The sequence below is a fragment of the Spinacia oleracea genome, chromosome 1 (assembly GCF_020520425.1).
Source record: "Spinacia oleracea cultivar Varoflay chromosome 1, BTI_SOV_V1, whole genome shotgun sequence".
Classification (NCBI taxonomy): Eukaryota; Viridiplantae; Streptophyta; class Magnoliopsida; order Caryophyllales; family Amaranthaceae; genus Spinacia; species Spinacia oleracea.
This window is the reverse complement of record NC_079487.1, coordinates 8,862,369-8,934,457: the sequence shown is the minus strand read 5'-3', so window position 1 is coordinate 8,934,457 and position 72,089 is coordinate 8,862,369. Positions and strand designations below refer to the sequence as shown.

Here is a 72,089-nt window from a genome sequence, read left to right as displayed (position 1 = left end):
TTTCCGATACGATCCATATTTCCGTTTCCGGCAATATCATCGTTTCCGGAGTATTCATTTCTTGCTTGTGACGATCTCAGCTCCCACTGAAACCAAGATCCGTCGATTCCGAATATCCATAGATAGAGTATTTAATGCCATTAAATACTTGATCCGTTTACGTACTATTTGTGTGACCCTACGGGTTCAGTCAAGAGTAAGTTGTGGATTAATATCATTAATTCCACTTGAACTGAAGCGGCCTCTAGCTAGGCATTCAGCTCACTTGATCTCACTGAATTATTAACTTGTTAATTAATACTGAACCGCACTTATTAGACTTAACATAGAATGCATACTTGGACCAAGGGCATTATTTCCTTCAGTCTCCCACTTGTCCTTAGGGACAAGTGTGCATTTCCTAATTCCTTTGTCGCTCGATGCTTGCTCTTGAACATAAGGTAAGAGTTGTCATCCTTATTATGTCCAGAGGTGTTCCTAGGTTTCAGAGTTCAACTGATCAAATAAACAGATAATCATAGCCTATGATTCATCCGAGCACGGCCATGCATTTCACAGTTTCTAGCTCTCCGAGTGGCCTTGTACAACTTTTAAGCATCTCATCCCGATTTATGGGAGGACAATCCCAATCTTGCGATCTTGAGATTAGACTTCGTTTGATAGGTGATTACCTGAGCGTTGCCTTTATAGCCTCCTTTTACGGTGCGACGGTTGGTCAACGTCAAAGCAACCAGTTCTCAAACAAGTAATCTCAAATCACTCAGGTATTGAGGATTTAGTGTCTAATAATTTTAATGAAATTTACTTATGACAGATTTTCATCTCTTACAGTAAAGTTTCATAGGTCTTGTCCGATACTAGTCTTCCCAAAGTAAGTATCTATGCAAATGATTATGACATTGCCATGTCCACATAGTTCAAGAAACAGAACTACTAGTCATCTTGCATTCTAATCGTCTAACGTTTTCTATGCGTCCAATTTTATAGAAAACTCCGACTAGGGACCATTTTCAACCTTTGACATTCAAGTTCACTTGATAGACATTTCTTAGTCACAGGACTGGTCCTGACAGTCTATCTTGAATATATCGCCAAATTGAAGGGACTCATCATTTAATAAACCACAAATTAAATGGAAAAATGAATTCTCTTCATTTATTGTGAATGATTAACCAATAATGTTTTACAAAGATTTAAACTCTAAAACTTTAAAACATTAAACAAGGATATCAAAGCCATTCTCCAATATGCTTGATTCCCATAGCTGCAGTGTGCGAGTTGTGCTTCGCCTGCGGCAGAGGTTTAGTCAATGGATCTGATATGTTGTCATCAGTTCCAATTTTGCTTATTTCGACTTCCTTTCTTTCAACGAACTCTCGTAGAAGGTGAAATCTACGAAGTACATGCTTGACTCTCTGGTGGTGTCTAGGCTCCTTTGCCTGTGCAATAGCTCCGTTATTATCACAATACAGGGCTATTGGTCCTTTAATGGAGGGGACTACACCAAGTTCACCTATGAACTTCCTTAGCCATATAGCTTCCTTTGCTGCTTCATGTGCAGCAATGTACTCCGCTTCAGTTGTAGAATCCGCAATGGTGCTTTGCTTAGCACTTTTCCAGCTTACTGCACCTCCGTTGAGGCAGAAGACAAACCCAGATTGTGATCTGAAATCATCTTTGTCGGTTTGGAAACTTGCGTCCGTATAACCTTTAACAATTAATTCATCATCTCCACCATAGACCAGGAAGTCATCTTTGTGCCTTTTCAGGTACTTCAGAATATTCTTGGCAGCAGTCCAATGCGCCTCTCCTGGGTCTGACTGGTATCTGCTCGTAGCACTGAGTGCGTACGCAACATCCGGGCGTGTACATATCATAGCATACATTATTGAACCAATCAATGATGCATATGGAATCCCATTCATTCGTCTACGCTCATCAAGTGTTTTTGGGCACTGAGTCTTGTTTAGAGTTATTCCATGAGACATGGGTAGGTAGCCTCGCTGGGAGTCTGCCATCTTGAACCTATCAAGCACCTTATTGATATAAGTGCTTTGACTAAGTCCAATCATCTTTTTAGATCTATCTCTGTAAATCTTGATGCCCAATATGTACTGTGCTTCTCCTAGATCTTTCATCGAAAAACATTTCCCAAGCCAAATCTTGACAGCGTTCAATATTGGAATGTCATTTCCGATAAGTAATATGTCGTCGACATATAATACTAGGAAAGCAATTTTGCTCCCACTGACCTTCTTGTATACACAAGATTCATCTGCGTTCTTGATGAAACCAAAGTCACTGACTGCTTCATAAAAACGTATATTCCAGCTCCTGGATGCCTGCTTCAATCCGTAGATTGACTTCTTTAGCTTGCATACCTTTTTAGCATTCTTTGGATCCTCAAAACCTTCAGGCTGTGTCATAAACACAGTTTCTGTTAAAACGCCGTTTAAGAAAGCAGTTTTGACATCCATCTGCCATATTTCGTAATCGTAATATGCAGCGATTGCTAACATTATCCGAATAGACTTTAGCATTGCAACTGGTGAAAAGGTTTCATCGTAATCCACACCGTGGACTTGCCTGTAACCTTTTGCAACCAATCTAGCTTTGAAAACTTCAAGTTTGAAAACCCATTTGCTTCCAATGGCTTGGTAGCCATCTGGCAAATCGACCAAATCCCATACTTGGTTTTCAGACATGGAGTCTAATTCAGATTGCATGGCTTCTTGCCATTGCTTGGAGCTAGGGCTCGTCATAGCTTGTTTGTAAGTTGCAGGTTCATCACTTTCAAGTAATAGAACGTCATAGCTCTCGTTCGTCAAAATACCTAAGTACCTTTCCGGTTGAGATCTATATCTTTGCGATCTACGCGGGGTAATATTTCTAGATTGACCATGATTCTCACCAGATTCTTCTAAAGATCTGTGAGTTTCATCCTGAATGTCATCTTGAGCATTCTCTAGAGTTTGTTGTTCGACTCGAATTTCTTCGAGGTCTACTTTTCTCCCACTTGTCATTTTGGAAATGTGATCTTTCTCCAAAAAGACACCATCTCGAGCAACAAACACCTTGTTCTCAGATGTATTGTAGAAGTAATACCCCTTTGTTTCCTTTGGATAGCCCACAAGGATACATTTGTCAGATTTTGGATGAAGTTTGTCTAAAATTAATCGTTTGACGTATACTTCACATCCCCAAATCTTAAGAAAAGACACATTTGGAGGCTTTCCAAACCATAACTCATATGGAGTCTTTTCGACAGCTTTAGACGGAGCTCTATTTATAGTGAGTGCAGCTGTATTTAGTGCATGTCCCCAAAATTCTAATGGAAGTTTGGCCTGACCCATCATTGACCTGACCATGTCTAGCAAGGTTCTGTTCCTCCGTTCCGACACACCGTTCCATTGTGGTGTTCCAGGAGGAGTCAATTCTGATAGAATTCCACATTCTTTCAGATGGTCATCAAATTCATAGCTCAGATATTCACCGCCTCTGTCAGACCGCAGTGCCTTAATCTTCTTGCCTAATTGATTCTCTACTTCACTCTGAAATTCCTTGAATTTGTTAAAGGATTCAGACTTATGCTTCATTAGGTAGACATAACCATATCTACTGAAGTCATCAGTGAAAGTGATAAAGTAGCTGAAACAACCTCTAGCATTTTTACTCATTGGTCCACATACATCTGTATGGATTAAACCCAATAGTTCATTTGCTCTTTCTCCAACTTTAGAGAAAGGTTGCTTTGTCATTTTGCCAAGTAAACATGATTCGCATTTACCATAATCCTCTAAGTCAAATGGTTCTAGAATTCCTTCCTTTTGAAGTCTTTCTAAGCGTTTCAAGTTTATATGGCCTAATCGACAATGCCACAGATAGGTGAGATCTGAATCATCCTTTTTGGCCTTTTTGGTATTTATGTTATATACTTGTTTGTCGTGATCTAATAAATAAAGTCCATTGACTAATCTAGCAGATCCATAAAACATCTCTTTAAAATAAAACGAACAACTATTGTCTTTTATTAAAAAGGAAAATCCCTTAGCATCTAAGCAAGAAACAGAAATGATGTTTTTAGTAAGACTTGGAACATGGAAACACTCTTCCAGTTCCAAAACTAGCCCGGAGGGCAACGACAAATAATAAGTTCCTACAGCTAATGCAGCAATCCGTGCTCCATTTCCCACTCGTAGGTCGACTTCACCCTTGCTTAACTTTCTACTTCTTCTTAGTCCCTGTGGATTGGAACATAAGTGTGAACCACAACCTGTATCTAATACCCAAGAAGTTGAATTAGCAAGTATACAGTCTATAACGAAAATACCTGAAGATGGAACGACTGTTCCGTTCTTCTGATCTTCCTTTAGCTTCAAGCAATCTCTCTTCCAATGCCCCTTCTTCTTGCAGTTGAAGCATTCGGATTCAGAAGTGGGTTGACTGACCTTCCTCTTTACAGATTTGGCGCCAGTTTGCTTAGTTGGGCTGGCCTTGTTGCCACCTTTCTTAGCATTCCTCTTCTTTCCAGATTTCTTGAACTTGCCCCCACGCACCATAAGCACATCCTGCTTATCACTTTTGAGCGTCTTTTGAGCGGTCTTCAGCATACCGTGAAGCTCAGTGAGCGTTTTTTCCAGACTATTCATACTGTTGTTCAGTTTGAACTGATCATACCCGCTATGAAGAGAATGGAGGATGGTGTCTATAGCCATTTCCTGAGAAAATTGCTGATCCAGCCGACTCATATTCTCAATGAGTCCAATCATTTTGAGAACATGTGGACTTACGGGCTCGCCTTTCTTAAGCTTGGTCTCAAGAATTTGCCTATGAGTCTCGAATCTTTCGACTCGAGCCAGATCTTGGAACATGTTCTTCAACTCACTGATGATTGCGAAAGCATCTGAGTTGATGAACGTTTTCTGCAGATCTGCACTCATGGTGGCGAGCATTAGACATTTCACATCCTTGTTGGCATCAATCCAACGATTGAGGGCTGCCTGAGTGACCCCGTCGCCTGCGGCTTCGGGCATCGCCTCTTCTAGGACATACTCCTTTTCTTCCTGCATAAGAACTATTTGCAAGTTCCTTTGCCAGTCAAGGAAGTTTTTCCCGCTCAACTTCTCCTTTTCGAGAATTGATCGAATGTTGAATGAATTGTTGTTTGCCATATTTAAAACTACAATTGAAAAGAATAAACAAATAAATAATCATTCACAGTTTCTCTTAATAAACTTTAAATTCCAGCATACATGCATAATTCAATGTTCATTAAGCATTTTATTCAAGTTATGTGTTCCGACAAGTGTGAATAAAATGATTCCAAGATCCTAAAATCATTGAAGAACTAAGCACAGTTTGTCGACTTAATCCTAAAACATCTTAGGTAAGCAAAAGCCTTTTGCTAATAGTCTAGAAACTATTCTTGGTTGATAGGTACGTCTAAGAACTTATTAGGTAAACCTATCGATTTTGCCACGACATAAAAGGACTCCTTACTTATATCGTTGAGTTTCACCAAAACTAACATGTACTCACAATTATTTGTGTACCTTGCCCCTTTAGGACCAATAAGTAACACCTCGCTGAGCGAAAACTATTACTAGATTGATGTAAAGGATATCCAAGCAAGTGTATATTTTGGCATGGCACCTTTTAACTCAATTTTTAAGTTTGGAACTTAAGGCTCCTACTATGTTGGTTAGATTTTAAGTGAACTAAAATCCTTAATCATGCAACATAATCAAGCTTTGATCTCATGCATTTTAAGACATATTTAAAAGCAATAAATAACTTAAAACATGCATAAGATAAATGTGATCTAGTATGGCCCGACTTCATCTTGAAGCTTTAACTTCAAAGTCCGTCTTGAAAATCTCCGTGGGAGGCACCATTTTCTTCAAATAGGATAAGCTATAATTAAAACTAATTACAACTATTTGATGGTACGCAGACCATATTTGAATTGAAAAACAACTTTGGTACTTTAGACCAATTACATTCAAATTAATGGTACGCAGACCATATTTTCTATCCTATTTGGGCCATACTAGTCACTTCATAACCTGCAAAACAGTACATATACAATATATACCATTCACCCATTCATTATCATGAATGGCCCACATAGCTGGTTAGTAAAACACATTATGCATCACATAAACATTTGCAGCAATTAATCAAGGGCACCAATAATCTACAAATTATTCAGTCCTTATTAATTCTAATCAAGTTGTTTTAACCTTAAGGATTTGTAGACCTAATCAAGAGTTTATGACTAAAAAGGGCTCCCACTTAAACCAATAAATTCATATGCTTTACTAATTTTAAACATAAAAATGTATTTCTAGTCTAACCGGAAACATACAAATTTAATTAAAATTTAAAGCTCATATAAATTTATAATTGAATCCATAAATTTAATTTAATTTCAGTCGTATTTAAATTAATTCATGATTTTAATTTTAGTAAAATAATTAGAATAAATAAAATTTATTATAATTACAATATTCAAAATTAAAATCCAAGAAAATAATTTAAATTATTAATTTTAAAATTAATTAAAATTACGTAAACTGAAAATCTCAAATTAAAATTTCAAAACGACCTAATCGCAACGCAACAATCCCACGCAACGCACGCCCATGGGCCACACGCACACAGCCATCGCTGGCCATGTACGCGCAGCCCATGCGCTGCGTCGCATCGCTGCTGCTCCCCATCGCAAGGCATCAATCGAACACGCGAGCCAGTGCTCGCTGCGCGCGCCAGCGCTCGACGCAACAAGAATGCTGCCGCAGCCCATCGCTGGGCGCATCGCTCGTCGCACGTCGCAACAAGCAAGCTGCTCGCCATCGCTGGGAGCAGCGCTCGTCGCACGTCGCAACAAGCACGCTGCACGCCATCGCTGGGCGCAGTGCTCGTCGCACGCACAACAAGCACGCTGCACGCCATCGCTGGGCGCAGCGCTCTTTGCACGTCGCAACAAGCACGCTGCACGCCATCGCTGGGCGCAGCGCTCGTCGCACGCACACTAGCGCTCGCTGCGCGCGAGGCTCCGCATGCTTGCGCGAGGCAGTGCGCGCTCTGGCGCATCACGCTTGCTGCCCACACGCGACTGCTCGCTCCTTGCTCTCGCCCTTGCCCATGCGCCCATTGCTCACAGCCCACGACACAAGGCAGGGCTGCTGCCTTGTGCTCGTGCACCATGCCCTTGCTCGCTGCATTCGTACCGCATGGGCGACGAGCTCCCTTGCTCGTCGTCGCATGCCCGCACTATACAACACCCCTTAAGGGTAACACGTAGCGTCCATTGCTTTGTGCGTGCAAGTTATATGAGTGAATCGCATAAAAATTAAAAATTTATATTCAAAATTAATGACAAATTAATAAATAATATTAATTTCATAATTTTAGGGCGAAAAATCGAAAATTTATTATTTAATTGATTTCCGATTAACATGGATTCAAGTCTAGGTCATAAAAATTTAAAATTTAACATAAATTTACAATTTTTATGGTGGTTTTTAATCATAGGTATCTAATTAAATTATAACTAATTATGAAAATCAAATTAATTCTAAATTATTCCAATTTTCAACAAATTAATCATAATTACAAATTAGATTACATAATTAACAAGGCTAGGCATTCAAACTTGTTAAACATATACAGTAGGTCAATCAAAAATTCAAGATTTATCAACAAGAATCGCAAATATTTAATTTAACATCTTAAATTTACGAAATTTTGCATTCGAAAAACTAAAACCTCCGAAAAGTCATAGTTAGGCTTCGAATTTGAGAATTCTGGGTTCGGCCGAAAAATACTGTTTTTGTCAAAATTTTAGAATGCCTTTTACATGCGGAATTGACACAAAAATCACTCGATTTGGATGAGTAACGAAGAAACTGCCGAAAAACTACGTACGTATAATTAAATAAACGCAATTTGCAATTAATTAACAATTACGAAAATTAATCACCCCTTTTTAATTCTTGCAAATTTGTAATATTTAACCATGTTTATGCAATTTAGATTATGAAAAATAATAAGAGGCTCGTGATACCACTGTTAGGTTATGATACATATGACAATTGATAAATCATGCGGAAAAACCATAAAGCCAGGAAAGCATATTATATTCACATAATCATTTAGCATAGAATTGATGCATACATGTTGTAGCGTGCCTTCCCTAGCTGCGCCCGAACCGAACAAGAACAAGTCTTTAGGACTCCAAACGTCGTCCCTCCGTAGATAGTCCACAGTACGTCCGGATCCGCCTCAAGTTAGACCAACTAGAATCGCCCTTAAGGTTACTAGGAATTTCGGCTAGTGTTTGCAAGTGTATGGTTAATTTTATTTCAACAACTTACCCTTTGAATACTTCAATCGTCACTGCAAATAATGACCCTAGTCCCTTATTTATAGAGGTATGGAAAAGGAACTGGAATCCTATTAGGATACTAATTAGTTAAACTAGAATCCTAGTAGGACTCTAATTAATTAATTTTATCCTTTTAGGATTAGGAATTTAATCATCAAACAAATCCTACACAATTTAGGTTTCGTATGTGAACACAAACTCCACACGAGCATGACCCACGAGCGTGCAGGCCATGCCCGCGCACAGCCCACACGGCCGCTCGGCCCACGCGAGCCGCAAGCCCACGCGTGCAGCAGCACAGCTCGCAGCCCATCGCTGTGCGCGCTGCGCGCGCTGCCATGGCCTGCTGGGCCTGGCCTTGCGCTGGGCCTGGCGTGGCCTTGGCTGTTCGTGTGGCGCGCTTGGCTTGCTGGGCGATGGCCTGGCTTCGTGCTGGGCCCTCGTCCGGCAGGCCTCGTCCGATGCTTATTCGTACGATACGCTTCCGATTAAATTCCCGGTTCCGGAATTCATTTCCGATACGAACAATATTTAATATTTCTGATTCCGGAATCAATTTCCGTTTCGAACAAATATTTAATATTTCCGTTTCCGGAATTATTTTCTGATTCCGATAATATTTCCGATTCTGACAATATTTCCGTTTCCGACAATATTTCCATTTCCGATAATATTTTCCGATACGTACCATGTTTCCGTTTCCGGCAACATCTACGACTTGGATAATATTTATATTTCCGATACGATCCATATTTCCGTTTCCGGCAATATCATCGTTTCCGGAGTATTCATTTCTTGCTTGTGACGATCTCAGCTCCCACTGAAACCAAGATCCGTCGATTCCGAATATCCATAGATAGAGTATTTAATGCCATTAAATACTTGATCCGTTTACGTACTATTTGTGTGACCCTACGGGTTCAGTCTGAAGGAAATAATGCCCTTGGTCCAAGTATGCATTCTATGTTAAGTCTAATAAATGCGGTTCAGTATTAATTAACAAGTTAATAATTCAGTGAGATCAAGTGAGCTGAATGTCTAGCTAGAGGCCGCTTCAGTTCAAGTGGAATTAATGATATTAATCCACAGCTTACTCTTGACTGAACCCGTAGGGTCACACAAATAGTACGTAAACGGATCAAGTATTTAATGGCATTAAATACTCCATCTATGAATATTCGGAACCGACGGATCTTGGTTTCAGTGGGAGCTAAGATCGTCACAGGCAAGAAATGAATACTCCGGAAACGATGATATTGCCGGAAACGGAAATATGGATCGTATCGGAAATGTAAATATTATCCAAGTCGTAGATGTTGCCGGAAACGGAAACATGGTACGTATCGGAAAATATTATCGGAAATGGAAATATTGCCAGAATCGGAAATATTGCCGGAAACGGAAATATTGTCAGAATCGGAAATATTACCGGAATCGGAAAATAATTCCGGAAACGGAAATATTAAATATTTGTTCGAAACGGAAATTAATTCCGGAATCGGAAATATTAAATATTGTTCGTATCGGAAATGAATTCCGGAATCGGAAAATTTAATCGGAAGCGCATCGTACGAATAAGCATCGGACGAGGCCTGCCGGACGAGGCCCAGCACGAAGCCAGGCCATCGCCCAGCAAGCCAAGCGCGCCGCACAAACAGCCACGCCAGGCCCAGCGCAAGGCCAGGCCCAGCAGGCTGCGCAGCGCGCACAGCGCGCACAGCACGCGCAGCGCGCAGCACGCGCAGCGCGCAGCGCGCGCGGGCGCTGCGTGGGCTGCTGCTCGCACGCACGCATGGGGCCCATCGTGGCAGCCGTGCGTGTGTGTGCAAGTGTTTGTGTTCGTGCACGTTTCCTAAAACATGCAGAGTTCGGTTAATGATTAAATTCCTAATTCTATTTGATAAATTAATTAAAATTAGAGTTCTTGTAGGATTCTAGGTTTAATTAATTTGTATCTGAATAGGATTTCGATTCCCTTTCCATACCCCTATAAATATGAGGCTAGGGCTCACAATTTATAACAAGTTTCAAAGTATTCAAAAGTGAGTTTTTTGAGAGAAAATTAAAACACACATCTTGCTCATAAAAGTGCCGAAATTTTCTAGTACCTTAAGGGCGATTCTAGTTGGTCAATCTTAAGGCGGATCCGGACGTACTGTGGACTATCTACGGAGGGACGACACTTGGAGTCCTAAAGACTTGTTCTTGTTCGGTTCGGGCGCAGCTAGGGAGGGCACGCAACAAAGAGTATGCATCTAAATTATGCTATATGATTATGTGTAAATAATATGTTGTCCTGGGTTAATGGTTGTTTCCGCATGATCTATGTAATGTCATATGTATCATAACCTAACAGTGGTATCACGAGCCCCTTATTATTTTCATAATCTAAATTGCATGAACATGGTTAAATATTACAAATTTGCAAGAATTAAAAGGGGTGATTAATTTTCGTAATTGTTAATTAATTGCAAATTGCGTTTATTTAATTATACGTACGCAGTTTTTTGGCAGTTTCTTCGTTACTCATCCGAATTGAGTGATTTTTGTGTCAATTCCGCATGTAAAAGGCATTCTAAAATTTTGACAAAAAGAGTATTTTTCTGCCGAACCCAGAATTCTCAAATTCGAAGCCTAACTATGACTTTTCGAAGGTTTTAGTTTTTCGAATGCAAAATTTCGTAAATTTAAGATGTTAAATTAAATATTTGCGATTCTTGTTGATAAATCTTGAATTTTTTATTGACCTACAGCATATGTTTAACAAGTTTGAATGCCTAGTCTTGTTAATTATGCAATCTAATTTGTAATTATGATTAATTTGTTGAAAATTAGAATAATTTAGAATTAATTTGATTTTCATAATTAATTGTAATTTAATTAGAAACCTATGATTAAAAACCACCATAAAAATTGTAAATTTATGATAAATTTTAAATTTTTATGACCTAGACTTGAATCCATAACAATCGGAAATCAATTGGATAATAAATTTTCGATTTTTCGCCCTAAAATTATGAAATTAATATTATTTATTAATTTGTCATTAATTTTAAATATAAATTTTAAATTTTTCATGCGATTCGTTCATAAAACTTGCACGCACGAAGCAATGGACGCTTCGTGTTACCCTTAAGGGGTGTTGTATAATGCGGGCATGCGACGACGAGCAAGGGAGCTCGTCGCCCGTGCGGCACGAATGCAATGAGCAAGGGCGTAGTGCACGAGCACAAGGCAGCAGCCCTGCCTTGTGTCGTGTGCCACGAGCAATGGACGAATGGGCATGGGCGAAGGGCGAGCCAAGGCAGTCGCGTGTGGGCAGCAAGCGAGCTGCGCCACAACGCGCGCTGCCTCGCACAAGAGCGCGCAGCCTCGCGCGCAGCGAGCGCAAGCTTGCGTGCCACGAGCGCTGCGCCCAGCATTGCTCGCGCGCACAGCGAGCGATGTTGCCCGCCCAGCGAGCGATGTCGCCCGCCCAGCGAGCGATGTCGCGCGCCCAGCGAGCGATGTCGCGCGCGCACTGCGAGCGATAGCTCGCGTGCGATGAGCGCTGGTGCGCGCAGCGAGCACCAGTGCGTGCGGAGGCTTGCGATGGAGATGCAGCAGCTATGCGACGAGCGCATGGGCTGCGCGCACATGGCCAGCGATGGCTGTGTGCGTGCGGCCCATGGGCGTGCAATGCGTAGGGTGTTTGCGTTACGATTAGATCGTTTTGAATGTTTAATTTGAAAATTTCAGTTCACGTAATTTTAATTAATTTTAAAATTAATAATTTAAATTATTTTCTTGGATTTTAATTTTTAATATTGTAATTATAATAAATGTTATTTATTCTAATTATTTTACTAAAATTAAAATCATGAATTAATTTAAATACGACTGAAATTAAATTAAACAATTTGGATTCAATTATAAATTTATATGAGCTTTAAATTTTAATTAAATTTGTATGTTTCTGGTTAGACTAGAAATACATTTTTATGTTTAAAATTAGTAAAGCATATAAATTTATTGGTTTAAGTGGGAGCGCTTTTTAGTCATAAACTCTTGATTAGGTCTACAAATCCTTAAGGTTAAAACAACTTGATTAGAATTAATAAGGACTGAATAATTGGTAGATTATTGGTGCCCTTGATTAATTGCTGCAAATGTTTACGTGATGCATAATGTGTTTTACTAACCAGCTATGTGGGCCATTCATGATAATGAATGGGTGAATGGTATATATTGTATATGTACTGTTTTGCAGGTTATGAAGTGACTAGTATGGCCCAAATAGGATAGAAAATATGGTCTGCGTACCATTAATTTGAATGTAATTGGTCTAAAGTACCAAAGTTATTTTTCAATTCAAATATGGTCTGCGAACCATCAAATAGTTGTAATTAGTTATAGCTTATCCTATTTGAAGAAAATGGTGCCTCCCACGGAGATTTTCAAGACGGACTTTGAAGTCAAAGCTTCAAGATGAAGTCGGGCCATACTAGATCACATTTATCTTATGCATGTTTTAAGTTATTTATTGCTTTTAAATATGTCTTAAAATGCATGAGATCAAAAGCTTGATTATGTTGCATGATTAAGGATTTTAGTTCACTTAAAATCTAACCAACATTGTAAGAGCCTTAAGTTCCAAACTTAAAAATTTAGTTAAAAGGTGCCATGCCAAAATATACACTTGCTTGGATATCCTTTACATCAATCTAGTAATAGTTTTCGCTCAGCGAGGTGTTACTTATTGGTCCTAAAGGGGCAAGGTACACAAATAATTGTGAGTACATGTTAGTTTTGGTGAAACTCAACGATATAAGTAGGAGTCCTTTTATGTCGTGGCAAAATCGATAGGTTTACCTATAAGTTCTTAGACGTACCTATCAACCAAGAATAGTTTCTAGACTATTAGAAAAAGGTTTTTGCTTACCTAAGATGTTTTAGAATTAAGTCGACAAACTGTGCTTAATTCTTCAATGATTTTAGGATCTTGGAATCATTTTATTCACACCTGCCTGAACAATAAAATCGAATAAAATGCTAATAACTTGTTTGAATTGCATGGTTGCTTTAATTTCAAGTTATTATTCATGATAAATGTTTAGACTTTGCATGCTTCAATGTATGTTTTAATTATTGTTTATAATTAAATATCTTGCACTGCAATAAATCCTTTTAGAAAGGTAACAGTAAATTTCCTCGATTGGTAGTGAATCCAAGAACGATTCACGGAAAAGAGAGAAAGTGAGCAATTTAAAATGTACGTTTCTTATAGCGACTTTTATGGTTGTTTTCGAATATCAAAATCGAATGGCAAACCAATTGGTGCTTGTGAATTCAAAATACACTGTAGTTTTGAGATCATAAAGCATTGAGTTTAATACGCTCAGCTTTACCAATGGTTAACAACCTAATATCTTTGTCCATTTAATTCTCGAATGAGTCTAGTCCCTAGACATTCGAATAGATCGATGCTTAGAGAACTTTAGAAGCTTCTGGTAAGATCATCTAGTTGAAACAAAATATTCAACATAAATGGTAAAGAACCTTGTTGGTGACATTGGACATGTCTAACAAAGTATAAAAGTCAACACTAAAGAATTCAATTCTTAAGACTATAAGAAAGGGTACAAGAAATAGGAAAACGAGGAACAATGAAAGGAATTTACGATTCCGTTTCTACCTATAAGTTTATGTTTAAAGAGAAGTGACCTAGCAATCAAACTTCCTTGGTATCATATACCGCTTGAGGTTCTTACTTTGGTAATAACTCAAACAATGGAAGCTAGGATACACTAATGACCTACAAGTGGGAAATGAAGCATGGCAATGCTACATTAATTGTAGGGTCATCTAAGTTTGTTTTAAGTCCTTTCAAAGGCTGGAACTTAATGGCTATTTTGTTCCATAATCAGCATACCTAAATTTCTGCTTCAAACACAGAAAGACTCACATTCAAAGAAAAACAAAAACAATGTTTGTTTGTTTATTTGAATGAAATGGTCAATTACAGGTTGAGTCAATATGCTTGATTAAAACAAACAACTCTTTAAAGAACTTTACTAGGTTCAAATCAACCCCTTGATTTGAGTTCCACAAATCTTTGGCATTGTTGCTTAGACCATATCAACAAGTTAACATTCATAAGCTCTATTTTGATGGACTTCTGAAAGTTGATTGATTTCTAGATCATTTTAAGACAACTAGTCTTACTTGTTGAAAGTAACAAAAGATATGAACTATTGTTAGAACGCCTAGACAATGGAGTTCAAAGCTAAAGAAAGATTTTATGACTTTATTATTTCACATGGATTTGAGTGAATATAGGTTTATTTACTCAAATGTGATATAAGTTGAATCTGTTTGGCTAGTTCAAAGATTCAGAAGTATAAAATCCACTTGGTAAGAAATCATAAAGATCTAGGTTAGATCATGTTAATGATTAACCAAATATGATCATCAATGATTGTGTGTTGTAATTTCACAATCTAGCTCCATAAGATATGGCATATCTTAGTTGGAATAATCGAAGTCAATTAGTACTTGATTCGATTAATGATGAATCATAAAGACTTTTCCTATAATTTCTAAAACAAAATGCTCAACTACCACCAAACTAAACTAAATTCGTTAAAGCTATAGAAAAGAAATTTCAGAATATCTTTTCGATAATATATATCTAGAGAGTTGCTAAACTCAGTGGGAGCTTAGTGTTTGTTATTCGACAAACTAAGGCCCAAGTATAGATATATGTTTCATTGTGATGAGACACAAGGGTATTGTTTCTACCACGAATTTTTGAGAACATAATGTTTGTTTGCTCGAAATAATGTCCTTTTGGAGATTCGTTTCCAAAATAACAAGTGGGAGAAAATAGACCTCGAAAGTCTTCGAGGCGAACAACAAACATAAACGGACATTCCGGAGGCTTTTCGAAGTGCTTCAGAAAATCCGAACTTATTCTTTAAGGACTTTAGAAGTGGCTTTAAAGAATAGACATCTCTTAGAAGACTTTACAAGTGTTTCAAGGAGAACAGAATATTCAAAGGACTTTCAAGTGGCTATTGATATTCTATTGTTTGATATACCCAAGTAGGCATAGAATTCAAGTCACTGAAACTATGAGATTCTTCTATTAGATAGTGAAGAAACATAGAGATCAGGTCAATGAAACTATGAGATTCTTCTATTAAATAGTGAAGAAACCTACAACTTGCAGTCAAACTATTATCATATAGATTAATGAGTTTGTGACTTGTAAGAAAGCTATGACGAAACCCAGATTCCCTAAAATGGTTAGAGGCCATATATAGACTATATGTTTAATTGGTTAAAGGCCATAAAACATACTCAATATTTTGATGACAAAATTGAAATTTTGTTGATTTGCAAGAATAGGTTCACACCTATTGGTTGCAAGTTTGTTTTAAGGATAAAAACCATCAAACATGGAATTGTGTTCACACACAAAGCTAGATTAGTTGCTAAAGGTTACAAGCAAATTCATGGTGTGAATTGTGTTGAAACCTCATGCATAATCGTAATGCTCAAGTCTATAATTCAAGCAATGATTGCATATTGGTACATATAGCAATTGGATGACAAAACGTATTCCTCAATCAAATGTTGGAAGAAACTATGTACATGGTATGTCATAGGATTTGTGGATCCAAATAAATGCTTGAAAGAGAAAGCTAGTTTATAAAATCTAAGTACAGATTTAAAGCAAGCAATTGGGAATTAGAAATGTATTTTAGTGAAGCTAATAAGTATTTTAGTTTCATAAAATATACATGATTCTTATAGATATATAAGAAGTTTAGTGGGAGTACGTAAAACTTAATTGGTCCTATGTGTATCACACACATATCTCTCTATTGTGAAATAACATTCAAATGCTAATGACTTAGATTTGAAATTATTCATCAATGATGGACCATGGCGAAACTTAGTACATACTGGGTATTAAGATCTATTTACAAAGATCTTATGATATTGTTTTGGATTAAGTAATGGCATTTACTAAATCAAACACGAAAGTCTCCATTGGAGATATTCGACCCATGTGAATAAATCAAAGTAAAGAATGTTTGAACTATGTATAAGCATTTACTAAGTTAAACATCCAAGGATCTAAGTAAGATTCTTAACCTATATTATATGTCAAAGAATTTAGCTGGATTTAGTATCTACTGAAACTAGATGAGCTAAAGTTACATGAATAGAATTCAATTGGGAATTATTCTGCAAAAGAATTTATCATGTATGATATAATATGAGGATCGCCAAAAACGTATCGTATGACTTTAGGCATGACGAACATATACCAATCTCTATTGATCTAAGTGAAGATCAACTAGATTGAGATCAAGAATACTTATGGTACTTGAAAAAGTACATAGGAATAGTTCTTGATTCAAGGAAATAAAGATATGCTAAATATTGATGCTACACGCATAAACACTGGCAAAGGATCAAGCAAGACCCTTTGGAGTTAACCATTGATAAGGACGAGCTATAGAGCATCGTGTTTTGAAATGGCAACATGGGTTGGAGACCATGAGTTGTTGCGTGGGAAATTAAAATAATAATTTCTATGTTCTAAGATATAGTTGGAGAGTCTTCCACATATCTATGAACTGCTTGGATAGGTAAAACCAAACAAAGCATCACTAGCAACCTATACAGTTGAAGTAAAAGTAATTATTGCCTAAGAAGCAATAAAACAGGGTTGTTTAAAGAGTTCTTCACTGAACTTGGGAAGATCACCTATCTGCTGGCTTGATGGTTCTTCATTGAAAAATGCGTAGAACCACTCTTGAAGCAAGAAAAACGTCTGCTAACTTGATGGTTCTTCATTGCAAAATGAGTAAAACCACCATCGAAGTAAGAAAGACTAGATCACATAATAAACAAACTCGAAAAGATCTTATCATCATATCTCAAAGAACATTCGATGAAAAGGATGTTAAGATTGGCAAAGCATGATAACTAAACCTATGCAACAAGTGAGAAGCAACACTCACGTTGTAGCACTGGAAATCAAGCATAGCTTTGAATTCCATGAAATGTTTTAAAGATGGGCTAGAGGCCCATGGTTGTAAAACATTGGGGTTGAACATTTATCATATATGAAATGTATTTTCATATTCCATTTAATCTTGGTTTAGTATTAAATGATGAGTCCCTTCAATTTGACAATATATTCAAGATAGACTGTCAGGACCAGTCCTGTGACTAAGAAATGTCTATCAAGTGAACTTGAATGTCAAAGGTTGAAAATGGTCCCTAATCGAAGTTTTCTATAAAATTGGACGCATAGAAAACGTTAAACGATTAGAATGCAAGATGACTAGTAGTTCTGTTTCTTGAACTATGTGGACATGGCAATGTCATAATCATTTGCATAGATACTTACTTTGGGAAGACTAGTATCGGACAAGACCTATGAAACTTTACTGTAAGAGATGAAAGTCTGTCATAAGTAAATTTCATTAAATTATTAGACACTAAATCCTCAATACCTGAGTGATTTGAGATTACTTGTTTGAGAACTGGTTGCTTTGACGTTGACCAACCGTCGCACCGTAAAAGGAGGCTATAAAGGCAACGCTCAGGTAATCACCTATCAAACGAAGTCTAATCTCAAGATCGCAAGATTGGGATTGTCCTCCCATAAATCGGGATGAGATGCTTAAAAGTTGTACAAGGCCACTCGGAGAGCTAGAAACTGTGAAATGCATGGCCGTGCTCGGATGAATCATAGGCTATGATTATCTGTTTATTTGATCAGTTGAACTCTGAAACCGAGGAACACCTCTGGACGTAATAAGGATGACAACTCTTACCTTATGTTCAAGAGCAAGCATCGAGCGACAAAGGAATTAGGAAATGCACACTTGTCCCTAAGGACAAGTGGGAGACTGAAGGAAATAATGCCCTTGGTCCAAGTATGCATTCTATGTTAAGTCTAATAAATGCGGTTCAGTATTAATTAACAAGTTAATAATTCAGTGAGATCAAGTGAGCTGAATGCCTAGCTAGAGGCCGCTTCAGTTCAAGTGGAATTAATGATATTAATCCACAGCTTACTCTTGACTGAACCCGTAGGGTCACACAAATAGTACGTAAACGGATCAAGTATTTAATGGCATTAAATACTCCATCTATGAATATTCGGAACCGACGGATCTTGGTTTCAGTGGGAGCTAAGATCGTCACAGGCAAGAAATGAATACTCCGGAAACGATGATATTGCCGGAAACGGAAATATGGATCGTATCGGAAATGTAAATATTATCCAAGTCGTAGATGTTGCCGGAAACGGAAACATGGTACGTATCGGAAAATATTATCGGAAATGGAAATATTGCCAGAATCGGAAATATTGCCGGAAACGGAAATATTGTCAGAATCGGAAATATTACCGGAATCGGAAAATAATTCCGGAAACGGAAATATTAAATATTTGTTCGAAACGGAAATTAATTCCGGAATCGGAAATATTAAATATTGTTCGTATCGGAAATGAATTCCGGAATCGGAAAATTTAATCGGAAGCGCATCGTACGAATAAGCATCGGACGAGGCCTGCCGGACGAGGCCCAGCACGAAGCCAGGCCATCGCCCAGCAAGCCAAGCGCGCCGCACAAACAGCCACGCCAGGCCCAGCGCAAGGCCAGGCCCAGCAGGCTGCGCAGCGCGCACAGCGCGCACAGCACGCGCAGCGCGCAGCGCGCGCGGGCGCTGCGTGGGCTGCTGCTCGCACGCACGCATGGGGCCCATCGTGGCAGCCGTGCGTGTGTGTGCAAGTGTTTGTGTTCGTGCACGTTTCCTAAAACATGCAGAGTTCGGTTAATGATTAAATTCCTAATTCTATTTGATAAATTAATTAAAATTAGAGTTCTTGTAGGATTCTAGGTTTAATTAATTTGTATCTGAATAGGATTTCGATTCCCTTTCCATACCCCTATAAATATGAGGCTAGGGCTCACAATTTATAACAAGTTTCAAAGTATTCAAAAGTGAGTTTTTTGAGAGAAAATTAAAACACACATCTTGCTCATAAAAGTGCCGAAATTTTCTAGTACCTTAAGGGCGATTCTAGTTGGTCAATCTTAAGGCGGATCCGGACGTACTGTGGACTATCTACGGAGGGACGACACTTGGAGTCCTAAAGACTTGTTCTTGTTCGGTTCGGGCGCAGCTAGGGAGGGCACGCAACAAAGAGTATGCATCTAAATTATGCTATATGATTATGTGTAAATAATATGTTGTCCTGGGTTAATGGTTGTTTCCGCATGATCTATGTAATGTCATATGTATCATAACCTAACACAGTCAAGAGTAAGCTGTGGATTAATATCATTAATTCCACTTGAACTGAAGCGGCCTCTAGCTAGGCATTCAGCTCACTTGATCTCACTGAATTATTAACTTGTTAATTAATACTGAACTGCACTTATTAGACTTAACATAGAATGCATACTTGGACCAAGGGCATTATTTCCTTCACTTTGTAAATAGATCTTAATACCCAGTATGTACTAAGTTTCGCCTTGGCCCGTCATTGATGAATAATTTCAAATCTAAGTCATTAGCATTTGAATGTTATTTCACAATAGAGAGATATGTGTGTGATACACATAGGACCAATTAAGTTTTATGTACTCCCACTAAACTTCTTATATATCTATAAGAATCATGTACATTTTATGAAACTAAAATACTTATTAGCTTCACTAAAATACAATTCCAATTCCCAATTGCTTGCTTAAATCTTTACATATATTTTATAAGCTAGCTTTCCTTTTCAAGCATTTATTTGGATCCACAAATCCTATGACATTCCATGTACATAGTTTCTTCCAACATTTGATTGAGGAATACGTTTTGTCATCCGGTTGCCATATGTACCAATATGCAATTATCGCTTGAATTATAGACTTGAGCATTACGATTATGCATGAGGTTTCAATACAATCCATGCCATGAATTTGCTTGTAACCTTTAGCAATTGATCTAGCTTTGTGTGTGAACACAATTTCATGTTTGATGGTTTTTATCCTTAAAACCAATTTTCAACCAACAGGTTTAACCTGTTCTTGCAAATCAACAAAATTTCAATTTTGTCATCAAAACATTGGTTATGTTTTATGGCCTCTAACCATTTAAAACATTGAGTCTATTATGGCCTCTAACCATTTTAGGGAATCTGGGTTTCGTCATAGCTTTCTTACAAGTCACAAACTCATTAATCTACATGATAATAGTTTGACTGTAAGTTGTAGGTTTCTTCACTATCTAATAGAAGAATCGCATAGCTTCAGTGACCTGAACTCCATGATTCTTTACTATCTAATAGAAGAATCTCATAGTTTCAGTGACTTGAACTCTATGCCTACTTGGGTATAGAACATCAAACAATAGAATATCAATAGCCACTTGAAAGTCCTTTGAATATCCTGTTCTCCTTGAAGCACTTGTAAAGTCTTCTAAGAGATGTCTATTCTTTAAAGCTACTACTAAAGTCTTTAAAGAATAAGTTCGGATTTTCTGAAGCACTTCGAAAAGCCTCCGGAATGTCCGTTTATGTTTGTTGTTCGCCTCGAAAAATTTCGAGGTCTATTTTCTCCCACTTGTCATTTTGGAAACGAATCTCCAAAAGGACATTATTTCGAGCAAACAAACATTATGTTCTCAAAAATTCGTTGTAGAAACAATACCCTTGTGTCTCATGTGAATAAATCACAATGAAACATATATCTATACTTGGGCCTTAGTTTTTCGAATGACAAACACTAAGCTCCCACTGAGTTTTGCAACTCTCTAGATATATTTTATGAAAAGTTATTCTGAAATTACTTTTCAATAGCTTTGACGAATTTGGTTTAGTTTGGTGGTAGTTGAGCATTTTGTTTTATAAATTATAGGAAAAGTCTTTATGATCCATCATTGATCGAATCAAGTACTAATCGACTTCGATCATTCCAACTTAGATATACCATATCTTATGGAGCTAGATTGTGAAATTACAACACACAATCATTGATGATCATTCTTGGTATAAGTAATCAACAACATGATCTAACCTAGATCTTTATGATTTCTTGCCAAGTGGATTTTACACTTCTGAATCTTTGAACTAGCTAAACAGATTCAACTTATATCACATTTGAGTAAATAAACCTATATTCACTCAAATCCATGTGAAATAATAAAGTCATAAAATCTTTCTTTAGCTTTGAACTCTATTGTCTAGGCGTTCTAACAATAGTTCATATTTTTTGTTACTTTCAATAAGTAAGACTAGTTGTCTTAAATTGATCTAGAAATCAATCAACTTTCAAAAGACCATCAAAATAAAGCTTTTGAATGTTAACTTGTTGATATGGTCTAAGCAACAATGCTAAAGGTTAGTGGAACTCAAATCAAGAGATTGATTTGAACCTAGTAAAGTTTTATTGTTAAATAGTTGTTTGTTTTTAATCAAGCATATTGACTCAACCCGTAAATGACCATTTCATTCAAATAAACAAACAAACAAGCATTGTTTTCGTTCTTCTGAATGTGAGTCTTTCTGTGTTTGAAGCAGAAATTTAGGTATGTTGATTATGGAACAAAATAGCTATTAAGTTCCAGCCTTTGAAAGCACTTAAAAACAAACTAGATGACCCTACAACTAATGTAGCATTGCCATGCTTCATTTCCCACTTGTAGGTCATTAGTGTAGCCTAGCTTCCATCATTTGAGTTATTACTGAAGTAAGAACCTCAAGCGGTATATGATACCAAGGAAGTTTGATTGCTAGGTCACTTCTTTTAAACATAAACTTATAGGTAGAAACGCAATCGTAAATTCCTTTCATTTGTTCCTTGTTTTTCTATTTCTTGTACCCTTTCTTATAGTCTTTAGAATTGAATTCTTTAGTGTTGACTTTTATACTTTGTTTAGACATGTCCAATGTCATTCCAACAAAGTTCTTACCATTTATGTTGAATATTTTAGTTTCAACTAGATGATCTTACCAGAAGCTTCTAAAGTTCTCTAAGCATCGATCTATTCGAATGTCTAGGGTCTAGACTCATTCGAGAATTAAATGGAAAAAGATTTTTGGTTGTTAACCATTGGTAAAGCTGAGCGTTTAAACTCAATGCTTTATGATCTCAAAACTACATTGTATTTTGAATTCACAAGCACCAATTGGTTTGCCATTCGATTTTGATACTCGAAAACAACCATAAAAGTCGCTATAAGAAACGTACATTTAAATTTCTCATTTTCTCTCATTTCCGTGAATCGTTCTTGGATTCACTACCAATCGAGGAAATTTACTGTTACCTTTCTAAAAGGGCTTACTGCAGTGCAAGATGTTTAATTATAAACAATAATTAAAACATACATTGAAGCATGCAAAGTCTAAACATTTATCATGAGTAATAACTTGAAATTTAAAGCAATCATGCAATTCAAACAAGTTATTAGCATTTTATTCGATTTTATTGTTCCGGCAGGTGTGAATAAAATGATTCCAAGATCCTAAAATCATTGAAGAACTAAGCACAGTTTGTCGACTTAATCCTAAAACATCTTAGGTAAGCAAAAGCCTTTTGCTAATAGTCTAGAAACTATTCTTGGTTGATAGGTACGTCTAAGAACTTATTAGGTAAACCTATCGATTTTTCCACGACATAAAAGGACTCCTTACTTATATCGTTGAGTTTCACCAAAACTAACATGTACTCACAATTATTTGTGTACCTTGCCCCTTTAGGACCAATAAGTAACACCTCGCTAAGCGAAAACTATTACTAGATTGATGTAAAGGATATCCAAGCAAGTGTATATTTTGGCATGGCACTTTTTAACTCAATTTTTTAAGTTTGGAACTTAAGGCTCTTACTATGTTGGTTAGATTTTAAGTGAACTAAAATCCTTAATCATGCAACATAATCAAGCCACAATCTCATGCATAATTAAGACATATTTAAAGCAATAAATAACTTAAAGCATGCATAAGATAAATGTGATCTAGTATGGCCCGACTTCATCTTGAAGCTTCAACTTCAAAGTCCGTCTCGAAAATCTCCGTGGGAGGAACCATTTTCTTCAAATAGGATAAGCTATAATTAAACTAATTACAACTATTTGATGGTACGCAGACCATATTTGAATTGAAAAACAATTTTGGTACTTTAGACCAATTACATTCAAATTAATGGTACGCAGACCATATTTTCTATCCTATTCTGGCCATACTAGTCACTTCATAATCTGCAAAACAGTACATATACAATATATACCATTCACCCATTCATTATCATGAATGGCCCACATAGCTGGTTAGTAAAACACGTTATGCATCACATAAATATTTGCAGCAATTAATCAAGGGCACCAATAATCTACAAATTATTCAGTCCTTATTAATTCTAATCAAGTTGTTTTAACCTTAAGGATTTGTAGACCTAATCATGAGTTTATGACTAAAAGGGCTCCCACTTAAACCAATAAATTCATATGCTTTACTTATTTTAAACATAAAAATGTATTTCTAGTCTACCCGGAAACATACAAATTTAACTAAAATTTAAAGCTCATATAAATTTATAATTGAATCCACATATTTAATTTATTTTCAATCGTATTTAAATTAATTCATGATTTTAATTTTAGTAAAATAATTAGAATAAATGAAATTTATTATAATTATAATATTCAAAATTAAAATCCAAGAAAATAATTTAAATTATTAATTTTAAAATTAATTAAAATTACGTAAACTGAAAATTTCAAATTAAAATTTTAAAACGATATAATCGTAACTCAAGGCACGCAACATCACCACGCAACGCACAGCCATAGGCCACACGCACGCAGCCATCGCTGGCCATGTGCGCGCAGCCTATGTGCTGCGTCGCATCTGCTGCTGCTCACCATCGCAAGGCATCGTCGAAGCACGCTCGCTGCTCACCATCGCTGGGCGCGCGCCAGCGCTCGTCGCACGCGAGCCAGCGTTTGCTGCGCGCGAGGCTTCGATGCTTCGTAGCGCTCGTCGCACGCGAGCCAGCGCTCGCTGCGCGCGAGGCTTCGATCGCTGCGCGAGGCAGTGCGCGTTGCACGCGACTGCTCGCTGCCTTGCTCTCGCCCTTGCCCACTCGCCCATCGCACTCAGCACACGACACAAGGCAGGGCTGCTGCCTTGTGCTCGTGCACCATAGCCTTGCTCATTGCATTCGTACCGCATGGGCGACGAGCTCCCTTGCTCGTCGTCGCATGCCCGCACTATACAACACCCCTTAAGGGTGACACGTAGCGTCCATTGCTTTGTGCGTGCAAGTTATATGAGCGAATCGCATAAAAATTAAAAAATTTATTTTCAAATTTAATGACAAATTAATAACTCATATTAATTTCATAATTTTAGGGCGAAAAATCGAAAATTTATTAATTAATTGATTTCCGATTAACATGGATTCAAGTCTAGGTCATAAATATTTAAAATTTAACACAAATTTACAATTTTTATGGTGGTTTTTAATCATAGGTATCTAATTAAATTATTAACTAATTATGAAAATCAAATTAATTCTAAATTATTCCAATTTTCAACAAATTAATCATAATTACAAATTAGATTGCATAATTAACAAGGCTAGGCATTCAAACTTGTTAAACATATACAGTAGGTCAATCAAAAATTCAAGATTTAACAACAAGAATCGCAAATATTTAATTTAACATCTTAAATTTACAAAATTTTGCGTTCGAAAAACTAAAACCTCCGAAAAGTCATAGTTAGGCTTCGAATTTGAGAATTCTGGGTTTTACATGCGGAATTGACACAAAAATCACTCGATTTGGATGAGTAACGAAGAAACTGCCGAAAAATTGCGTACATATAATTAAATAAACGCAATTTGCAATTAATTAACAATTACGAAAATTAATCACCCCTTTTAATTCTTGCAAATTTGTAATATTTAACCATGTTTATGCAATTCAGATTATGAAAATAATAAGAGGCTCGTGATACCACTGTTAGGTTATGATTCATATGACAAAACATAAATCATGCGGAAAAACCATAAAGCCAGGAAAGCATATTATTTACACATAATCATTTAGCATAATTTAGGAGCATACACTTTGTAGCGTGCCCTCCCTAGCTGCGCCCGAACCGAACAAGAACATGTCTTTAGGACTCCAAATGTCGTCCCTCCGTAGATAGTCCACAGTACGTCCGGATCCGCCTCAAGTTAGACCAACTAGAATCGCCCTTAAGGTTACTAGGAAATTCGGTTAAGTGTTTGCAAGTGTTTGGCTTATTTTTCTTTCAAAACTTACCCTTAGAATACTTCAATCCCGTGTGCATAAATTATGACCCTAGGCCTTTATTTATAGAGGTTTGGAAAGGGAATTGGAATCCTAGTAGGATGCGATTTAATTAAACTTAGAATCCTACAAGGACTCTAATTAATTAAATAATCCTTTTAGGAATAGGAATTTAATCATACACCAAATCCTAATAGATTTAGGAATTGTGCATGGACACAAACACACACACGCGCGGAGCCACGAGGGCGCCCGCACGCGTGCGCTCGGCCCACGCAGCCCACGCTACGCAGCCACACCTTGGCGCGCTGGGCCTGCCTTGCGATGGGCCTGGCGCTGCCTTGGGCTGGGCGTTGGCGCGCGTCTTGCTTGCTGGGCGATGGCCTGGCTTCGTGTTGGGCCTTCGTCCGACAGGCCTCGTCCGATGCTTATTCGTACGATACGCTTCCGATTAAATTCCCGGTTCCGGAATTCATTTCCGATACGAACAATATTTAATATTTCCGATTCCAGAATTAATTTCCGTTTCGAACAAATATTTAATATTTCCGTTTCCGGAACTATTTTCCGATTCCAATAATATTTCCGATTCTGACAATATTTCCGTTTCCGGCAATATTTCCGATTCCGGCAATATTAATAATATTTTCCGATACGTACCATGTTTCCGCTTCCGGCAACATCTACGACTTGGATAATATTTATATTTCCGATACGATCCATATTTCCGTTTCCGGCAATATCATCGTTTCCGGAGTATTCACTTGCTTGTGACGATCTCAGCTCCCACTGAAACCAAGATCCGTCGATTCCGAATATCCATAGATAGAGTATTTAATGCCATTAAATACTTGATCCGTTTACGTACTATTTGTGTGACCCTACGGGTTCAGTCAAGAGTAAGCTGTGGATTAATATCATTAATTCCACTTGAACTGAAGCGGCCTCTAGCTAGACATTCAGCTCACTTGATCTCACTGAATTATAAACTTGTTAATTAATACTGAATCGCATTTATTAGACTTATCGTTGAATGCATACTTGGACCAAGGGCATTATTTCCTTCACAATGATTCTCTTTTTCCTAATTTGACTTCGTGCATTAGCCCAAATCCTACCAATAGTGGACCTATCTACTTTGAATTTAGTTGCTCAACTTTTGATTGCATATTTTGACATAAATTTACCTCCTAATTGAACCCTTCTCCCTTGTTGTCCTAAGATAAGTGTTTGAACTATTTCTTGTCGATCTAGGTCAGTTAATTCAAAGGTTTTCCCCCTTTTTTGTTGACATGACATTAACTACTTCATCTAATTCAATTACTATGGTAATTGGGTTTGCGTTAATTTCTACATAATTTTCTGCACTATTTTCTAAATCAGTTTCATTATCACTGTCAGATTCAGATTTAGAAGAGAAGGTTACCTCAAAATCCTCAAATCCATCCTCCAATACTTGACTTTGTTCCAGATTGTAATAAGTTCTTCCATATCTTCATAATCCATCCTGTCTAGTGTGTTAGTGTGTGCCGTGAAGACAACAAAAGAGAAGCCTACGTGCTGTGTGCCCGTGTGTGATGTGATTGTGCAAAATGTTAAAGCTCTAGTGTGTTTTCTTTTTGTGAAAAATTAACTTTGTAATTTTAGGAGAGAGAATTAAACATTTTGTAAATTTATGAGAGATCATCAGATATTTTTCTGATATCTCACAACTTTTTTAGTGAAGGTGGGTTCGTAAATTTTCCACTAAAAGGTAAATTTTCAGATTTTTATTTTAGTGGGAGTTTTGAATTTTTCAGTTTTGAATTTTGGTGGGTGTTTTGAAATTCAGAACATATTTGTTCTCTTTAGATTTCAAGCGTTATTTTTGGTGGGAAAACTTACTTTTCCAATGAAATGTCTGTAAAAGTAGACCACTAATAGCAGATTCATCCACTGTACGTACATGAACAGTAAAAATAAGCTTACTTTACATGAATAGTAACGACAAATTCATCCACTTGGATTTTACTTTCCAACTAGTTTTGGAGCCCGTTCAAAGAACGGACAATTATATAGTGTTTGTTAAGCCGTTTTTTAAAGTGTTAATTTTATTGAGGGGTTGTGATTTTAGTTAGGGTATATGATTTATATAGAGGTGATCAAATTTCTAAGTTGAAAAAATATATAAATTATATGGTGAATCAATATTAAGTGTTAAAGAGGGAGATAAAGTAGTAGAGGTTGAATATGAATTCAATGGTAAATTGATGTTGGATGAGGGAGATGTGTTGAAGAAATGCTTCGTATAACAAACAACAACATGAAAAATTAAAAAAATTAAAAAATATAAAATACATAGATGAATGAAGGAGGTGACACATGTCATCTAAGGTGACACGTGTCATCTAATCATGTATGGTTATCCTAGGTATAGACTAGGTATAGATTTTGCTTTAAACAACTAAGTATATGAGCAATAAAGTAATTTTATACCTCTTTTTCCACTCTAAAAAATATGGCAAAAAAAAGAGATGGTGCAATAAATGCGGAGGAAGTAATTTTTTTTTTGCCTTATTTGAATGATGTACTTCGTATTCGTATATAAGAGCAACCATAAGTCCATTCATTACCTACTCTTACGCTGTCACTGTCGAGCTCCAACCAGTCAATCCCCTTGATTGGCAAGTAAACATATCAAGGGGTATTTTCGTAAATAAATTATCAAAATATACAATCTACATATTTAAGTGTATAATATCTTTTTATATTAAAATCATTTTCTTTTATTATTAATTTTTTTAAATATCAAAAATGTTGTACATTGCAATTTCTAGATTGTATATTGCTTATTGTAATTACGAAAATGCCACTTAATCTATCAATCAAGGGGATTGTTTTGAAATTTCTCCTGTCACTCGTATGTTCTACTCCTTTACTTGCTCTTTCCTAAAATGGCGAAATTGAAGAATGCTGATGACCCTGATGATAGTGACATGGTTGATGCAAATCGCGAAATCGTCAATGAAACATCAACCCCAACTCTCCCTGATCACCTGATAGTAGAGCTCATCCTGCCAAGATTGCCGGTAAAACCCTAATTCGTTTCAAAGTCCTTTCAACATTTTGGCATTCTACTGTTTCTGATCCTAAATTCGCAAAGTACTACCTCGGTTTAACTTCCAGGCATCATTTTCTCCTATTTTCGCCGGAAACCAAGTTCCTGTTATTGCCTTATGATGAATTCAACAATTTGAAAGATCTTGAAAAAATCGATATTGGAGGAAGAAGAGATGTACGATTTGTGGGTTGTTGTAATGGGTTGGTTTGCTTGTACAATTTAAATGTTCTGAAAAGTAAAAGAAATTATGGTTCTCGTTATAGAAGATGTGGGTTTTTATCAATCTGCAATCCTGTTACGCATCAGAACCGTGAGATCACTAACCCTGGTAAATCTGAACTTGCTCTGGGTTATTGGTTTGTTTATGCATCTTCCATTGATGACTACAACATTGTTGCTCTATTTTCGTCTCGTGTTCGTAATTATAATGAACAATATGTGCACTTCTGTGTGTTTTCAATGAGGACTGGAATTTGGAAAAGATATTGCCATCTTGATGATTATTATGATGTGTATAAAAATTTTAGTTGCAAGACGACAGTGATGAATGATATTATGTACTGGCATCCAGGTTGTTTGGGCCATGAGTGGGAGGACAAGCGCATTTGTGCTTTTGATTTGGTCAATGAAGAATGGAAAGAATATCCATGGTTAGATTTTCTTAATGAGTATTTTGGAGCAGATTTCTTTGTGAGAAATGGGTGCTTATCGTTGTATTGCCACAAATCTCATATGGTAGATGATGTTTGGACATTGAAACATTATGATGACCGGAATTCTTGGGAGTTTTTGTTTTCTGTCAATTTTGGAGACTGGCGTTTCTATACATCCATTCCCACAGGAAAGATTTTGGTAAGGAGTTTATGGCTGTTTAAGATATTTGACGTAAGTAACGACCGTCCAGAACAAGGGGATGCTCGCTCTCTTGATTATACATTGGATATTCGTGCAGAAAGTTTCGTGGAAACCCTAACTTCGCCTTTTGGAACAATCAACTTCAGCAAGGACGATAATGAGGTTTGACTGTGTCTGCTGTTTTGTGTTAATTTGAGCTTTATTGTAGGTTGTTTCTCATGTAATTGGTTATTCCCTTGGAGGTGCTGTAGTCAATGCGAAACTGCTCCTGACACTCAACTTTTCTGGTTTGAGCAGAATAGCTAATATTAAGTGTTGCTGCTGCATGGAAAATGAAGCTTCTTGTATAGGTAGTACTTCAGTTGCTATAAGTAGTAGTTCTTGACTTGTTGGTAATGAAATTCTGATTTCTGATTCCATAATTTTTGGTTGTGAACCTCTGTAATGGTCTACTAGCCATCATGATCCCATTAGATATTGAAAGTCAGATGACATACCCGTAGTTATTTTGTATGAGACTAGACCCAATAAAGCACTCTACTCACGGATAATCATCTAAAGTAGCTTGGAGAGACAGGGTTAGTTGTTGCATGTATAGGCAGTAATTTTATTGCTGTATAGCTAAGTACTGTTACATCATACTGAAGAGTGAAGAGCCCTCATGAATATAGGTCACGTTTGCTAAAATGTGTTTTCTTTCTTCATTTAGTGGATTTGTAGCAGTTTAGGATATGATTGACCATAATTTGATCGGTGAAACTGTTAATTTTTCTGTTTGGTTTTTTTTTGTTTGGTTTGTGAGTAGAAGCAACAGCAGATCACTAGCGTGAAAGTACCTAGGACACACATTCTCTACAAACACGGAACACCTTCTAGTTTTATGATTTTGTTTCTAAATATAGATTTCACTCATTTCAAGCCTTGCAGCGTAAACATTTCAAGTATTCACTTACAAAAGAGTGACCATGATTCGTGTTGACAGAAGAGGACTAATATACATCTTTTGTTGTAACCTTTTGACAAAATTCAAAGATTGCAATTCATCAGAACATAAAATATCAGCTTAGAGTAGAGTAGTTGAGCGGCTTGAGCCAAGTTTCTAAGTGAACACGGGTAAAGAGAGTGTATGACACTGTCTAAGAGTTCAGAATATTTGCTACTCAGATTTATTAGCATATCACAATATCACTCTCTGCATTAGTTTGTGCCGAGACTGTCAGAGAAATTCAAGAGTACAGTTACAACAAAGGTAGACTAACCACTATGATCTTGAAATGTAGAGAGCACTTGAAGATTTCAAGGAAGAAACACCAATGCAGTAGCAAACTACCTAGCAAGGCTTGCGAAGTTGCGAATAGTAGAACGGACCTGTTGTTATATATAACTAATTAACTACGGAGTATGTATTTTGCAAACCCCTCCCCCGGTCTGTAATAACTATCTAATTTAGAGACAAAAACTAGGCACTCAATCAGTTATTATCCTTCCTTGTATGCAGGCTATTAAGTGTTCACCCTCCTTGAGCGCTTTTGGACGGTTTCCATAATATTCTACCATATTACTACCTCCGTTCCTAAAAGTTCTTTACGCTTTCCGTTTTAGTCCGTTCCTGAAAGTTCTTTACACTCCTACTTTATTCCATTTTTACTCTTATTTGGCCCACCATAACTTACCCACTCACAATACTTTAATATTAGTTTCCACCCACTCACATTGTTGGACAATTTATAGCCACTCATTTTCCATTTGTTACCCCACCATCACATGTTCACCAAAATTCCTTAATTACCGTGCAAATAGTAACCGTAAAGATCATTTAGGAACAGAGGTAGTATTAGTTTATTACCTTTCCATGGAAGATGTCTTTTATAATTGTTTTTTTTTTTTTTTTCTTCTGGTGCTTAGATGTCTTTTACAATACAAATTTTTAGGAAAGACGGTCTAACGATTAGACCACTTTTATACACTGGAACAACTAATTAGTAAATCACTGAAACCAATTAGTTAAGTCTGAAATTCAATTAGTTAAGCAACGAAACCAATTAGTTATGCAACGAAACCAATTAGTTATGTAACCGAACTAATTAGTTAAGCACTAAACCAATTAGTTAAACAATGAAACTGATTAGTTAAGCAATGAGATCAATTAGTTAAGATTTTATGAGTTTTAGTTAATAATAAGTTTGTTCAAAAATAATAACTATTCGACTCATAAATTTTACTATTTATCTTTATACCTTAACTATTTTGTTATTCAATTAGTTTTGATTTTATTACTTTTAGTTATGTTTTACACTAGTTTAGTTAGTACCAAAAAATTGGTCTAACCGTTAAACGGTCTTACACAAAAATTTCTGCTTTTATAATTGTAATTGTTATATGTGCGTCTCAAATCGTTGTTGAAGGATGTTCATGTTTCATAGTCTAAAGGGAAGTGTCAAATGTAGCCATACGAGTATTTCTAAGGGTATCCTTGTAATTGTGTTTGTGATCAAACTATTATATGTGTTATCTAACACGGGTGCATGACTCTCATGTTATCATATAAACATGCCATCACACCGTGTGTCGATCCATTATCATCGATTCATCGTGTCACCCATGTTATACAACACTTGTAACTCCCATTATTTCTACCTGTTTGAATAATTTAATGGATCCAACTTATTCAATACAAAGATTATTCCTGCGTGGACCTAATCCACAATATAATTAGTGTGGATCTTTAGTCAATAATTTTCTCTAACAACACGTTTACATATATCGATCTTTATTGTTCATTAGTGTTTATATGCAATTTTAAACATCAATTTTTAGGTATAGTAATCATTTTTTAAATTAAAGTAACATTTTTTTAAAGTGAATATTAAAGTAAAATCACATTATTTAAGCATAACTTCTATTAACGACATCAATTTGATATTTTTCCTGTAATAACCCTAAAAACTATGCCAAAATAAATTAGAAGAAATGTGTTAGACGTTCTTTATTAGACATGATTCACAATAAATTATGTTATGTGTGCCTCGAATCTTCCTTGAAGGATGTTAGGGTGTTATACTGGAAGGTCTGACTTCAAATGGACATATCTCATGATCTACTCATTAGATTGAGTTGATTCAAGTTGGAGGTGAAAGATTGGCTCAATAGCTTTCCAACGCCTGGTCATAAGCTCATTTTGGATGAGAAATGAGTGAGTTATGACTATTTTACAAGAAACTTTCATGCAGCAGGGGAAGTTCGGTCGAACCTGCTGGAGGTTCGGCCGAACCTACTGGAAGTTCGGCCGAACTCTTAGGTGGTTCGGCCGAACCTGAAGAGACCAGTAGCTATGTTTTTGGAGGTTCGCCCGAACTTTGGGTAAGTTCGGCCAAACCTGACCTTGGTTCGGCCGAACCCTTTAAAAGGTTCGACCGAACTCTGCGGGTAATCTGTTTTCTTCTCCGCAAGGTACAATCGACGTGGCCTTTTCTTGCCCCTTAGATTGGTTTGATGTCTAACACTATAAATACCAAATGTAATGAGATTTTCAGAATTAAAAGAGAGAGAAACACAAGTGAGGTTGAAACCCTAGATCTAAGCATACATAGAATTCTCTCCTTTTCACCTTTGAGAATTCCTCTTTGTAATCCTTTCTCCATTGAAGAGTAATACAAGCTCCAAACCCTCCCCCATGGGATGTAACTCATTGAAGAGTGAACCACCTTAAATCTTTGTGTGTGTTTTTAGTTTCTTTAATTATTTCTTCTCATTATTCAAACATCATATTGTCATAAAAATCAACATTCAAGCCTAAAAGGTCCTTCATTTATAACAATTGGTATCAAGAGCTAAGGTTGTGTTTGGGTTGTTTGTTTGATTTCTTGGGGAGTATTGAATACTCATGTCGACAATGAAGTTGGATATTGAGAAGTTTGATAAGTCAATTAACTTTGGCCTTTGGCAATTGAAAATGAAAGCTATTTTGATACAAAATGGTGTGCACAAGGCACTTGAAGGGAAGGATAAGAAACCCACTACCATGTCGGAAGAGAAGTGGGAGGAGATTGATTTGAAGGCTTTGTCGGCTATACAACTTTGCCTCTCGAATGAAGTATTGAGGGAAGTTGCCAAGGAGGAAACCGCCGATGATCTATGGTCGAAGTTGGAGGCTCTTTATATGGCTAAAAGTGTCACCAATCGTCTACTACTCAAGAGTAGGCTCTATGATCTTCGGCTTGAGGAAGGTAATTCTCTTAAGTCTCATTTAGATGAGTTCTTTTCGATTGTTATGGACCTTCAAAATATTGATGTTGTTTTAGATATGAGGATCTTGCAATTTACTTGTTATGTTCATTACCACCATCCTATAAACATTTTCGTGAAACTATCTTGTATGGTAGAGATGACTTGAGTATTGATGATGTTAGAGATGCTTTGACCCTAAGGGACTTAATTGATAATCAATTAATTTCTAAATCATCAAATAACTCCAATGATGGCTTGTTTGTGAGGAATAGAAATCATGAGAAGACTTCTACTAGTAGTGGTGGTAATGGGGGAAAGAATAGGGGTCGGTCCAAGTCAAAGAAACCGAATCCTAACCGTAACAAGTCTTGCAATTATTGTCACATTAAAGGCCACATTATTCGGAATGTTGGAAGTGGCAAAAGAAACAATCGGGAGGTGATGGTAAGTCCGGAAAGGGCAAAGAACCTCATGCTACCGCCGAGGCTAGCTTTGTAGATACCGATAGTGATAGTGGTGCTTTGGTTGCCACTCATGGAAGAATCAAGGGTAAGGATAAATGGATTTTGGATTCGGGTTGCTCGCTTCATATGACCCCCAACAAGGATCTATTTAGCTCCTATGAGGAGTATAATGGAGGTAATGTCACCATGGGAAACAATGCAACGTGCAAGGTGATTGGAATTGGGACGGTAGCCATCAAAATATTTGATGGTATTGTGAGAACCTTAACTAAAGTTCGTCATGTTCCGGAGCTAAAGAAGAATTTGATCTCTCTTGGCACTCTTGACACTAACGATTGTAAGTGCATAGCGGAAGGTGGAGTAATGAAGGTTGTGAAAGGTGCTCTTGTGTTGATGAAGGGTGCCAAAGTGGGTAGCTTATGCTCATTGCAAAGATCCACCATGGTAGGCTCGGCAAATGTTTCCACGGGTACTATGAGTGATAGTGAAACCAAGTTATGGCATTTGAGACTTGGCCGTATGGGGGAGCATGGTATGTCGGAGCTTAGCAAGCAAGGTTGTTTTGGAAGCTTGAAACTTGGAAGCCTTGGCTTTTGTGAGCATTGTGTGTTTGGTAAACACAAGAGGGTTAGCTTCAAACCGCCGTACACAACACCAAAGGGATACTTGAATACAACCATTCGGATTTGTGGGGTCCCTCTAGAGTTCCTTCGATTGGTGGTTGTAATTATTTTCTCACTATAATTGATGACTTTTGTAGGAAGGTTTGGGTGTTCTTTATAAAGCATAAAGATGATATCTTTGATGTGTTCCATGATTGGAAGACCATGATTGAAAAGAAGACCGAGAAAAAGATCAAAACCTTGAGGACCGATAATGGTCTAGAGTTTGTAGAGAAGAAGTTCTTGAAGTATTGTCTCAAGCATGGAATTGTGCGGCATCGAACTTGTGCGGGTAGGCCTCAACAAAATGGGGTTGCGGAGCGAATGGATAGAACTCTCTTAGAGAGGGCAAGATGTATGCTTTCACAAGCAAATTTGGGAAAATCTTTTTGGGCGGAAGCCGTTTCAACGGCTTGTTACTTGGTGAATCGCTCTCCTCACTCGGCTCTTGACTTCAAGTCACCTCTTGTGGTATGGTACGGAAAACCCGTTGATTATTCTAGTTTGAGATTATTTGGTTGTCCGGCTTATATTCATGTTAGTGATGGTAAACTTGAACCTAGAGCTAAAAAATGTATTTTTGTTGGCTATGGTTTAGGAGTTAAAGGTTATAGAGTATGGTGTAACCAATCTAGAAGAGTCATAACTTCTAGAGATATTGTTTTTTGATGAAAATTGTATGATCACTCCGGGAAAGGAGCTTTCTATTTGCAATGATGTAGGTTCACACCATGATACCGAGGAGGAGGTGGAGCTAGATGAGCATTCACATGAAGATGGTCCCTCATCAAGGAGACCTCGTGAAGCGACACCACAAGCTCAAAAGAAATCTATTGCCGAAGAAAGAGCAAAGAGAACAATCAAGCCTCCAAGTAGATACATTGAGGAGTGTGATTATGTCCAATATGCTCTCTCCGTTGCAAGTCAAGTGGAGACTGATAATGATGATCCTTGTTCATTCAAGGAAGCAATGTCTCTAAATGATGCCGGCAAGTGGTTGATGGCCATGGAACAAGAAATGGAGTCCTTGAACAAGAACAATACTTGGAGCTTATGCATTGCCCCGAAAGGCAAAAGAATTGTTGGGTGCAAGTGGGTGTACAAGAAGAAGGAAGGTACACCGGAATCGGGCGGTCCCGTCTACAAGGCAAGAGTTGTTGCAAGAGGTTTCACACAAATTGAAGGCGTTGACTTTCATGAAGTATTTTTTTCGGTTGTGAAACACTCATCCATAAGGGTGTTGCTTGCCTTGGTAGCTATGGAAGACTTGGAGTTACATACACCAACTTGATGTGAAGACCGCATTCCTCCATGGGGATTTGGAGGAGGAGACCTACATGAAGCAACCGGAAGGTTTTGAGGACAAAGGAAAGGAAAATCATGTGTGTCATCTTTAAAAGTTCTTGTATGGCTTGAAGCAATCTCCCAGGCAATGGTATAAACGATTTGATTCGTTCATGTTGGCACATGATTTCACAAGGAGCTCTTATGATAGTTGTGTCTATTACAAAGAACTTGTGAGTGGTTCCTTCATCTACTTGCTCTTATATGTAGATGATATGTTGGTGGCTTACAAGAATATGATTGAGATTGACAACTTGAAAAAGTTGTTGGCAAGTGAGTTTGATATGAAAGATCTTGGTGAAGCCAAGAAGATTCTTGGTATCACTAGTAGAAAAAACCCCTGTTGCAACCCCCTTGTTGCAGCGTACAAGTATTAATACGCTTCAACAACCAGTCGGTCAACGCGGGTCAAACCCTTTAAAGGGTTGTTGCAGCGTACAAATTAATTGCCCCCTGCAAAAGAGATTTTTGCAGCGTACATAGTAAAAGCCCCCTGCAATAGACCTTTTATTTTGCAGCGTACATGGTAAAAGCCCCCTGCAATAACATATTTGTAATTTTTTTCGCTGCAACTTTAACTCAGACCAAACATTTCTACCTCAAACCTCATGACCAATTTCGCAGCGAATATCCCACTCTCATTACTCCCTTCTTCTTCTCTCGGCTTACCCTGCGTCTCGCCGGTGGTTCTCACCAGTGGTCGTCGCCGCGTGGTCTCGCCCGTCGCCGGTGGTACTCTAGCAAGAGTCTATTTAATTTCCTCACCTCTCACCGGTGGTTCCCTGCTCGAAAAACCCCCGCAAAAGGTATTCCCTGCTCGAAAAAACAACCGGCGAAGTGATTCCCTGCTCGGAAAACTAAGCTTCTTTGCTCGGCCGGTTCGCGAACCCTGTTCTCCGTCAATCCTCGCTGCGGCAAGTAACTTTCTCCCCTGTCCCTTTTTATTTTCGTTTTCAAAATTAGGGTTTGTTCATTTTTCATTTTTGCAGAGAAAGCCAAAGAAATTGTTGGCTGACAAGATTAGGAGAAAATACATACGTTTATCTCGGGTGGGTTATGATTTCTTTTGTTTTAAATGATGAAATTTTGCAAATTCTTGAATCTTGATCTTCGTATGTAATTTAAACAGAGATATATCAATTAATTTGATTTTCTTGATGAGAAAAATATTGTAATAATCCCTGATTAAGGAAATATAATTCTGTTCATGCTAGAAAAATTCACTCAAAGATAAATGTTGAACATCCGACTACCGTAAAAGTGATGTAAAATCGAATGTTTCTGGTGGTTTCATCTTGGTTAGTACCTCAAATCATGTTTTAGGCTCTTTCATTAGGCAAATGTGAAAAACTACTCCCTCCATTCTTGAATGTCAGTCCTTTTTTGAATCTAAAGCAATCCAATTTAAGTAATTTCATGTTTCATGTTTTAGGCCTTTTCATTAGCCAAATGTGACAAACTATATATTATTCTGATGAAATTAATATGCTTATTTTGAGGTGTTTTCTTACTTGGTTCATTTGGTGGAGTCACAGAGACTTCCTCCACCCTTTTGAAGGGCGCATATACCAGTAAAAAACCGTACTGTTATAATACTCGAGACAGATACTGGAGAACAATACGAAGCCAATTATCTGCCTCAATATCGTGGACTCAGTGGTGGGTGGAAAAGGTTTGCCATAGTTCTGAAATTGGAAGGAGATACTGTTGTTTTTCAACTAGTTGAACCTGCCAAATTTAAGGTAGTTTTTGATAAAACTTTGTTATCTTTAGTTTGCATTTATTTTCTTCTTGGTCCTGCACATTGAAGTGTTCTTTAATACTAGTATATGTTATTGTTCATGGACTGACTGATATAAGGATAAGGGTAAATGTTAGGATTCTGCTTTACTTCGGGGGAATTCAATTGATCAAGTTTATATTTTGAAATCAGCCATACTTTGATACGTTAAAACAAAAATTGATATGTTTCAGCTAGGCCGGGCTTACTATTATCTGTCATTTTTTATTCCTTGCAGAATTCTTTATGGTCATCTAATAGTTCTATTCCACTTTCAAGTAATTATATGAATACAAATGATTTCGTGCAGTGGGTTATAGATGTGGATGTTAGCATATTGTTGTTAAGGGGTAGACCGAAGCTTGAAAATAGTGGCCAAGCAATCCAACGCAACTTTTATTCTTAACTTTGAGTGAATATGCATTCCTAACTTAAGCGTAACTGACAACATCGAGGGTTGTTGATTGAGCGAAAAGTCTTTTCAATTCCTAATTTTTATCCGTCCCAAACACATGTCTTAGCATAAACATCTGAACCACCTTTCAGCTAGCTGCACTTTGATTTAGCGTTTGAGGTATTGTCGTATTTATGCCTTTCCAAAGTTTCAGCTTTCATAATACTAGTCCCATAGTCTGGCTAGTATTATTATTTTCAGTTTTTCAAGGTCTTGTAGTGATCACTGATTCACTGCAAACTGGATATTGATTATTTATATACTGTATTAGATGAACTGCAGTTTCATGTTCGAGAGGGGTTCAAATCACTCTCTGATCAGTGGTTCCACACTTCCAACTCTCCTATGTAGTACTTATGTAATATATGCCGAGAAGCTACCTCTAGGATAGGTCTTTCTAGTAGTATGTTACAATGGTGTATTGGTGACCGGAATTATAAAATTATAATTGCTTCCACTAGAGCATTGATAGTCCTAGGAAACTACGTTGAGCAGCTTGGTATTGTGCGTACCGTAGAGACCCAGATGAATACAACGTTTCCTGGTATCTAGCAATCACTTTCTTTTTGGTTTAGATACTTGTGCTGCTGTCTCCTATATTCTCTGATAAATTGACGGGTTTTTTCCTTTGAGAGACTTGAGTTTTAGACCCTCATCCCCTGTAACTAAAAGCTGAAATGAGTCCAGTTTTGAGATTGAAAAATGCGCTTGACTATGTAAGAGATGCAGATGATGGAGCAAGTCTTTTTTGGAAAAAGTATAATTGGTGTTCAGTGTAAGTTAGAGAAGAACCAGAGTGATGGCCAGGGACTCAGTTACAAGCCAAGCCCAGAATTTGTCTTGCGGACTCTTGCCTTTATGGGTTTTGTTTGAGATGAGAGGAGGGTGGACATACTAATTTCAATCTATTTACGCACATCTAAGGCTCATGCCACAAACTTTTATGTTAAAAGGAATTTCATGGATAAAACCGTTCCACTGTTTTTTTTTCCTGTTAAAGTTAAAAAAAATCAGACAACTGTTGATTTGATATTCCTCTGTACTCTAGTTCTGTTGTGATAAATTCACTTCTCCAACTCTTTGTTTGTGTAAATGTAGTCTGACATATCTTCCCGTGCCTCTACTTACTATGTGATCTATTCTATCTTCTTGTATCTGTCCACAATCTACCTCTTCTAGAATCAAATCACTAAACTAGTTGAAGCTGAGGATAAAAGCTGCTAATGAAGCTGAGGCGGCTTGCCAACGGCGTCTCTCTGTTGCTGAGGCTGAAATAGCTGATTTAAGATCCAAATTGGATACTACTGAAAGGTTTGGACTTGGTTGAGTTTACTTCAGGCCTTGGTTATTTTGTGCTTTTGGATTCACTTTTAAATACTAGGAGCTAGGCAATTGTTTTATAGAGGTATGGTAGGCAAGCACTTTTCGTAAAGGTATTCCATTGTATGTTTATTTTGTTTGAAGAAAGGGTTTTGTATCAGTAAACTAAACTTGTATGCTCTTGCTGGGCAGGGAAAACTGACCCAGAAAACTACACCCCAGTCATAATGCCATCAGGGTCTCACCCCCCCCCCCCTCCCCCGCCCACCCCACCCCCCCCACTCCCACACACACACACACACATGTAGATTTGGTCCAACTCATCATCCAATTCTTACTCGAACCACTTCTATTTGCTTTATTTGAGTCACTTCTTCCACAAAGCTTTTGATTTCCCAACATTGCATCATTAGTTGACAAGTGATCGTTGCGAGGATTAGAAGCTTCGATAGACATTGTGTACTTTATAGTAGTTTTTAACAATGTTAACTAGCTTGGGTATAGGTGATAGGTATCTGTATATGTTTTCTGTGGCTCATTAGTTTGGATTTATCACTAGTTAGGGTGGAGTTGTGGGAACATGACAATTCAAGAATTAAGTATTTATAAAGAGTTATAACAACCTGTAAGTCTGTAACTTATTTTGTTCAGAAAATAGGACCCAAATTTCAATCTTATAAACAGGTTTGCTGTCAAATGTTTTGTGAAGCTGTTGAGATCCATATATATGAATATCCCTTATACCTAAGAAGTGACAGGGAGAGAGGGATCACCCTCTTAATGGTTGTTTGAATAACATATTCGCTCCATGTATGTAGATCACCAAATGTATTAACTTCTATGCAGCATGGAAGGCAAGCATTCGTTTCTGTGCCTAGCACTTTTCCTGTGCCTGGAGAAGAACTGATGTTTTGATGATTGTAAGAGGGGCAAGGAGAAGCTTGTTTGTGATGCTGCTCAAGTACTGCTTTATTTCGGAGTTGAACAAATCATCTATGTTTCTGAAATGACGCACTGCTAAATAAAGGTTTTTCTTCTTAACTATACCACTTCAAAGCACTATTTGTAATAGCTATTAGGACATTGTTATTAGTTGCTTGAATGTTAAAGTGTGATATTTAATTTGAATTTAATCTAATGCTTAGTTGAAATTTCTGTTTTTTGTAAAGGTCTACACTCCGAGGAATGCGCCTATACTAGTGAGGAAATTGATGTGGTTCGTGAGCAACGGGCTAAGTGTTTTACCCGCAAGTATTTACTATTGGCTTGAGCGCGCTTGATCGAGGTGGTTTAGTTGTTATAGAACAATCGTTTACATTAAAATGTATGCGTACATTGAAATTGGAACGTATATTTGAATGTAGTACGTGCACTTTGGTTTTGGGATATATATATATGTATACAAAACACCAGTTATTATTTTTTATATTTGTTGATCTACAGGTTGCGATATTTTATTTATTGTTGTTGACAGGTTCCTATATTTGGTGTAAGACACCCTAGGTATAGATAAATAAAACTAAAATTTTCCCGCCAAAAGCACAGCTTTGTTGCAGGGGGCATATACTTGTTCGCTGCAACAAGTGTGTAAAATTAGGCAAAAATCAAGACTTGTTGCAGCGTACAAAATGATGTACGCTGCAACAGACTGGTTTGTTGCAGCGGGCTTTTATTTGTACGCTGCAACAGACTGGTTTGTTGCAGCGGGCTTTTATTTGTACGCTGCAACAGACTGGTTTGTTGCAGCGTACAAATAAAAGCCCGCTGCAACAAACCAGTCTGTTGCAGCGTACATCATTTTGTACGCTGCAACAAGTCTTGATTTTTGCCTAATTTTACACACTTGTTGCAGCGTACATGCAAATGTACGCTGCAAAAAAGTACTTTTCGCAGCGTACATTGTACGCTGCAACAAGTCAATACTTGTTGCAGGCCCCCCAGTTGCAGCATACGATGTACGCTGCAACAGGGGTCTAAAAGCCCGCTGCAACAAGGGTTTTTTCTACTAGTGTATGGAGATTATTCGTGATAGGAATGCGGGAGTTTTGTATCTTAGTCAAAAGAGATACATTGAGAAGGTGCTTGAGCGCTTCTCCATGGTGCATGCAAAACCGATTTCCACTCCTTTGAGTTCTCACTTTAAGCTCTCAAGGAGCTTAGTCCTCAATCCAAGGAAGAAGAAAAGTCCATGACTCACATTCCATACACTAGTGCGGTTGGAAGTGTGATGTATGCCATGGTGTGTTCAAGACCAGATATAGCTCATGCGGTGAGTATGGTTAGTCGGTATATGTCAAGACCGGGAAAGGTCCATTGGGAAGCCGTGAAGTGGTTGTTGAGGTACTTGAAGGGTACCTCAAACTTTTGGCTTGAGTTTGGTAGAAATGCAAACGGACTTGAAGGCTTTTGTGATTCGGATTATGGAGGTAATTTGGATGACCGAAAATCTACTTCTGGCTATGTCTTTACTTTGGGTGGTACGGCCGTGAGTTGGCAATCAACGCTACAAGATGTTGTAGCTCTTTCAACTACGAAGGTCGAGTTTATGGCCATTACCGAAGCATTCAAAGAAGCAAAGTGGCTCAAGGGTCTTGTGGGAGAGTTTAGTCCATGTTCAAGCTTGGTGTCCGTGTTTTGTGATAGTCAAAGTGCCATACATTTGACTAAGAATCAAAACACATTCTACAAGAGAACCAAGCACATTGACATCAAGTACAACTTTGTTCGAGATGTGATAGCTAAGAAAGAATTTCTCTTGAAGAAGATTGGTACCAAGGAGAATCCCGCCGACATGTTGACAAAGCCTTTGCCGACAACTAAGTTCACTTTGTGTGTGGACTTAGTTGGTCTTTCTCCATGGTCGATGTAAGCCCATAAGGCCTTGTTGGGAGTGTGTTTGGAGTATAGTTTGGTATTACATTATGAGGAAGTATGGAGGATTCAAGTCAAGGTGGAGAATTGTTATGTGTGCCTCGAATCTTCCTTGAAAGATGTTAGGGTGTTATAGTGGATGGTCTGACTTCAAATGGACATATCTCATGATCTACTCATTAGATTGAGTTGATTCAAGTTGGAGGTGAAAGCTTGGCTCAATAGCTTTTCAACGCCTGGTCATAAGCTCATTTTGGATGAGAAATGAGTGAGTTATGACTGTTTTATGAGAAGCTGTCATGCAGCAGGGGAAGTTCGGCCGAACTTGCTGTAGGTTCGGCCGTACCTACTGAAAGTTCGGCCGAACTCTTAGGTGGTTCGCCGAACCTGAAGAGATCATTAGCTATGTTTTTGGAGGTTTCGCCCGAACTTTGGGTAAGTTCGGCCGAACCTGACCTTGGTTCGGCCGAACCCTTTAAAAGGTTCGACCGAACTCTGCGGGTAATCTGTTTTCTTCTCCGCAAGGTACAATCGACGTGGCCTTTTCTTGTCCCTTAGATTGGTTTGATGTCTAACACTATAAATACCAAATGTAATGAGATGTTCAGAATTAAAAGAAAGAGAAACACAAGTGAGGTTGAAACCCTAGATCTAAGCATACATAGAATGATCTCCTTTTCACATTTGAGAATTTCTCTTTGTAATCCTTTCTCCATTGAAGAATAATACAAGCTCCAAACCCTCCCCCATGGGGATGTAGCTTATTGAAGAGTGAACCACCTTAAATTTTTGTGTGTGTTTTTAATTTCTTTAATTATTTCTTCTCATTATTCAAACATCAAATTGTCATAAAAATTAACATTATATTCAAGCCTAAAAGGTCATTCATTTATAACAAATTAAGCGTAGCGTCCATTGCTTTGTGCGTGCAAGTTATATGAGCGAATCGCATAAAAATTAAAAAATTTATTTTCAAATTTAATGACAAATTAATAAATCATATTAATTTCATAATTTTAGGGCGAAAAATCGAAAATTTATTAATTAATTGATTTCCGATTAACATTGATTCAAGTCTAGGTCATAAATATTTAAAATTTAACACAAATTTACAATTTTTATGGTGGTTTTTAATCATAGGTATCTAATTAAATTATTAACTAATTATGAAAATCAAATTAATTCTTAATTATTCCAATTTTCAACAAATTAATCATAATTACAAATTAGATTGCATAATTAACAAGGCTAGGCATTCAAACTTGTTAAACATATACAGTAGGTCAATCAAAAATTCAAGATTTAACAACAAGAATCGCAAATATTTAATTTAACATCTTAAATTTACAAAATTTTGCGTTCGAAAAACTAAAACCTCCGAAAAGTCATAGTTAGGCTTCGAATTTGAGAATTCTGGGTTTTACATGCGGAATTGACACAAAAATCACTCGATTTGGATGAGAAACGAAGAAACTGCCGAAAAACTGCGTACATATAATTAAATAAACGCAATTTGCAATTAATTAACAATTACGAAAATTAATCACCCCTTTTAATTCTTGCAAATTTGTAATATTTAACCATGTTTATGCAATTTAGATTATGAAAATAATAAGAGGCTCGTGATACCACTGTTAGGTTATGATTCATATGACAAAACATAAATCATGCGGAAAAACCATAAAGCCAGGAAAGCATATTATTTACACATAATCATTTAGCATAATTTAGGAGCATACACTTTGTAGCGTGCCCTCCCTAGCTGCGCCCGAACCGAACAAGAACAAGTCTTTAGGACTTCAAATGTCGTCCCTCCGTAGATAGTCCACAGTACGTCCGGATCCGCCTCAAGTTAGACCAACTAGAATCGCCCTTAAGGTTACTAGGAAATTCGGTTAAGTGTTTGCAAGTGTTTGGCTTATTTTTCTTTCAAAACTTACCCTTAGAATACTTCAATCCCGTGTGCATAAATTATGACCCTAGGCCTTTATTTATAGAGGTTTGGAAAGGAAATTGGAATCCTAGTAGGATGCGATTTAATTAAACTTAGAATCCTACAAGGACTCTAATTAATTAAATAATCCTTTTAGGAATAGGAATTTAATCATACACCAAATCCTAATAGATTTAGGAATTGTGCATGGACACAAACACACACACGCACGGAGCCACGAGGGCGCCCGCACGCGTGCGCTCGGCCCACGCAGCCCACGCTACGCAGCCACACCTTGGCGCGCTGGGCCTGCCTTGCGGTGGGCCTGGCGCTGCCTTGGGCTGGGCGTTGGCGCGCGTCTTGCTTGCTGGGCGATGGCCTGGCTTCGTGCTGGGCCTTCGTCCGGCAGGTCTCGTCCGATGCTTATTCGTACGATACGCTTCCGATTAAATTCCCGGTTCCGGAATTCATTTCCGATACGAACAATATTTAATATTTTCGATTCCAGAATTAATTTCCGTTTCGAACAAATATTTAATATTTCCGTTTCCGGAATTATTTTTCGATTCCGATAATATTTCCGATTCTGACAATATTTCCGTTTCCGGCAATATTTCTGATTCCGGCAATATTTCCATTTCCAATAATATTTTCCGATACGTACCATGTTTCCGCTTCCGGCAACATCTACGGCTTGGATAATATTTATATTTCCAATACGATCCATATTTCCGTTTCCGACAATATCATCGTTTCCGGAGTATTCACTTGTTTGTGACGATCTCAGCTCCCACTGAAAACAAGATCCGTCGATTCCGAATATCCATAGATAGAGTATTTAATGCCATTAAATACTTGATCCGTTTACGTACTATTTGTGTGACCCTACGGGTTCAGTCAAGAGTAAGCTGTGGATTAATATCATTAATTCCACTTGAACTGAAGCGGCCTCTAGCTAGGCATTCAGCTCACTTGATCTCACTGAATTATTAACTTGTTAATTAATACTGAACCGCATTTATTAGACTTATCATTGAATGCATACTTGGACCAAGGGCATTATTTCCTTCACAATGATTCTCTTTTTCCTAATTTGACTTCCTGCATTAGCCCAAATCCTACCAATAGTGGACCTCTCTACTTTGAATTTAGTTGCTCAACTTTTGATTGCATATTTTGACATAAATTTACCTCCTAATTGAACCCTTCTCCCTTGTTGTCCTAAGATAAGTGTTTGAACTATTTCTTGTCGATCTAGGTCAGTTAATTCAAAGGTTTTCCCCCTTTTTTGTTGACATGACATTAACTACTTCATCTAATTCTATTACTATGGTAATTGGGTCACTACTACAAAAAAGGGCAAAGAGACCCTTCCAAAATGGCTTAAGAGATCTCCTTTCAAGGGGTCTCTATCTCACAGGTCTCTTTGATAAAGAGACCCCCTCATCGAGAGGGGGTCTGTTTGTTAAAATCTAGAGACCCCCAACGTAAGAAAGCGGGTCTCTTATGTAAAAGCTGGTGAAAATATTTTAGAAGGGAAAGAGACCCTTTATTAGAGATGGGAGATCTGTTTTTTAAAATATTCAGACCCCATAAGTAGGATAGGAGGTCTCTTTGAATATTTTTTTTATTTATTTATTAAAGCAGTTAAGACCTCATATATAGATAGGGGGTCTCTTTATTTTTTTTTTTTTTTTTTTTTTTACAAACTAAGACCTAACATCTTAGATGTGGGGTCTCTTTGAATTTTTTATTATTATACATAATTTTCTGCACTATTTTCTAAATCAGTTTCATTATCACTGTCAGATTCAGATTTAGAAGAGAAGGTTACCTCAAAATTCTCAAATCCATCCTCCAATACTTGACTTTGTTCCAGATTGTAATAAGTTCTTCCATATCTTCATAATCCATCCTGTCTAGTGTGTTAGTGTGTGCCGTGAAGACAACAAAAGAGAAGCCTACGTGCTGTGTGCCCGTGTGTGATGTGATTGTGCAAAATGTTAAAGCTCTAGTGTGTTTTCTTTTTGTGAAAAATTAACTTTGTAATTTTAGGAGAGAGAATTAAACATTTTGTAAATTTATGAGAGATCATCAGATATTTTTCTGATATCTCACAACTTTTTTTAGTGAAAGTGGGTTCGTAAATTTTCCACTAAAAGGTAAATTTTCAGATTTTTATTTTAGTGGGAGTTTTGAATTTTTCAGTTTTCAATTTTGGTGGGTGTTTTGAAATTCAGAACATATTTGTTCTCTTTAGATTTCAAGCGTTATTTTTGGTGGGAAAACTTACTTTTCCAATGAAATGTCTGTAAAAGTAGAACACTAATAGCAGATACATCCACTGTACGTACATGAACAGTAAAAATAAGCTTACTTTACATGAATAGTAACGACAAATTCATCCACTTGGATTTTACTTTCCAACTAGTTTTGGAGCCCGTTCAAAGAACGGACAATTATATAGTGTTTGTTAAGCCGTTTTTTAAAGTGTTAATTTTATTGAGGGGTTGTGATTTTAGTTAGGGTATATGATTTATATAGAGGTGATCAAATTTCTAAGTTGAAAAAATATATAAATTATATGGTGAATCAATATTAAGTGTTAAAGAGGGAGATAAAGTAGTAGAGGTTGAATATGAATTCAATGGTAAATTGATGTTGGATGAGGGAGATGTGTTGAAGAAATGCTTCGTATAACAAACAACAACATGAAAAATTAAAAAAATTAAAAAATATAAAATACATAGATGAATGAAGGAGGTGACACATGTCATCTAAGGTGACACGTGTCATCTAATCATGTATGGTTATCCTAGGTATAGACTAGGTATAGATTTTGCTTTAAACAACTAAGTATATGAGCAATAAAGTAATTTTATACCTCTTTTTCCACTCTAAAAAATATGGCAAAAAAAGGAGATGGTGCAATAAATGCGGAGGAAGTAATTTTTTTTTTGCCTTATTTGAATGATGTACTTCGTATTCGTATATAAGAGCAACCATAAGTCCATTCATTACCTACACTTACGCTGTCACTGTCGAGCTCCAACCAGTCAATCCCCTTGATTGGCAAGTAAACATATCAAGGGGTATTTTCATAAATAAATTATCAAAATATACAATCTACATTTTTTTTTGAGGGGAAATATCAAAATATACAATCTACATATTTAAGTGTATAATATCTTTTTATATTAAAATCATTTTCTTTTATTATTAATTTTTTTAAATATCAAAAATGTTGTACATTGCAATTTCTAGATTGTATATTGCTTATTGTAATTACGAAAATGCCACTTAATCTATCAATCAAGGGGATTGTTTTGAAATTTCTCCTGTCACTCTTATGTCCTACTCCTTTACTTGCTCTTTCCTAAAATGGCGAAATTGAAGAATGCTGATGACCCTGATGATAGTGACATGGTTGATGCAAATCGCGAAATCGTCAATGAAACATCAACCCCAACTCTCCCTGATCACCTGATAGTAGAGCTCATCCTGCCAAGATTGCCGGTAAAACCCTAATTCGTTTCAAAGTCCTTTCAACATTTTGGCATTCTACTGTTTCTGATCCTAAATTCGCAAAGTACTACCTCGGTTTAACTTCCAGGCATCATTTTCTCCTATTTTCGCCGGAAACCAAGTTCCTGTTATTGCCTTATGATGAATTCAACAATTTGAAAGATCTTGAAAAAATCGATATTGGAGGAAGAAGAGATGTACGATTTGTGGGTTGTTGTAATGGGTTGGTTTGCTTGTACAATTTAAATGTTCTGAAAAGTAAAAGAAATTATGGTTCTCGTTATAGAAGATGTGGGTTTTTATCAATCTGCAATCCTGTTACGCATCAGAACCGTGAGATCACTAACCCTGGTAAATCTGAACTTGCTCTGGGTTATTGGTTTGTTTATGCATCTTCCATTGATGACTACAACATTGTTGCTCTATTCGTCTCGTGTTCGTAATTATAATGAACAATATGTGCACTTCTGTGTGTTTTCAATGAGGACTGGAATTTGGAAAAGATATTGCCATCTTGATGATTATTATGATGTGTATAAAAATTTTAGTTGCAAGACGACAGTGATGAATGATATTATGTACTGGCATCCAGGTTGTTTGGGCCATGAGTGGGAGGACAAGCGCATTTGTGCTTTTGATTTGGTCAATGAAGAATGGAAAGAATATCCATGGTTAGATTTTCTTAATGAGTATTTTGGAGCAGATTTCTTTGTGAGAAATGGGTGCTTATCGTTGTATTGCCACAAATCTCATATGGTAGATGATGTTTGGACATTGAAACATTATGATGACCGGAATTCTTGGGAGTTTTTGTTTTCTGTCAATTTTGGAGACTGGCGTTTCTATACATCCATTCCCACAGGAAAGATTTTGGTAAGGAGTTTATGGCTGTTTAAGATATTTGACGTAAGTAACGACCGTCCAGAACAAGGGGATGCTCGCTCTCTTGATTATACATTGGATATTCGTGCAGAAAGTTTCGTGGAAACCCTAACTTCGCCTTTTGGAACAATCAACTTCAGCAAGGACGATAATGAGGTTTGACTGTGTCTGCTGTTTTGTGTTAATTTGAGCTTTATTGTAGGTTGTTTCTCATGTAATTGGTTATTCCCTTGGAGGTGCTGTAGTCAATGCGAAACTGCTCCTGACACTCAACTTTTCTGGTTTGAGCAGAATAGCTAATATTAAGTGTTGCTGCTGCATGGAAAATGAAGCTTCTTGTATAGGTAGTACTTCAGTTGCTATAAGTAGTAGTTCTTGACTTGTTGGTAATGAAATTCTGATTTCTGATTCCATAATTTTTGGTTGTGAACCTCTGTAATGGTCTACTAGCCATCATGATCCCATTAGATATTGAAAGTCAGATGACATACCCGTAGTTATTTTGTATGAGACTAGACCCAATAAAGCACTCTACTCACGGATAATCATCTAAAGTAGCTTGGAGAGACAGGGTTAGTTGTTGCATGTATAGGCAGTAATTTTATTGCTGTATAGCTAAGTACTGTTACATCATACTGAAGAGTGAAGAGCCCTCATGAATATAGGTCACGTTTGCTAAAATGTGTTTTCTTTCTTCATTTAGTGGATTTGTAGCAGTTTAGGATATGATTGACCATAATTTGATCGGTGAAACTGTTAATTTTTCTGTTTGGTTTTTTTTTGTTTGGTTTGTGAGTAGAAGCAACAGCAGATCACTAGCGTGAAAGTACCTAGGACACACATTCTCTACAAACACGGAACACCTTCTAGTTTTATGATTTTGTTTCTAAATATAGATTTCACTCATTTCAAGCCTTGCAGCGTAAACATTTCAAGTATTCACTTACAAAAGAGTGACCATGATTCGTGTTGACAGAAGAGGACTAATATACATCTTTTGTTGTAACCTTTTGACAAAATTCAAAGATTGCAATTCATCAGAACATAAAATATCAGCTTAGAGTAGAGTAGTTGAGCGGCTTGAGCCAAGTTTCTAAGTGAACACGGGTAAAGAGAGTGTATGACACTGTCTAAGAGTTCAGAATATTTGCTACTCAGATTTATTAGCATATCACAATATCACTCTCTGCATTAGTTTGTGCCGAGACTGTCAGAGAAATTCAAGAGTACAGTTACAACAAAGGTAGACTAACCACTATGATCTTGAAATGTAGAGAGCACTTGAAGATTTCAAGGAAGAAACACCAATGCAGTAGCAAACTACCTAGCAAGGCTTGCGAAGTTGCGAATAGTAGAACGGACCTGTTGTTATATATAACTAATTAACTACGGAGTATGTATTTTGCAAACCCCTCCCCCGGTCTGTAATAACTATCTAATTTAGAGACAAAAACTAGGCACTCAATCAGTTATTATCCTTCCTTGTATGCAGGCTATTAAGTGTTCACCCTCCTTGAGCGCTTTTGGACGGTTTCCATAATATTCTACCATATTACTACCTCCGTTCCTAAAAGTTCTTTACGCTTTCCGTTTTAGTCCGTTCCTGAAAGTTCTTTACACTCCTACTTTATTCCATTTTTACTCTTATTTGGCCCACCATAACTTACCCACTCACAATACTTTAATATTAGTTTCCACCCACTCACATTGTTGGACAATTTATAGCCACTCATTTTCCATTTGTTACCCCACCATCACATGTTCACCAAAATTCCTTAATTACCGTGCAAATAGTAACCGTAAAGATCATTTAGGAACAGAGGTAGTATTAGTTTATTACCTTTCCATGGAAGATGTCTTTTATAATTGTTTTTTTTTTTTTTTTCTTCTGGTGCTTAGATGTCTTTTACAATACAAATTTTTAGGAAAGACGGTCTAACGATTAGACCACTTTTATACACTGGAACAACTAATTAGTAAATCACTGAAACCAATTAGTTAAGTCTGAAATTCAATTAGTTAAGCAACGAAACCAATTAGTTATGCAACGAAACCAATTAGTTATGTAACCGAACTAATTAGTTAAGCACTAAACCAATTAGTTAAACAATGAAACTGATTAGTTAAGCAATGAGATCAATTAGTTAAGATTTTATGAGTTTTAGTTAATAATAAGTTTGTTCAAAAATAATAACTATTCGACTCATAAATTTTACTATTTATCTTTATACCTTAACTATTTTGTTATTCAATTAGTTTTGATTTTATTACTTTTAGTTATGTTTTACACTAGTTTAGTTAGTACCAAAAAATTGGTCTAACCGTTAAACGGTCTTACACAAAAATTTCTGCTTTTATAATTGTAATTGTTATATGTGCGTCTCAAATCGTTGTTGAAGGATGTTCATGTTTCATAGTCTAAAGGGAAGTGTCAAATGTAGCCATACGAGTATTTCTAAGGGTATCCTTGTAATTGTGTTTGTGATCAAACTATTATATGTGTTATCTAACACGGGTGCATGACTCTCATGTTATCATATAAACATGCCATCACACCGTGTGTCGATCCATTATCATCGATTCATCGTGTCACCCATGTTATACAACACTTGTAACTCCCATTATTTCTACCTGTTTGAATAATTTAATGGATCCAACTTATTCAATACAAAGATTATTCCTGCGTGGACCTAATCCACAATATAATTAGTGTGGATCTTTAGTCAATAATTTTCTCTAACAACACGTTTACATATATCGATCTTTATTGTTCATTAGTGTTTATATGCAATTTTAAACATCAATTTTTAGGTATAGTAATCATTTTTTAAATTAAAGTAACATTTTTTTAAAGTGAATATTAAAGTAAAATCACATTATTTAAGCATAACTTCTATTAACGACATCAATTTGATATTTTTCCTGTAATAACCCTAAAAACTATGCCAAAATAAATTAGAAGAAATGTGTTAGACGTTCTTTATTAGACATGATTCACAATAAATTATGTTATGTGTGCCTCGAATCTTCCTTGAAGGATGTTAGGGTGTTATACTGGAAGGTCTGACTTCAAATGGACATATCTCATGATCTACTCATTAGATTGAGTTGATTCAAGTTGGAGGTGAAAGATTGGCTCAATAGCTTTCCAACGCCTGGTCATAAGCTCATTTTGGATGAGAAATGAGTGAGTTATGACTATTTTACAAGAAACTTTCATGCAGCAGGGGAAGTTCGGTCGAACCTGCTGGAGGTTCGGCCGAACCTACTGGAAGTTCGGCCGAACTCTTAGGTGGTTCGGCCGAACCTGAAGAGACCAGTAGCTATGTTTTTGGAGGTTCGCCCGAACTTTGGGTAAGTTCGGCCAAACCTGACCTTGGTTCGGCCGAACCCTTTAAAAGGTTCGACCGAACTCTGCGGGTAATCTGTTTTCTTCTCCGCAAGGTACAATCGACGTGGCCTTTTCTTGCCCCTTAGATTGGTTTGATGTCTAACACTATAAATACCAAATGTAATGAGATTTTCAGAATTAAAAGAGAGAGAAACACAAGTGAGGTTGAAACCCTAGATCTAAGCATACATAGAATTCTCTCCTTTTCACCTTTGAGAATTCCTCTTTGTAATCCTTTCTCCATTGAAGAGTAATACAAGCTCCAAACCCTCCCCCATGGGATGTAACTCATTGAAGAGTGAACCACCTTAAATCTTTGTGTGTGTTTTTAGTTTCTTTAATTATTTCTTCTCATTATTCAAACATCATATTGTCATAAAAATCAACATTCAAGCCTAAAAGGTCCTTCATTTATAACAATTGGTATCAAGAGCTAAGGTTGTGTTTGGGTTGTTTGTTTGATTTCTTGGGGAGTATTGAATACTCATGTCGACAATGAAGTTGGATATTGAGAAGTTTGATAAGTCAATTAACTTTGGCCTTTGGCAATTGAAAATGAAAGCTATTTTGATACAAAATGGTGTGCACAAGGCACTTGAAGGGAAGGATAAGAAACCCACTACCATGTCGGAAGAGAAGTGGGAGGAGATTGATTTGAAGGCTTTGTCGGCTATACAACTTTGCCTCTCGAATGAAGTATTGAGGGAAGTTGCCAAGGAGGAAACCGCCGATGATCTATGGTCGAAGTTGGAGGCTCTTTATATGGCTAAAAGTGTCACCAATCGTCTACTACTCAAGAGTAGGCTCTATGATCTTCGGCTTGAGGAAGGTAATTCTCTTAAGTCTCATTTAGATGAGTTCTTTTCGATTGTTATGGACCTTCAAAATATTGATGTTGTTTTAGATATGAGGATCTTGCAATTTACTTGTTATGTTCATTACCACCATCCTATAAACATTTTCGTGAAACTATCTTGTATGGTAGAGATGACTTGAGTATTGATGATGTTAGAGATGCTTTGACCCTAAGGGACTTAATTGATAATCAATTAATTTCTAAATCATCAAATAACTCCAATGATGGCTTGTTTGTGAGGAATAGAAATCATGAGAAGACTTCTACTAGTAGTGGTGGTAATGGGGGAAAGAATAGGGGTCGGTCCAAGTCAAAGAAACCGAATCCTAACCGTAACAAGTCTTGCAATTATTGTCACATTAAAGGCCACATTATTCGGAATGTTGGAAGTGGCAAAAGAAACAATCGGGAGGTGATGGTAAGTCCGGAAAGGGCAAAGAACCTCATGCTACCGCCGAGGCTAGCTTTGTAGATACCGATAGTGATAGTGGTGCTTTGGTTGCCACTCATGGAAGAATCAAGGGTAAGGATAAATGGATTTTGGATTCGGGTTGCTCGCTTCATATTACCCCCAACAAGGATCTATTTAGCTCCTATGAGGAGTATAATGGAGGTAATGTCACCATGGGAAACAATGCAACGTGCAAGGTGATTGGAATTGGGACGGTAGCCATCAAAATATTTGATGGTATTGTGAGAACCTTAACTAAAGTTCGTCATGTTCCGGAGCTAAAGAAGAATTTGATCTCTCTTGGCACTCTTGACACTAACGGTTGTAAGTGCATAGCGGAAGGTGGAGTAATGAAGGTTGTGAAAGGTGCTCTTGTGTTGATGAAGGGTGCCAAAGTGGGTAGCTTATACTCATTGCAAGGATCCACCATGGTAGGCTCGGCAAATGTTTCCACGGGTACTATGAGTGATAGTGAAACCAAGTTATGGCATTTGAGACTTGGCCGTATGGGGGAGCATGGTATGTCGGAGCTTAGCAAGCAAGGTTGTTTTGGAAGCTTGAAACTTGGAAGCCTTGGCTTTTGTGAGCATTGTGTGTTTGGTAAACACAAGAGGGTTAGCTTCAAACCGCCGTACACAACACCAAAGGGATACTTGAATACAACCATTCGGATTTGTGGGGTCCCTCTAGAGTTCCTTCGATTGGTGGTTGTAATTATTTTCTCACTATAATTGATGACTTTTGTAGGAAGGTTTGGGTGTTCTTTATAAAGCATAAAGATGATATCTTTGATGTGTTCCATGATTGGAAGACCATGATTGAAAAGAAGACCGAGAAAAAGATCAAAACCTTGAGGACCGATAATGGTCTAGAGTTTGTAGAGAAGAAGTTCTTGAAGTATTGTCTCAAGCATGGAATTGTGCGGCATCGAACTTGTGCGGGTAGGCCTCAACAAAATGGGGTTGCGGAGCGAATGGATAGAACTCTCTTAGAGAGGGCAAGATGTATGCTTTCACAAGCAAATTTGGGAAAATCTTTTTGGGCGGAAGCCGTTTCAACGGCTTGTTACTTGGTGAATCGCTCTCCTCACTCGGCTCTTGACTTCAAGTCACCTCTTGTGGTATGGTACGGAAAACCCGTTGATTATTCTAGTTTGAGATTATTTGGTTGTCCGGCTTATATTCATGTTAGTGATGGTAAACTTGAACCTAGAGCTAAAAAATGTATTTTTGTTGGCTATGGTTTAGGAGTTAAAGGTTATAGAGTATGGTGTAACCAATCTAGAAGAGTCATAACTTCTAGAGATATTGTTTTTTGATGAAAATTGTATGATCACTCCGGGAAAGGAGCTTTCTATTTGCAATGATGTAGGTTCACACCATGATACCGAGGAGGAGGTGGAGCTAGATGAGCATTCACATGAAGATGGTCCCTCATCAAGGAGACCTCGTGAAGCGACACCACAAGCTCAAAAGAAATCTATTGCCGAAGAAAGAGCAAAGAGAACAATCAAGCCTCCAAGTAGATACATTGAGGAGTGTGATTATGTCCAATATGCTCTCTCCGTTGCAAGTCAAGTGGAGACTGATAATGATGATCCTTGTTCATTCAAGGAAGCAATGTCTCTAAATGATGCCGGCAAGTGGTTGATGGCCATGGAACAAGAAATGGAGTCCTTGAACAAGAACAATACTTGGAGCTTATGCATTGCCCCGAAAGGCAAAAGAATTGTTGGGTGCAAGTGGGTGTACAAGAAGAAGGAAGGTACACCGGAATCGGGCGGTCCCGTCTACAAGGCAAGAGTTGTTGCAAGAGGTTTCACACAAATTGAAGGCGTTGACTTTCATGAAGTATTTTTTTCGGTTGTGAAACACTCATCCATAAGGGTGTTGCTTGCCTTGGTAGCTATGGAAGACTTGGAGTTACATACACCAACTTGATGTGAAGACCGCATTCCTCCATGGGGATTTGGAGGAGGAGACCTACATGAAGCAACCGGAAGGTTTTGAGGACAAAGGAAAGGAAAATCATGTGTGTCATCTTTTAAAGTTCTTGTATGGCTTGAAGCAATCTCCCAGGCAATGGTATAAACGATTTGATTCGTTCATGTTGGCACATGATTTCACAAGGAGCTCTTATGATAGTTGTGTCTATTACAAAGAACTTGTGAGTGGTTCCTTCATCTACTTGCTCTTATATGTAGATGATATGTTGGTGGCTTACAAGAATATGATTGAGATTGACAACTTGAATAAGTTGTTGGCAAGTGAGTTTGATATGAAAGATCTTGGTGAAGCCAAGAAGATTCTTGGTATGGAGATTATTCGTGATAGGAATGCGGGAGTTTTGTATCTTAGTCAAAAGAGATACATTGAGAAGGTGCTTGAGCGCTTCTCCATGGTGCATGCAAAACCGATTTCCACTCCTTTGAGTTCTCACTTTAAGCTCTCAAGGAGCTTAGTCCTCAATCCAAGGAAGAAGAAAAGTCCATGACTCACATTCCATACACTAGTGCGGTTGGAAGTGTGATGTATGCCATGGTGTGTTCAAGACCAGATATAGCTCATGCGGTGAGTATGGTTAGTCGGTATATGTCAAGACCGGGAAAGGTCCATTGGGAAGCCGTGAAGTGGTTGTTGAGGTACTTGAAGGGTACCTCAAACTTTTGGCTTGAGTTTGGTAGAAATGCAAACGGACTTGAAGGCTTTTGTGATTCGGATTATGGAGGTGATTTGGATGACCGAAAATCTACTTCTGGCTATGTCTTTACTTTGGGTGGTACGGCCGTGAGTTGGAAATCAACGCTACAAGATGTTGTAGCTCTTTCAACTACGAAGGTCGAGTTTATGGCCATTACCGAAGCATTCAAAGAAGCAAAGTGGCTCAAGGGTCTTGTGGGAGAGTTTAGTCCATGTTCAAGCTTGGTGTCCGTGTTTTGTGATAGTCAAAGTGCCATACATTTGGCTAAGAATCAAAACACATTCTACAAGAGAACCAAGCACATTGACATCAAGTACAACTTTGTTCGAGATGTGATAGCTAAGAAAGAATTGCTCTTGAAGAAGATTGGTACCAAGGAGAATCCCGCCGACATGTTGACAAAGCCTTTGCCGACAACTAAGTTCACTTTGTGTGTGGACTTAGTTGGTCTTTCTCCATGGTCGATGTAAGCCCATAAGGCCTTGTTGGGAGTGTGTTTGGAGTATAGTTTGGTATTACATTATGAGGAAGTATGGAGGATTCAAGTCAAGGTGGAGAATTGTTATGTGTGCCTCGAATCTTCCTTGAAAGATGTTAGGGTGTTATAGTGGATGGTCTGACTTCAAATGGACATATCTCATGATCTACTCATTAGATTGAGTTGATTCAAGTTGGAGGTGAAAGCTTGGCTCAATAGCTTTCCAACGCCTGGTCATAAGCTCATTTTGGATGAGAAATGAGTGAGTTATGACTGTTTTATGAGAAGCTGTCATGCAGCAGGGGAAGTTCGGCCGAACTTGCTGTAGGTTCGGCCGTACCTACTGAAAGTTCGGCCGAACTCTTAGGTGGTTCGCCGAACCTGAAGAGATCATTAGCTATGTTTTTGGAGGTTTCGCCCGAACTTTGGGTAAGTTCGGCCGAACCTGACCTTGGTTCGGCCGAACCCTTTAAAAGGTTCGACCGAACTCTGCGGGTAATCTGTTTTCTTCTCCGCAAGGTACAATCGACGTGGCCTTTTCTTGTCCCTTAGATTGGTTTGATGTCTAACACTATAAATACCAAATGTAATGAGATGTTCAGAATTAAAAGAAAGAGAAACACAAGTGAGGTTGAAACCCTAGATCTAAGCATACATAGAATGATCTCCTTTTCACATTTGAGAATTCCTCTTTGTAATCCTTTCTCCATTGAAGAATAATACAAGCTCCAAACCCTCCCCCATGGGGATGTAGCTTATTGAAGAGTGAACCACCTTAAATTTTTATGTGTGTTTTTAATTTCTTTAATTATTTCTTCTCATTATTCAAACATCAAATTGTCATAAAAATCAACATTATATTCAAGCATAAAAGGTCATTCATTTATAACAAATTAAGCGTAGACTTGATCTATGTAAGAATTGGCGAACAAAGGCTTATTAACATGGTGCACCACTCCACCAGTCGTTCATGTTGGAGTTCCCTCCATTTCTTAATTTTTGCTCCATTGCATTTTTTGGGTTAACCTTTTTAGAATTCTTACGCACGTAGAATCGAAGATATTTAACTTTGAAAATTCAAATGGAGAAAAAACCAAAAAAAAACGGATTATGCTACTCCGTACTTGTATAAATAACTCAATGCAGCTTTTGGCGCCCCAAATTCGAATTTTGCACATCATCCCCTATTCCCCTCCCTCCCTCTCTCTCTCCTCCACCCCGTCCAAAATCCAGAAATGTACAGCTGCAACTCAGAACATTCACCATCTACAATTCCAGAATCTTCTCATCTTCCATCATCCTCTTCGCCATCACCATCATGTAGTCAAGGTCATCGTTCTTCTTTCATCTTACAAACAGAAGAAGGAGGTTCAATCTGCTTACTCTGCTTCACTAACCTGATCTCAAACCCTAATTCTCCCACATTCCATGTCTCCTACGCTCTCTCTCAGCTCTCTCATGCCGTCTCTCAACCTTCCTTTCTCTCTCCTCTTCTTTCCTTCCATGTTCACCTCATTATCTCTCCTCTCGTCAACTCTCTCTCCTCTTTCGATGACGAACAAATTGCTCGACAAGTTATTGAGATCGTCTCCGATCTGTCTGGTGCTGGTGGTTCTTCGGTTTCTGGAGATTTTGTTGCGATGATTTCTGCTGTTTTGTCCTCTGGTGAACTCGCTTGGAGTCGCCGGCAAGTTTACTCGGTGAGTCACTGAGCTGAATTTTGATCAATTAGGTTTTGATGTGATTTGTTGGAGAATTAATTGGTGAAGTTGTGTGAAATAATTCCATTTTGTGATTCTTTTGGTTTTTGTCGAAATTGAGTAGTGAATTCGTGTGAAAATGTAATTTTATGTTTCGGTGTAATTGTTTTTGGAGATTGATGAATTTATGTGAAGATTTTCACTATTTGATTGGAGACGTCGTCAATTTTATTCGGTGAGAACCTGAGTCTCTCTATGTGTGTGTGTGCCAGCGCTAAATTTTGCTTAATTAGGTTTAATTTGGTGATTTAATCGGTTGAATTTGGTGTGGATTTTGCGGAGAATTGATCTGTGAAGTTGTGTGAAGTACGTTGGAATTTTTGACTGCTGGATTTGTCCTTCAATATGGTTACTTCCGAGATTGATTAGTTTGTGAGAAATTGTACTTAGTTTTTTTGTTGAGGCTTGAGAAGAGAGTCCTTTTTTGTGCTAAATTTTCATGAGTAGGTTTGTGATTTTGAGTTGATAGGTTGTTTGGTGTGAATGTCTGGAGAATCGATTGTTTAAGTACTAAGCTATCTCGAATACGGAGAGATGTGGAAAATGTAGACCATAGTATTAGATGTAATGCTTAAGACAAAGTAATTCTCTGTTCCTCTTTCTTTCTCTAGCCTGAGTTACGATATTAATATTTACGGAGTAAGTTGGCAGTCATTTTGTCGGATGCAAATTTTGTCAAATTGAAACTTTATGTTCATTTTCAGCTGAGAGCTGAGTGTTTAGACCTCATTTTGGGGTTGTCACATGTTTTTTTTGACGGGTGGGGTTGTCACATGTTGATGGGCATACTGAAATCACTAAAGATGGAGTAATTGGTAAGAGCTTATAAATTCACTTCTGCATTGAGTTTGGCTCTTGGAGAGAATTTCCTCAAAGATACTATCTGGCTACCATTATCTGCAAAAATCATTGATGCATTATGTTTTCTCAAAAATCTATAGAAATTATGCATATAGTAGTTGATATAACTTGCCAATAATGTATAGACACCAAACTAAACTACAAATATGGATGAGTGTATGGACTGATAATTGATAAACATGCGTAGTATTTATGTATTATGTTGCACCTAGAATGAGAGTATTAGAAGGGACTGTAATGCTGTATTGCTTTATTAGATACAACTTTGCAGATTGATTTCGCATTAGAACTGTTCTCTACATTATCTTTTACCTGTCTTTGTTTCAGGTGTAGTTAGACTTGATCTATGAGCCTATAATTGAGTATATCTAACTGTGTATCCGCTTCTTGTGTTCATCAGTTTATAGATTTGTTGAACTGAAAAATTGAAAATAGATGTTAGAAATAGCAGTGTGATGTGTTTATATACTAGGAGTTGTAAGCTTGTAATGCTTTCCTGGAAAAGGCCAGCCTAGGGTAGATTTCCTCTTTTCCAAAGCATTTGCCGCTTACTGTCAAATTTGATAACAAAATATGTCTATATTGGGAATGAACCTTCGCCGTGTAAAATTAAAGACAAAAGCACAAAAAACATTTGTGAACCTAACATCTATACCTTGTAGGTTTGAAATCTACTACATGATCAGACAACTGATTAGTTTCTCTTAATTAGTTTATACACAGGTGATGAAGAATCTAATGAGAAGTTGAAAAAGGTTGGGAGTTCCGTTAATTCAGTATTAAGTTGAGGGATCTCACATTCCAAATTATGATCTTTGGTTAATAGTGTCTGCTGTTTGCATATGGTGAGAGAAAGCTGCAAGCTGCAAGCTGTATTGTGTATAACATGGATAATATCACAACAATTGATTGTTAACTAGAGTACTTACTGAATGGAATAAATACTACCATGCTTAACTCTTTGACTGGTTAGCATTTACGGAGGGAAAGAGAGGAGAGAGAAGAGAGAGAGTGAGCTTCTGTTTTCCTTTCAAATCTGTCCAACAATGGAAGGGGAATTGGTTAATTTAAAGGGGAAGGAAAATGCATCCCTCCAATACAAGGAAAATGTATTACAGTACTCACTTTCCCTCCAAATCTTCCTATCCAAGCATAGTGTACGTACTCCCTCCGTTCCTTAATACTCGACCCGGTTTGACTTTTTGCACTATTCACATAATTCACTTTGACCCTATTTTATTTCTAGTATATGAAAACAAATGTTAGTATATAATATATTGTTGGCTTCATCTTAATATATATTTTCAAAATATTAATATTTTTATATGTTTTTATAATATGTTTTTATAATATGTAGTTAAAGAAATTGGTGGTCAAAGTTGTGCATTGGCAAGCGTGTCCTGTCAAAACAGGTCGAGTATTAAGGGACGGACGGAGTAATTGTTTCATCAAACTTCTTTCCATTTACTATATGGTTTCTGAGTCTCCTATAAATGCATTTCCTTCAAATAACATCAAACATACTACGTTCATTAGTAAGTCTAAAATTCTAAATCAGTTATGTTCAGCCTTCTGTCATATCCAACGTTTTCTAGGCAAGTTTGGATTATCAGTTCTAAACATTTGTCAGTAACAGGATTTTTTCCTTTTCTTGCTGTCATCTCCCTCCCCGGGACTAAGTTAGACTCACTGATTTTTCTCTATTCACTATAAATGCAGCTACATTGTCTTGGAGTTCTTTTGACACGCCAAATGGATACTTATGCTTGTATCAAAGATAAAGCTGGCCTGATCAACAACCTTGTGATGGGTCTTCAGTTGCCCAGGTATCAGCCAGAGCAAACTCAGAGCAGTTTATTTATTGAGCATGGATGATTATCTTTTCACTGTGTCATTGATGTGCCATCACAAATGCAGTGAAGAAATCCGAGGGGAGATCATGTTTGTTTTATACAGGATATGTATCCTGCAGCATTCCAGTAAAGATCAGGAAGGTGCTGATGTACTGCTTGAGTACTGCTCCGTGATCTTGCAATTATCGTTAGATGCACTTATGAAGACTCAAAGAGATGATGTTCGCTTAAACTGTTTAGGTCTGTCCCTTATTTTTTAAAATTACCCTTACACGATAGCCTTCTAGCTTGGATCACTCTGGAACACTTGCATAACTAAGCAGCAAGCCTGCAAGTCAATATCCAGAGTTGCCTATATGATTAGGTTTATTAGAGTAGAGGACCTACACTTTTGGAGTCCAATTTTTTTAATTCTCTGGCCACGTAGAGATTAGGCTTCCATATGATCAGTCTAGTGCAGTGCAATATCATATCAGTTATAGTCTTCAGTTGGTCAAACTTTTTTAAGAATTTAGAGGAAGTTGTGAAGGAACGTATGACTTGTACCTTTGCTTGGTATAATCTCTTGAGCAGTTTGCTCGACAAACCTATCATCTTTTGTTAAGGATCAAATTGAGTCTGCAAGCTAAGCTAGGTGTTCACTTAGGGACATTAAGTTAGTAACTTTTTACTTTTGGCAATTCATTCAAGTTCGTAATTTCTGATGAGGTGGGCTTTACATTTTGTTTTTTGGTTATAGTATCTTACATCACATGGAAAAGAAGCACTGCAAGAAGCTCTTTGTATTTGCATTCAATTTCAAGGCTCACAGTTTAGTAACGGTTGATTTACCTGTGTAGCCCTTCTGAAGGTGTTGAGTCAAAGAGGATTCCTCTCAAATGCCTTTTCAAGTGAATTCAACATGATGGATACCTGTGAATCTGATAACTATACACAATCCTCCAATGGTGAAACTAATGATTCTTCTTTAAGTAGATTGTTTGCTGAGGCTATTAAGTCCCCATTGCTCTCTCCAGATGGTCAAGTTCAAATTTCTACACTAGACCTCATAGTACATTGTTTATCATGCGGAGACTGTTCACTCAAACAAATTCAAGTTTTGGTGGAAGAAAATCTTGCGGACTATATATTTGAAATACTGAGGCTATCAGGTAACAATTTGCTCGTGGTACTTTTAGTTTTCAATCCGCCTCAAGTGATACCTGAACACAAAATTTCATAAAGAATCGGAATTAAGGGAATTCTTGGGACATTATGTTACGTGTATATTACTTTATATATATCTCAGTTACGCTTTGAGTAATGTTTTTTCTCCAAATATCCACCATTTGAATTCACATTATACTGTAGTAATCGGCGGCTAATATTTATGCAGGTATAGTTTTCTTGTTCGATACATTTTTCAAGCTACCTAACTGTATGCTTTATTTCTACTTTGTACAGAGTACAAGGATAAAATTGTAAGCTCTTGCATTCAAGTTCTCGATCTCTTATCAACAGCTGAACACACCTTCAGGCAGAGGCTTTCCCTTGGCTTCTCTACTTTGGTCTCCGTTCTGCCTCACGTAGCTGAAATACCTTTTCATCCTGTTCAATCCCAGATGTTAAAGCTCATATTGGTTGGCATCTCAAGTTCCCCTGGAGTAGTATCTACCAAACTTGTTGAAGCAATAAGTGGTTCCTTGACGCTAATGCTAAAGAGATACAATGCTGGAGATATGGGTATGCTTCCTGAAACATTCATTACCATATGTTCCATGTTTATTTCTCTTCTGAAATCTCCTTCTGCTAGTGGAGCTACAAATCTGATGCCTACACTCCTAGAAGCATCAAGACATGCAATATTGTCCTCATTGAGCACAAATGACCTAAACAGCTACCAACTTCTGCATTCTTTATCTCTTTTAAAAGAGGCATATTCATTCAGTCTTGAAATCAGCTCCACAAGTAACAACAGTACAGAGATGCAACTGAGGAATTCAGTTATAGAAGTATGTCAAAACCATATAGTACCTTGGTTTATAACAGAAATCAATGGATTGGAAGAGGAGAGTGTTTTGGGGATTTTGGAGACCTTGGACTTTGTACTGTTACAAGCTCATGATAATCAGGCCTTGCAACACACTCATGATCTAATTTCACTCTCGTGGTTCAGCTTGTCTTTCAGATGTTTAGGTCTGTACCCAACAGAGAAGATGAAATTGAGAGTGTACCTGATGTTGAGTACAGTTGTGGATAATATTCTTGGAGATGAATCTGGCCAATCCATCAGAGCAGTTGCATCTGCTTTGCCAATAGATCCTGTTGATCTTCTGTTTCTTCTTGGGCAGAAATACAACATAGAACTATCGTCTTGCCAGACTGCTGTATTGCAAATACTGTATATCAGCTCTTTATACGATGAAATGCAAGTCTCTAAGCCTGCTTTACATTTCTGACATATGAATGTCCTTTAAATTTTACATTTTAACCTTCTGGTATTTCCCATCTTCATCAGGCTTGCTGACAAGAAGCTAGTTTTGACTTCTCTGGAGCAGTATATGCTTGCCAACAGCAGCCACTTACTTTCTGGAGCTGCTGAATCAACTGTTGTTGTCCATTTGTTGAATCTTTATGCTCTGTGTAGATGCTTTTCCAAGACAAACTACCAGATCTGTTACAGTTCGGATGCAGAAGTTATTTTCTTCCATCTCTTGGAGGAACGAGAACGAGACTGGGACTTATCGTCCTTCGACATTCATCCGTCCACGCTAGAATGGTTGTTTCAACAGGAGAAACTCAGCAAATCCTTGTCTTGCCAGATCCTCAAACTCTCTCGAAATAGTTTCTCAAATGGGACCCTAGTAAATTGCAGGATACGTAATTTCCACGATATTGCACGTTTAGCTTCTGTTGAAGACAACCTTTTACCAAAACTGTTGGTCCTTTTACTGAAACAGCTTGTTGGAAAAGATTTGCTGCTAGAGGATGTAATATCATTTATTCATTTCATATCGTCAATTATCAACATCTTTCCTCATGCTTCAGATCAGCTCTGCATGCATGGGATGGACATAGCAGCTCAGAATCTCTGTTCAAATTTGTTATGCACTTCCTCGCTGGAGAGCTACATGATCGTTTCACGTTTTATATTCATCATTCTATGTTCTGTGCAGTCTCAAACACTCTACGATGATAAAGCTTGGCTTGTAGTTGTGATGAAGGTAGGTAAGTCTATTTGTTTAAAGCATTGCGACCTAGACTAGTCTCATCCTTGAAACTTTTCTTTCTTTTTTTCAATTCTTCTCTCTTCATGCAGCTATTGGATTCCTTTACTTCTACCATGATGACTAACGGATGGACAGAAGAGCATCTCTTAGTACTTGGTGTCCTTTCAATGGTTTTGCATCATTCCACTCAGGGGGCACTTGTAGAAACTGCAAAGTTCATACTTCTGGATTCTTCTTTAGCCTCCCTAATGCGAGCCACAGTTAAAGGATTCTTTGCAAATGGATCTGCTTCAATTGAACACGAAGAGGAATCAGACACTGAGCATGCCTTAGTTTTTCTACTGTTATTTATCCACTTCTACCTAAGAAGGTGTTTTTTTTTTTTTTGGTAATTAGAAGTATATCTTAATTATCTTTCTACTTGTACAGATTGCTGACTCTTTTATGCTTTAGTTTGCAAGTTGTTCTACCAGGAAGCATGGGTTGGCAGAATTTCTTCAATTTACCAGAAGGGACATGTACACTTCCTACAGTTGGAATTTTTTGCCAGGATATATGCAGATTCCTGCATTTTGGATCACCCCTGGTTAAATTGGTTGCCTCATATTGCCTGATCGAGTTGTTGAGTGGAATCACAGATCAACAGAATGGAGTAAAATGCAGCATGGGGTATTTAAGGTCCATAGTTGCGGTACTAGAAGGCCTGGTTTTCCATTGTGATCTGCGTATTGCCATGAACTCTAGCCTTTCTTTATCAATGATATTCAGCTGGGAAATACCTAGTGTGTGCCATACAAGTTTAGCTAGAAACCACAGCTGGTGCAAGATGGTTGTGGAAGAGCTAGCAAGATCTTTGGCCGCTCCATCTTCAGTGTCTACATCATTCATGAATCATCACAGGCCTGCAGTGCACATTGCTACAGCACTTTTAAGATCAAAAACTGCTCCTTTATGGATGAATTCTGTGTTCGATAAAGCCTGTGTATCTGGCTTAATTGAAAACCTCTCTCCTAATAACGTAAGTGTTGAGGTGGTTCTCTTATTTCAACAGCTGCTGCTGTCCGCTTATCTGACGCCTGATCAAATTGCTAAACTGAATCATGAGTTTCAGGTAACTCTGATCTTAATTTCGCGTCTTAAATAAACTTTGCCATGAGCTGTTCTGCCACTCATTATGTTTTGTACTCACCTGAGCCCTGCTTGTTTTGATTAAAATTATTTTGAAGTAACAAAATTGGATATTACTCAACTAAACTCTAATTAAGACAAAATATGTATCTATCAAATGGCTTTGACATAATGACATATATGGGGAATATGTTTAGGATTGGAAGGATGGCCAGCATAAACAGTTACCGCTTGAATATAATGCTCAGATGTATAAATTAAGATTGTTGGTTGTATACTACAATCACAATTGTGTATAGATTACTATTCCACGTAGTCTACTTTCGAACATCTTGTGATGTAAAACCTTCCTTACAAGAGTTACAGTCAACTAGAAAGCAATTAAGAATATGATGTGTAACCAATTTTGTTTTACAAATATGAATTGCAGGCATGCAGAAGATGTATATGCATGGAAAATAATGAAGATAATTCCACGGGTGAGCAAGGAAGGAAGGTCGTCACTATGTCAAGCAACTTGGGAGAAGTTTGTGAGCTTCTACTTCAATTAATGTCGTCTGAATCACATCTGGATATTAATTCTGTTGGAAATCAATCCAGAGCTAATAGATTAATGGAAGAAACAGACTTGTTTTCCAGGCTTGCAGAAAATGGGAGGTTTGAGATTACTGGCTGAAATTGGACTTTAGAAGTTACTCCTGTATATCTGTTGATGCTGTTTGAGCACTATAAAGGCCAGGGTCAATCTGGAAAAGAACTTTTATATGTATATATTTGTGCGCACGCACACGTTTAAGGGATTCAGGCCCCGTAAAAAGAAATTAAGATTAGATTATTGAAGACGTATGTTCATTGGTGAGCAGTTTGAAGCAGGCAGTTTTGATATTGTTTTTTTGTTAAACCTGTTAGTCTGAATTACCGACGTCTGAACTGAGGGATAGAAAGGATAAGATTAACCGAAATGTTTTCTTAAGCAATGTAGTACAGTTATTATACTTCACATAATAGTATTGTATTTAAGTGTACAATGAAATTAATCAAATGATGTTTCTCTCAAAATTTTCCACAATGTTTGCTGAGTGCCCATTAAAATGCGATACAAGTTGATGCTTAGGAAAAAGTAACACAACTTAAAAGGGGAAAGGGGAAAGGGGAAAGGGGAACCAGATATTCAATATCAGAGCAAAATTTTGTTAAACCTCATCATTGTTGACGTGATTAAACCTCATGGTCTTCCTCATCATCAGGGGGCTTGATTGTTCCAAAAGGCCAAAAGTTCCAACATAACTTCCTCCGTTATTTAGTTTCCAATCAGAAACATCCATTGACGACAATTCAGTGTCCTGAATTGGGTCTATTATCTTGATTTAGATAAGATGTGGCTTCCAAGTCCTATATTGTGCTAAAATCATGCCTGTGGGAGTGATATCTAAAATAGTCATGTCATCAAAATGAAAGGAAAACAATTTCTCCCAAGAATTCCATTCATCGTAGTGTTTCAATATCCAAATATCAGCAACAGGTTTCGCTTCTAGGTGCAAAGTAATGATAAGCTCCCATTCATGACAAAGAAATTAGCTATTGAATTGTATTCCATTAGCCAACTCATCCATGAAAATTCTTTGATTTGCTCATTTACTAAATCAAATCCGACAATGTGCCACGTCAGCAACTCCCTATACAGTCGAAAGGCCGATACACAAAATCATTAAACACCACCATAGTCTCCGACAACGTGGTAGGGTACCGTAACGTAGTAAAAAAGGCTTATTGGTATCATAAACTTTGTTCCATTTCCCAATCTTCAAGGAATACACATAGATGTAAGAACTGAGTGATCGAGCAACAATTTTATAGTCGTCAATCGAGGGTATATAACCGAACCAATAATCATGCATATCGAATAACTCGTAACTAGGAGTAGTTTTTGAAGGATTAGTAATTTCATGGTATTCATGCGTTACAGGATTACAAATAACGAAGAAACCACAACAACGTTTAACTTGATAATAAGTCTCCCAACCGTGGATATCATCAAATTGAAAAGTCTCAACATCATTGAAATCAAAACTCTGATAATACAAGCAAATTAGGCCATTACAAGAACCCACAAAAAACACACTTCGGTCTGTTTCTGTGTTTAACTGCTGTTGAAAACGTAGATCAAGAGAGAAATTCGATTCAATAGGGTTTCCTAGATGGTTAAGTTTATCATCATAATGCACCAACATAAGCTTGAATGGGTTCTCAGCAGTAAGTAGGATCAATTGATCGGAGGATAAAGAACATAACTTAAAGTGTGATTCTGCAAATTGAGGACTGGAAATTGTAGAATGCCAAATTTTGCAAACAGAATTAAAACGAGATAGGGTTCTTACTGGCAATCTTGACAGGATATGGTCAAATATCAGGGGATCGGGAGTAGACCTGGTTATTGGGCGGGTCGGGGCGGGTCACTAGTGGGGCGGGTCATTTGCGGGTCAATGAAAATACGTGCGGGTCAGGGTCAGGGTCAGGGTCGGGTCAGGGTCACAGTCAAAAGCTAATAGGGCCTATAGCGGGTCGACTTTTGTGGTCAAGCATCTATTACTATATACTAAAAGAGACACCAGGAATGACACATGTCACTTCCTGGTGCAATTTTTTCCCGCCAAAAGCCTGCTTCCTAAAATATATCTAATTTATTTATGTATTTAGTTTTTAACAGTTTTTATAAATGATTTATGTATGGAAACAAAATATTGGCTTACTAATAAGACAATAATAAATACCACATAATAACTTGCTTAACATTATATTGAAATATTTCTGTCAAATCGGTATATCAATAATAGAAAATACATTTAATCAATATTTTGATCAAATTAGCATATTATGCATATAAAATATGTAATACGTAAAGTTTCACATCAGATGATTAAATATGAATATGTTCAAGATTTATTAATTATGCATTATGTTTAAGAGAAGAAGTATTTTATACGGAGTAAAAAATATGGTCAAACAATAATTTTAAAATATCCGTGCATGCACGGGATCTAATCTAGTATCTAATAAGAACAAGTTACTGGTCAATGTAAATTCTTGTTTTGTTGCAAACTCTCCGGAACAATGTAAGACTATCATTGCATACTCATTTCTCTATTAGACAATCTATCAAACACTAACCGTGCATTAGCCATTTCCCTAAATATCAATTACATTCCCAACTAACAATTACCCAAATGCAATAAGAAAAGAATCACCACAAGCCTTAATTACAAAAGGGTGTGTAAAATTATCAGGTTGGATCCTAAACTAATCACTCAGTCATTCATGTCGAATATTCTTGTTTTTCCCGAATCTTAACCTCGAAATCAAACTCAAATCAATCCATTATTTCTAATTCACAATTATGCTTTAACCGGTTGAAACCATCAGCATTCATATAAAATACTACCACAAATTCATTAGTCGCATTTGTATAACCAATTCACAATGTCTGAATCCGATTCCAGGTTTTTCTCTCTTTCTATCCTTCTATCGCTAATAATTTCTTCATATTCAAGATTCTTGCTTTACAGTTTTCTTTAGTAATTGCATAGTACAGAGGGACGGATACTTACCAAACGGGGATCAACATCAGATAGAATGGAGAAAAGATGTCGTGGTTATTGAGTTTTTCCAAACCCCATCACAGGAGAAAACGGAGAAACTTTTGTGTGAGACCGCCTCACAGGAAAGACCGCCTTATTAGTAGTCTTGCTGTCAGCCCCGTTGGCAGCCATGTTGGCGCTGTGCTGATGTCATGCTAACGTCAGCATATAATTTTCTTTTAAATTTTTTTTTGAAAATAAATTTTTGAAATTTTTTTTTTGAAAATAAATTTTTGAAATTTTTGTTTTTCGATTTTTTTTTTCCAGACTTAACTAATTGGACTTCAGGCTTAACTAATTGGACTTCAAGCTTAACGAATTGGATTTCAGGCTTAACTAATTGGATTTCAGGCTTAATTTTTTTTTTTTCGATTCGAATATTTTTTCAAAATTAAATTTTTCAATTTTTTGTTGGTACTAACTAAACTAGTGTAAAACATAACTAAAAGTAATAAAATCAAAACTAATTGAATAACAAAATAGTTAAGGTATAAAGATAAATAGTAAAATTTATGAGTCGAATAGTTATTATTTTTGAACAAACTTATTATTAACTAAAACTCATAAAATCTTAACTAATTAGTTGCTATGCTTAACTAATTGATTTCATTGGTTAACTAATTGGTTTAAGTGCTTAACTAATTGGTTCATTGCTTAACTAATTGGTTTCGTTGCATAACTAATTAGTTTCGTTGTTGAACTAATTGAATCTCAAACTTAATTAATTAGTTCCAGTGGTTAACTTAATTAAATCCAGTGCTTCACTAATTGGTGCTTCACTAATTGGTTGCATGGTTTAACTAATATGTTACATTACTTAACTAATTTATTACATTGCTTAACTAATTGGTTCTGAAGCTTAACTTATTAGTTTCATTTTTAACTAATTGATTCAATTGCTTAACTAATTATTTTCAATTCTTAAAATTTTGTATCTTAACTAAAACTCTGAAATTCGTTATCTGAAACTCGAAAATACGTAACTAAAACTCAAAAAATCTTAACTAAAACCAAGAAAATTGTAACTAAAACTCGTGAAATCATAACTAAAACTCGGAAAATCATAACTAAAGCCCTGAATTGATACTGAAAAATACGTAACTAAAACTTAAAAAACCTTAACTAAAACGAAATAAAATATAACTAAAACAACAATATTCTTAACTAAAACGAAATCATCATAACTAAACCAAAATTATTATCAATTAAAACAAATCAAACAAACAAACGCAACAAACACGCCACCAGCTATCAACAACATCGAACAACAACATGAGCAGGAGGTGGTCTTCTGCCACCAACGACCACCAGGCCAGGGGCGAGGGTAAAGGTTGGTGTGTGCCTCGATAGTGTTGCGCCCTTCTTTGACAAACAGCCACCGCCGCATCCACGACGGCGAGGAGTTGTAGCGATGAGAAACGTTAACAAGGCATCAATCATCCAAAACCTAATTATCCGCCTCTGTTGCCTCCATCATCGACGACACCTCCACCTCAAGTAAAGTAATTTTCGGCGCCGCTGCCACCTCCTCTCAGTCTCAGATCTACAAAAGAAATCGAAAAATTCAAAGTCCGTAATGTAAAATCTAAAAAATTAATCTAAAAAAAGAATTGAAAAATCATAAACCTAAAATGAATTGAAAATTCAAAAACCTAACAGAATTGAAGAAAGGAGGAGCTATATGGAATAATTACCTCATTTAGCGACAACTACATCGCCTTCCTCGCCGAATCAACCGTCTTCTAGCTTCAACGTCGCCGAAAACGACCACACACCACCTCTCCGCGCTTCAACATCGCCGAAAACGGCCACACACCAGCTCTTCCGCGGAGAGGAGATAGAGGAAGAGTGTTAGGAGAGAGAGAGAGACAGAGGGTTAGGAGAGAGAGAGAGAGAGAGGGGGAAGAGTTTAGGAGGGAGGCAGAGAAATGAATTAGGGTTTGGAATCTTAAAATAAAAGGGGTATCCTTGTAAGACCGCCTTACACAAAACTTTGTAATCCAACTATCGAAGAGGAGAGAGAAAGCTGAGATGAACATTGGGGAGGAGAGCCGTGTAATTTACTGGACCCTAACTCATGACCCTTGTATTTTCATTGAATGTTATTGGGCTTTTAAGAAAAGCCCTATAACAACACTATAAACAAATACCCTATATGAGCCCTGTCCAATAAAAAAATAAAGGGTCACGACCCTTTTAATATTGGCCCGACTCTGGTGTCCATTGGAATACCCTGTCTAATAACCAGGCCTAATCGAGAGGAGTTGGAGTTTCCGGTGAATGAGCTACATTATTTATCTGTTGTTGCAATTTCGCCATCAAAACTGTTATTAACCATACAATCTAACGGTCTCAAGTCTCAACTATGCTCAAGCTCGTGATTTTATTAATAACTAGTGGCTTGGTCGCGCGCGTTGCGCGCGATATGCCTTGGAAACCTAATATGACGGTAATTGTGGTATAATTCTCTGCGCGTATTTCTAACATATTAAGTCCTAATTTTCTTTATCTATATACTCCGGGTTCATGATCCTCCAAGCCTTCCATCATAGGAAGTTCATCAAAAAATTGAATATACACCGGGTCGGGATGCCAGCCTGGATGGCATTATATAGTTCATGAAATCCATGCTTGCA

At 37.3% G+C, this 72,089-nt stretch overlaps 3 protein-coding genes and 1 long non-coding RNA gene across 4 annotated transcripts; all 4 read left to right on the top strand.

Moving 5' to 3' along the window:
- Positions 1 to 39,772: 39,772 nt before the first annotated feature.
- On the top strand, positions 39,773 to 41,356 carry LOC130465719 (uncharacterized). Its single transcript, XR_008925732.1, has 3 exons — positions 39,773 to 39,911; positions 40,767 to 40,947; positions 41,090 to 41,356. It is a non-coding gene; the product is annotated as an uncharacterized lncRNA (long non-coding RNA).
- Positions 41,357 to 42,108: 752 nt separating this feature from the next.
- Positions 42,109 to 42,789, top strand: LOC130462711 (secreted RxLR effector protein 161-like). Its single transcript, XM_056831520.1, has one exon. It carries the CDS (start codon positions 42,109 to 42,111, stop codon positions 42,787 to 42,789), a length of 681 nt encoding a protein of 226 aa, XP_056687498.1.
- Positions 42,790 to 56,318: 13,529 nt separating this feature from the next.
- On the top strand, positions 56,319 to 56,999 carry LOC130462708 (secreted RxLR effector protein 161-like). Its single transcript, XM_056831512.1, has one exon. The coding sequence runs from the start codon at positions 56,319 to 56,321 to the stop codon at positions 56,997 to 56,999; it is 681 nt and encodes a 226-aa protein (XP_056687490.1).
- Positions 57,000 to 58,154: 1,155 nt separating this feature from the next.
- LOC110778002 (protein PUTATIVE RECOMBINATION INITIATION DEFECT 1) lies at positions 58,155 to 66,670 on the top strand. Its single transcript, XM_021982563.2, has 9 exons — positions 58,155 to 58,707; positions 61,348 to 61,454; positions 61,546 to 61,721; positions 62,321 to 62,632; positions 62,925 to 63,888; positions 63,979 to 64,684; positions 64,780 to 65,060; positions 65,144 to 65,801; positions 66,249 to 66,670. Exons 1-9 carry the CDS (start codon positions 58,243 to 58,245, stop codon positions 66,492 to 66,494), a joined length of 3,915 nt encoding a protein of 1,304 aa, XP_021838255.2. The 5' UTR covers positions 58,155 to 58,242; the 3' UTR covers positions 66,495 to 66,670.
- Positions 66,671 to 72,089: the final 5,419 nt, after the last annotated feature.

Excerpts from the sequence above, each read along its gene's own strand:
- LOC110778002 (XM_021982563.2), top strand. The coding sequence starts at position 58,243 with ATGTACAGCTGCAACTCAGAACATTCACCATCTACAATTCCAGAATCT. Across the intron at positions 61,722-62,320 it reads TGTTCGCTTAAACTGTTTAG|CCCTTCTGAAGGTGTTGAGT; the intron begins GTCTGTCCCTTA and ends TTACCTGTGTAG. Across the intron at positions 65,061-65,143 it reads ATCCACTTCTACCTAAGAAG|TTTGCAAGTTGTTCTACCAG; the intron begins GTGTTTTTTTTT and ends TTTATGCTTTAG.
- LOC130462711 (XM_056831520.1), top strand. The coding sequence starts at position 42,109 with ATGACTCACATTCCATACACTAGTGCGGTTGGAAGTGTGATGTATGCC.
- LOC130462708 (XM_056831512.1), top strand. The coding sequence starts at position 56,319 with ATGACTCACATTCCATACACTAGTGCGGTTGGAAGTGTGATGTATGCC.